At 42.7% G+C, this 72,089-nt stretch overlaps 3 protein-coding genes across 3 annotated transcripts; 2 read left to right on the forward strand and 1 right to left on the reverse strand.

Moving 5' to 3' along the window:
* Positions 1-662: 662 nt before the first annotated feature.
* LOC311105562 (ATP-binding cassette subfamily G member 4-like) lies at positions 663-19,092 on the reverse strand. Its single transcript, XM_084147745.1, has 15 exons — positions 19,059-19,092; positions 14,031-14,313; positions 7,092-7,209; positions 6,275-6,407; positions 5,849-5,899; positions 5,565-5,710; positions 4,948-5,071; positions 4,558-4,672; positions 4,193-4,338; positions 3,952-4,050; positions 3,526-3,694; positions 2,919-3,019; positions 2,539-2,697; positions 2,113-2,231; positions 663-1,797 (listed from the first exon to the last, which is right to left on the reverse strand). The coding sequence occupies exons 2-15, from the start codon at positions 14,254-14,256 to the stop codon at positions 1,572-1,574; spliced, it is 1,932 nt and encodes a 643-aa protein (XP_084003871.1). The 5' UTR covers positions 14,257-14,313; positions 19,059-19,092; the 3' UTR covers positions 663-1,571.
* Positions 19,093-29,064: 9,972 nt separating this feature from the next.
* LOC311105729 (uncharacterized protein) lies at positions 29,065-31,772 on the forward strand (the record flags this gene model as incomplete). The annotated part of the gene is made up of 8 exons (XM_084147943.1): positions 29,065-29,137; positions 29,243-29,375; positions 29,504-29,643; positions 29,859-29,978; positions 30,074-30,215; positions 30,459-30,598; positions 30,821-30,875; positions 31,754-31,772. The coding sequence occupies 8 exons, from the start codon at positions 29,065-29,067 to the stop codon at positions 31,770-31,772; spliced, it is 822 nt and encodes a 273-aa protein (XP_084004069.1).
* A 26,037-nt stretch (positions 31,773-57,809) lies between these two features.
* On the forward strand, positions 57,810-58,937 carry LOC311105529 (transcobalamin-1-like). Its single transcript, XM_084147707.1, has 4 exons — positions 57,810-57,907; positions 58,005-58,149; positions 58,435-58,574; positions 58,724-58,937. The coding sequence occupies exons 1-4, from the start codon at positions 57,832-57,834 to the stop codon at positions 58,783-58,785; spliced, it is 423 nt and encodes a 140-aa protein (XP_084003833.1). The 5' UTR covers positions 57,810-57,831; the 3' UTR covers positions 58,786-58,937.
* The last annotated feature ends 13,152 nt before the right edge of the window (positions 58,938-72,089 follow it).

The raw sequence follows: 72,089 nt of genomic DNA on the forward strand, positions 1-72,089 counted from the left end.
ACTGGAACAAGCTGCAAAAAAACACTCAAACTGGACAGTTTTATCTCCATCTCTTCATTCAAAGACTCATTCATGGACACTCTTACTGACAGTTGTGGCTGCTTCGCGTAATGTATTGTTGTCTCTACCTTCTTGCCCTTTGTGCTGTTGTCTGTGCCCAATAATGTTTGTACCATGTCTTGTGCTGCTGCCATGTTGTGTTGCTACCATGTTGTTTTCATGTTGGGTTGCTACCTTGCTGTGTTGTCGTGTGTTGCTGCCATTCTATGTTGTTGTCTTAGGTCTCTCTTTATGTAGTGTTGTGTTGTCTCTCTTGTTGTGATGTGTATTTGGTCCTATATTTATCTTTTTTCTTTTTTCTTTTTTAAATCCTAGCCTTTTGCCTTTTGGTAGGCCGTCATTGTAAATAAGAATTTGTTCTTAACTGACTTGCCTAGTTAAATAAAGGTTAAATAAAAAATAAGAAATAATAAAAAATTAAAATAAACTATATATTGACAGGCTTTGAAAATTGATTACAGAAACCAAAAATATATAATTAGGGGAATCATCCATTTTAAAGAAAGGTACATTTTTCAGACAGTATAAAACAAGTTAATAGCTGTCAGAGTGTTGAGTGTGGATGTAGTGCAGGAATCAGGCGCAGGGACAAGGAGGTTCTTCAACGGACTTTAGTATATAAATGTATCCCAACACGGGAAATGAGTCGCCAACCCAACCGGGCGGCACGAACAATTACGCACAACACACAGTGCGGAAAAACAAGAAAAGGCGCACGCAGTGCGAACTCTCGAAAATACTAAATAAACGAGAGAGAGAACTACTCGGAGGCAAACTGACAATAACAATCACGCATAACACCTGCCCCAAACAAACCAACTAAATAAGGAGAATAATCAAGACACAAATAAGGGACAGGTGTTATGCACAGACAAAACCAAAAGAACAAAAAACATCGAACGGTGGCAGCTAGTACTCCGGAGACGACGACCGCCGAAGTCCGCCCGAACAAGGAAGAGGAGCAGCCTCGGCCGAAACCGTGACAATAGCCTAATAATCTATAGATTTGTTTTTCATAAATGTTAAACATGTCAAATAAGTAATATTTATTTTCTAGTTCTCAAAACTGAAACGAAACCATAGATGAGTGAAAGATAGTAGGAAGAAAAGTGAATAGTTCTGTTCAGTTGAGGCAATTGAATCAACACATGATTACAATACTCATTAATTCTGTCTTTAAAAACAGACACACTCCAGTGCAACAGTAGAATGTCCTCTGGCTATGCCAAGGCTAAATGATATGTAAACATTCTCTGTTTCTGGTTTTTCCTGCAGGTCTGTCCTTTGAACAGTCTGTGTGCCCTCATCAGTCCCACCCTACTGTACATATATATGCTTGTAGATGCTTGGAGTCCTACTTGCTGAGGTAAATTTTTTATGTTTGATAGAAGATGTCTCTTCTCTGGTCTCATCATGACTTCAACAGAGAAAAGTGATATATTCCAGTTTTTCCGAGCAGCGATTTATGGTATTGATATATAAACTGGATGTGGGACCCACGTTTTCTTATTTTATCGCTCTGACTTGACCTTGTAACGCAGCACCAGGTAGGTGGCGAATCGGAGGATCACGAAGAAGATCCCCAGAACGATGAAGTCCATGTAGAGCTTGGCGTCCTCCACGTCCAACAGTTGGAGGACCTCCTCAGGCTTCTGGAACGTACACACTTTCCCCGGACAATACAGATAGGTACGATTCATCCCGTATATGGTCAGGATCACCCCCTCAAAGCCGTACCTGGGAGACAACACAGACTGATTGGTCTAAAATCTAGATGAAACCAGATGACTGGTACCTGTGTTGTTATTATTTAAAGGTCAATACAATGCAAAGATGGAAACAATCAGTGTTGCATTGGGACATTTTACCCCCTCTCTCTTTTCTTATTTTATTGAGATAGACAGGCATGAAGTGAGTAGTGGAGACAGTTATAGGTAGAAGACGTAAAGCGTTGGACTCTGGGGTCGAACCCCCACCGCTAGTGGTCATGTCATGTGTAGTTCAAGGTCAGCAGCTACCACTAGACCAGACTCCAGCACAAGTGGGACATACCTGACATAGGACACATAGGAGCTCCACTGCAGGTACTTGGGAATGGTGTCAAAGTTGACGAAGAAACCCGAGAAGAGAAGGACAGGAATGGCAGTGACGGGGCCGACGAAAGTGGCCACCTGTGGAAAGATAGAAAGGTAGAGGGGCTAATGGTCTGTACACTTTGCAAGCGACAAGTCATTTGATTGGTGCTCGTGGACAAAAAGTAGATCCGGCTGTTCATGCAAGCCGATTGGCAAAATAAGTCACTACGTTATTTAAGTTGCGCTCAGTTAGGAAAAAATAAATAAAATCCCTCTTGCTGTGTGTACTGACTAGGAGACGTGCACCCATGAAGGCTACATGTGCCATTTCAAAGTGGTAAGAAAATTAGCTAGATGGTGAAACATTAGCATTAGTTAGTATTTAGTTCGTTCCAGCAGGTACCTGGACGTTGGTGGAGGCAGCACCAACCAGGAGCCCTAGTGACTGGGCTACCAGGGCCGTGCAGATGGACAGGGCCAGAAAGAGCAGGAAGCGGATGGCCTCCGGAGGCTGATCTGTCATCCAGTACACTATACTGCAGTACATGATGGGGCAGAGGACCTGGGGAAGAGAGGGCCGTACTGTACATAAACACTGGGTGGCACTGCTGTATCTATTTGTATTATGCTGTTGGGTTCTCTGAGAAACAAACACACACACTTTCTCTTTCTCACTTGCACACATGCATACACACATACAACCACACAAACACACAAATAAACATGTATGCACACACACACACGTTCTGCTGTGTTCCTGCTTTGTTTGGATGACCAACTCACCTGGAATGGAATGTCAGCCATAGTCTTAGCCAGATAGTAAGCCTTCAGGCTGTACCAGTAGTTGAGATGTTCCCTCAGAAAAACTGACATCTCCAGAGGAACTGCAGGTCAGACATTAAGAAACAGCAAAGAAGAATCAAATCTTTAACATACTTACCAATGTCATGGATCCTAGGGGATCCCTGGGAAACAATGATGTTTGTTGCTGAATGGACTATCCAATGACTATCCTGACTAAATAAATAAAGATGAGTTGACACTGGTTTCAGTTAGCCTAGCAGAGTTAACAAATGCTTGTGTGACCCTTCAGGGTAAGCTAGCCTGTTTAAACCTAGGGTTAATGATAGCCCTAGGTCCTAGGCTAAGAACATGCATTGTGAAAAGGCTTACAGAGACATAAAACATATTGGTTGCATCCCAAATGGCTCTATTCTATTCCCTATATGAGTGCACTACTTTTGACCAGGGAATAGGGTGCCATTTAAGGATGAAACCATTGACTGCAAAGTTCCTCCTGGTAAAACACCAGTACACACTTTGAATGCCTATAAGCCATATTGCTGATTAACGCACCTCAAAAGTCCCCCTCACAATACTGTCAACTCACATGTGAGCACGGTGGGCATCAGAGCTCCAAACATGAGGAAGAGCATGGAGAAGAAGAGGAAGCCGGTGTTGTTGAAGACCTTGCTGGCATCGTTGCCGATGTTCAAGTAGAGCAAGCCGATCAGTACTCCTATAGAGATGTGTGACATCAGCCTTAGGTGTGTCAACACCTGAAACAGAAACGCTCACAATGACTCACGGCATGCATGCCTTCCTCTCTTATACAATTCACTCATCCTCATGACACTGATGTATGTATAGGGCAGGTTTAAAAGCATGCTCAATGGAGAATCTAATATAAAAGTGCCTTTTCCACTAATCCATGGCTAGTCTTAAAACTTGCCCAAAAAGTTTTTTACATGCATACTATTGCAACCATTTAGCACCCAGCTACCCGAGGAATGCCCTTGTAATTCTACTCACATACCTGGTCTCGACATATTGTTATCAACGTTCTATTGAAGAGAATGCAAAACTGTGTAAAAGTGCTTGTGGCAAATGAATGGCTCTCAATGGCTCCTGAGTCCTGTGAAAAGAGACAGACGGGGGAGTGTCAAGACAAAGCAGAGTGTCACTGTCTAAAGTGTTTGTTTGTTTGTGTGTGTGTGTGTCAGTCAATGGGGCTTATTCCTTAGTGATTCTTAGTTGTATGTAACATTAGTACTCACCTTGAGGCACTTTGTTGGACAAACAGAGGATGTGTCTTTTTTGTCAAATGAGTTCTTCTTCTCCTCTATGGCACACATTCCACCCTGGACTGCCTCAAACAGAATAGGATTCCAATTGCCATACTCCCCTGATGCCACTTCGATGACTGGGACAGAGAAAATCCTGTTAACACTTTCTATGAATAGCCTCTTACTAAAACCCATTATGCATAGCTAATAAGGCAATGTAACTGCATTTTTAAGGCATTATGAAGAGGGTATTAACAAAACATGGCAGAGGTCTGCAATGTGGGGCAAAAGACGAACAAAGATATTGAATTGATATTGAGTACGTGTGCTCTGTTCTGAGGTCCCATTGAACTCACTGAAATCTGCCGGGTTGTGGTAGGTGGGGCAGTGGAGCCCTAGGTTCTTCAGATAGGGGATGAGGTATGGGACGGTGCCTTTGTATATGCACTGGCCCTGACTCAGGATGTACAGCTGTGGAAGGACAAGACAACACATCAGGTGGAGAGAAAGACACAGCTGGTCCATGGGTGGGGACCTGAGTTTTTCCTGATCACGTGACCCTACCAGAAAAAAACTTGTATAGAATACAACTAGGGTCCTGGAATTATTCTGGTCGGGTTAAGTGGTTAGGAAAAACTCCTTTCCACACCCAGGGGACAACTGCCACTGCTCTGTATTGTCTCTGTGTTCATGTGTTGTCTAATCATTTGATGGATTGAAGTGGACAGAGAGAGACCTGTTTGTACCTTATCAAACATCTCAAAGAGCTTGGCGCTGGGCTGGTGGATGGTGCAGATGATGGTGCGTCCCCCCAGGGCTAGAGATTTCATGAGGGAAACCACTTGGTAACAGGAAGCACTGTCCAGACCACTGGAAACAGACATAGACAGGAGAGGGTTAGGGAAGCAGGACCAGCAGGATACTGCTAGTTGAGAAACAACCTCTATTTCAAATGAATATGGAATGTACAGTATAACACTACAGGTTATATATGTCCAATTTATTCCAGCCCCAAAACTCAGGGTATTGATGGGTAAATAATTTAATTCAATTCCATACAACTTTATTCATCCCTGAGGGGCAGTTAGAAAGGAACTTTCAGTGCATGGCTACATTCCACATAATCTGTAGTAGCAAGGGGGGTTTAATCCATGGCGGAGGTGGAGGTCATGTTACGTCATCAGTAGGACCAGGAGTTTTTCCTCCAGGCCCTGTTATCTCAAATGGACTGAAATCTTGATATCTGAAAGCCCTCCAGGACTTAGATCAAGTAACACTGCCACACTACACCACCAACAAGAATGTACAAGGGCTTGTCTTGTCCCATCGTTGACGGATCAGGTGGACATGGCGAGTCTCTTACCTGGTTGGCTCGTCAAAGAACATGACTGGGGGGTTGTTGACTAGCTCAAGGGCGATTGCCAGCCGTTTACACTGCCCCCCAGATAGGGAGCTGGTGCGGGTGTGAGCACACTCCTGGAGCCCTAGAGCAGTCAGAATCTCATTCACCTAAACACACACGCACACACACACACAAACAGGCACCCACACACACATAAAATGTTCTACCATTAGTAGGTAAACACAAATCACAGTTGTATGCATAATTTCACACATCTGCAAGCTGTTCATTTCTATCCAACTCACCAGTTCTTTTTTCACTTCCATATTTTCACTGAGCTTCAAGTTGGCCGAAACCTGAAACAACATCAAATCCATAGAATACAGTAATTTAGCTACGTTTTAGTCATGAAAATGTACGATATCCACTGAAAATGTATGATTTCCACTATTCACACTGCAGTTCATCCAGTGGATGGCAGCAGTCACCACTTTCTTCTACACCTCACATTAGTCCATCATTACTGCATAATAACAAACCATAAACAAACAACCTATTCTCCCAATAAGAACATGTCTGGGTCATGTTCATTAGGCACCAAACGGAAGAAAACGAACTGAAACAGGGAGGGACTACCTAGATTTGACCAATAATCATTTTTGTTTCAGTTGCAAAACGTTTTAAAATGTTTTCCATTGTGTTCCCTAATGAACACAACCCTGTTCTCTCACCATCATGGCCTCCCGGACAGTGAGGTGCGGCAGCAGCATGTCATCCTGCATGATATAACAGGACATCTTACGAAATGTGCGGAGATCTCTGGGTTTCCCATTTACCAGGATCTTCCCTTTCATGCCTGTTTCCCTAAGGAGGACACACAGGAGTGGAGAATGGATGAATACAAACATATTCATTTGACTACTCCTTGTGCAGTGACATGATGATTGATAATAAACACATGGGTTCATTTCCATCAAACCCACATTATCATACTTTTATTTCCACTGTGGCTCTTTTCCCATGGTCAAACACATCATACAATTGTTTAAAACATCCCAAAATTGGTTTGGGTACTGTGAAAACCTACTACTAGGTACTAGACCTTCCTCACAGTTACTGTAGATGCTTCCAGTTTTTACAATAATAATGCTATGTGTGTAAAAAAAATACAATGAGTTAACATTCCAATCACAGTGGAATGAAACAGAGCAGGAGCACTTTTTGGGAAATAGATGTCAGACGAGGTGTTCGTTGAAAATGGGGATAAATACTTGAATAAGCAAAAAGAAGTGCTTGCAGGTAGTGTAAACTATGCAAAAGCAGTGCAGAGCTGTTGCTGAGCAGTAACGTTTCCCGCTCATTTGCACATGTAGGACCCACAGAGACCGGGATTCAATCACTGCCTCAACCCTTTACCCTGTTACACCTATCTCCTTCTACCTTTCTGATATATCTGAATAAAACATCAAAATATACGTAAGGTAGAGTGGTGTTCCAGTCTCCTTTAAAACAAAAAACTATGCAAAAGAATGATAGCAGCACTCTCACCTGTAGCCAGCCAGGATGTTCATCAGAGTGGACTTGCCGGCCCCTGAGGGCCCCATGATTCCAATCAGCTCTCGGCTGCAGAACCTCCCCGAAAGGCATTTCAGTAAGGCTTTAAAACCTGGAAAAAGACCAGACACTTACAATCTCACTGATCTCTTGGAGGGATTTTCTATTGTGTAAGGAATAGGTCCATCAATGTCACAAATGGTATGAATTAATTCCATTAATTTCAGTAATAGATCAAGTAGATTTAAATACAGACTGGCCTAAATACAAGAGTAGAGTCAAAACTTTTTCTATTGATTACTGTATCAAGTCTATCAACTGCTCCATGGCTCCATTCACACTCAGGTTGTACAACTGATGTACAACATATTTGACACAATGGTTGTGATACAACTGATATTTTTTTGATACAAAGGAAACTTTGTCTGCACAAAATTGTTAAGACAACTATTGAGTGGTGTCTCCACACTGGTGTAATTATTTTTGTGCAGAAAACTCTCTGTTGTATCACAACCGTTGTGCCAAATGTGTTGTACATCAGTTGTACAACTTAAGTATGTACAGGGCCCATGTGTGGAACTTAATTATACTGTGGCCATGTTGATTTGAAATCATGTTGACTTGAAATCATGTCTAATGGGATAGAAGGTAGAAGTCAATCACATGTCATTTGTGATGAGTATCTTTATTGACATGCTTTGTGAATTCGAATGGACCTTATTCACACTGAACATTCCAACATGGTTATACATCTTGCACCGACAGGCAGAGCTAACCAAAGTTCACTTATTCTTAAAAAATTGCTGTCTAAACATTGGTTGGCATAGGAAAAATAGCTCTGCCTGTGTAAGATGTATAACCGCGTTGGAATGTTCAGTGTGGATAAGGTCCATTCGAATTCACAAAGCATGTCAATAAAGATACTCATCACAAAAGTATATCACCAGACCCCCCATTCATTGCTTCATAGCCTAGACTGCAACATAACTTTCTCCTTGAATAGAAATGCACCTCAATCACCACTACCGTCAAAGGTTCACTCATTGATATTCAGAAGAGCAGGGTTTGCAGCTCCTGACCTGTTCCAGGGTGCCTGCTCAGGTCTGCTAATTATAAGCGTGTTAGTCGCTGCAGCTCCAGGTTACTGATGTCCAATTACTGAGACCTTCTTTATGGCTGCTTCAACAATGGGACACATCAGTGATGTTCCAGGTAGTCTGCATTGCAGTCGTGCTGCACCTTAGCAGTAAAATTTGGACATTTGTTTTCCTGTGATGGCAAGCATTTAGAGATGCAAGTGTCTCTCCATCTTATAGATTTCTGTATCATATTAATGTGGTTTCTGAGACTCTAAACACTTCTCCAGGCATTGTGAGATCCCATCAGCTGTGCAGCGCGACTACAAAAAGACGAAGACCTGGAATGCTACCATTGTCTAATGGGAGTTTAGCCATTGAGAATGACCTTTAGTGACCGCTAAGACATACAGTACACACCTTCTCATGTGTTCAGACTTTCAAATCCAGGCGAAGGAGCACCACCTGGGCTATGGGTTCAGCTAAAAGCCCTACGGTACTAGGGGCTCAGTTACAGAGCAGCACTGCTGACGTAGGCAAACTCCATTGCTACCATTGCTACCACCAAACTCCAATGCTACCATTGCTACCACGTTTCTTTTTGTTTTGGTCACAGCAAGCGACTACAGTCCACATCATCATCAGTGTTACCTAGTTGTTGATTTTTTCAGCTAGGAAAGCTGATCCAGAACAGAGGGAAGGATTCCCTAGCCTAGAGAAGTATTTAATTTATTGATGACCAGGGAATGTGATATAAAGTGCTATAGGCACAGTGTTTGGGAGTTGATGCATGGTCAATAACGGTCTTTAAACATGGCTGACATAGCATCCCAATGCTATCCCAAAGAATAAGAGGATATCCAAAGGTTAAAGCTGTTGTTGATGAAATGTGAGGGTAAAATGTGAGTGTTGAGTTGAGCTCATCCAGCAGCGACCAAGGTATTTACTTTCTACATTCAGTTTTCAAGCTGGGCGTTTTTTGTTGTCGTTGTTGTTGCATCCAGTCAATAAATCCTCCTTCTTAATTAAAAAATAACACTTGTAAAACAAACTACAGCATCCAGGAGGCAACGTTGTCGCCCAGCTCAGGGGAAGCACAGCAGGGTCATTAACTCTACGCATGAATCACGGTTGTGATCTCAGCAGGCGACTCGGGCGGGAATATTTATTTCCTGTGCAGCCAGCCCCAAGAGTGACCTCATCACCTCATCAGATGAATACTCCTTGCAGTTGCCGTAAGGTGTTCTTAAGGTGTTTGTAAAGGCGTTCTTCTATCCTCAGTGTTAAGAGAAACTCCCTCCACATGCCTTAATAGATTGGAAGTGGGGGGGAAAGTATGTCAAAAGGGGCATTTCCTATTAGCTAGTTCCATCTTGTTCCTCATCTCTGTGATGTGAGGTGATGACAGCACCATCACAATACTAGAGCAGGGTAATGAATGAAACATGCACATGCACGCACACACGCACACACACACACACAGCCATGTTTACGTTGCTTGTCAATACTTTTTGGTGAATAAAAATGTATTCCCATTCAAAATCCTATTTTCCCAAAACCCTAAACATAACCCTAAACCTAACCTTAACCCCAAACCCCTAAATCTAACCCTTAAACCTAAAATAGCATTTTGACTTTTCAGGACATGCTAAATGTCCTGACTTTTCCAAAATGTTCTTGTTTTCCTATCGTGTCAGGACATTCTGGCCCTGACAAGATAGGACAACAAGTCCACACACACACACACACACACACACACACACACACACACACACACACACACACACACACACACACACACACACACACACACACACACACACACACACACACACACAAACAGTGTAAGACAGTGTAAGACATTGTTACCTGCCAAAATACAATGTTGCTATTATGCAGGAAAACTGGTACTTTTCCTGTCTCAGTTAGCTCCCCATGGCTTAAGACCTTTTTAAACTCCATCCCAGGAAGCACAGTTCTATTAACTCACACATCTCTCCACATTATCTCCTCACACAGCACAGCAGTTTAGCTGTCTCTTTTAAGGAAAACCTTTGAGGCAGGATTTCAGCTGTATGCTGTATGCATGTATGCTACTTATTCACATTTCTTTGTTTCGAAAAGGGTTATCAGCAGCCAGCTGCACCACATCACTCAATGGCTCATTGAGACTGCAGTGGATGGATGGATGGATGGATGGATGGATGGATGGATGGATGGATGGATGGATGGATGGATGGATGGATGAATGGTGTGCATGTGTGTATGTGTGTGTGTGTGTTTGAGTCTGTGTGCATGTGAATCGGACTGAGAAACACAGTATGTGCTCCGTGGCTGTGATTGAATTTGAATCTGCCACTTATTCTCGAGTGCTCTCTCCAAAGTCTGATTCAGACTGCACTGCAATGCTAAATACGGCAGTGACATTTCAAACAACCTTCAATGCAGCTGACATTCCATTATGAGATATCAGAGAGCCTGTGTAGAATGAGAGAACCAGCCTATATGACACAGACTGGACCGGGGGTAAAATGACAAACACTGACAATGGAAAGTGTTTTATTCAAGGTTTGCTCATGGCTCTTGGGAAGGTGCCTAGTTAGTAAGGGGAGTGTAAAAGTAATTTTTTTGTCAAAGATCAGGGCATTGTCAGCTCTGAGCTGCAGGTCTACTAGTCTCTTTGACAGCTAGCGTGAGATTTGATCATGGCTTTGAAAATGCAGATATTCAGGTCCGCCCTTAATTATTGTATAACTAGGGTCAGGTCATATGGTTAGGAAAAACTCCTGGAAAAACTCCTGGGCCTAATTATGACTGGGTGACAATGGTAAATCCACGGGTTTCATGACAGATTACTAGCATGTCTATGTGCCAGCTGGCATATCTCTGTGTCAGTCATCTGTGCTTACATTGAACCTATGCTCCACTAAACCTTCATAATGTACAGTGGTGCATACATAAACATACAGTACAAAATCTACATTCAGTCAATTAGTGTTATTCTCTGACCCAGGTATCTATTATCAACAGATTAGCTGTACTTAAATTCCTTGGCTGTGACACAGCCAAATTCATGTGACTTGCTGGGTAAGAATCAACTGATTTGTTCCTGTTTCTTTGACGATGGGGGACATAAAACTCTTCCTATATTGATCTAGCCCTGTCTGTCAGCAATGCGGATGCAGCCCCAGAGTGAGAGGTGGATTAGGGTGGACATGGCCATTCAAAGCAACTGCCGACTGTTTGCAAGCCTGTCAAATTCCTAGGGTAGGCCAGGGGACATTGACACACTCAATGTGTGGTACCATGACACTCAAAAGTCCCCTTAGTTTTATCTTTGTGAGAATGTGTCAATTCAATCTGGTTGTCATTTTGAAAGGGTCACATATTGTTTGTAAATGACAAGGCCATATTCGCTACATTATTTCTAATTTCACATAATGTACTATTTCCCCTGCTCCTGTCATTATTTTAGAGAGTCACGGAGGAGCACAAGCATCCTCTGTGCTACAGTGTTTTACACTGAACCCTCCGCTTCCACTCTGTCTGCTACATTATTGATGACCTCAGCCGTCTAGGCCACCGTTGCGCTTACACAAAGCCTACAGGGTACACACAGAGCAACTACAGAACAGCATTCAACCCAGCGCTAACCTCCACATCACCTGTCTCACTGACTCAAGGTAGGGCTGTGTCGGTCATGATTGCATTTTGGTCAACAAGAATTACTCTCTAGGACTTCCGAGTGGCGCAGCAGTCTAAGGCACTGCATCGCAGTGCTAGAGGCATCACTACAGACCCGGGTTCGATCCCGGGCTGTGTCACAACCGGCCGTGATCAGGAGTCCAATAGGGCGGCGCACAATTTGCCCAGATCGTCTGGGTTAGTCGAGGGTTTGGCCGGGGGGCTTTACTTGGCTCATTACACACTAGCGACTCCTTGTGGCGGGCCGGGCACCTGCAGGCTGACCTCGGTCATCAGTTGAACTGTGTTTTCTCCGACACATTGGTACGGCTGGCTTCCGGGTTAAGCGGGCGGGTGTTAAGAAGTGCGGTTTGGCGGGTCATGTTTCAGGGGGACGCATGACTCGACCTTCACCTTCCGAGCGCGTTGGGTTGTTGCAGCAATGAGACAAGATCAAAATTGTGGAGTAAAAGGGGGTAAAATACCAACAAACAAACTGGATTGTATTCAAACAGGCTTAAATGCATCTTTGTGATGTCTTCAGAAACCTTTTGAATTACTGTGATCTGAAGAGTAGTGAGGTTGACATGTACAGAAGCATAACATGCGTTGGCCCTGAGTTTTACCTAACCATGTGACCTGACCAAGAAAAATCCCAAGCCCTGACTACTGTAGGCTATAAGTATAGGGCATAGATACTTTATTGGCCAGGTCAAATGGTCAGGAAAACTCAGGGCCCATTAGAAGTCCTATTCATCATTCATAAAAATCCCAGGAACCCCACAGATGTCTTGTTTTTGTAATGAAGTCTAATTTAATATCCTCTATGTCCTCCCTCTATCTCAGGAACTCATCGGGCTAGTCATTATTATAAGGGGGGAGAGAGAGAGAGAGAGAGAGAGAGAGAGAGAGAGAGAGAGAGAGAGAGAGAGAGAGAGAGAGAGAGAGAGAGAGAGAGAGAGAGAGAGAGAGAGAGAGAGAGAGAGAGAGAGAGAGAGAGAGAGAGAGAGAGAGAGAGAGAGAGAGCAAAAACAGAAAAGAGAAAGAGAGAGTGTGCAGACAGTTAATCAGATTATCTTGCACACCTGAGAGAATTAAGATGTTACCCACTTTGGATGTGGATTTCTTGCCACGTGAGTGACTGATAGAGAAAATGTAATGTGACTTTTCTAAATCCTAAATCCTGAGTCAATAGTCAATAGTCAATGGTTCATTTTGGCATGACACTGGTGACAGAAAAGTGGTAAACATAATTTTCTAAAGTCTTGACCATAAACCATAAACACAGCCCATTTCCTGCAGAGCTTTCTGTGGGCACACAGCTTAGCTGGTGAATTATTTATTGTAATTGCTGTGACAGAAGAGCCACTTCTTAACCTCATATTCCTTATCTCCAGCACCATGCCAGTCTACATATGTGAAAAAAGATAAGAAGGAAGTTCTTAAAAAATGCTTCTCTGTGACATCACAGGCTAGGATTAAAAGAAGAGTTTTCAAAACCTGCAACCAGTTTCTAGCCAGAGGGAGTGTATTTTGTTTCTACCCATGTCACCAAGAATTTCATAGTGCTTGAAAGTCACTGTTTTTAAGTGTTTGAACGTTTCATGATGTCATGTCAACGTTTGAACTTTATATGTTTTTCTACAAAACATAGAAATGTGCAGTTTTCACATATATAGGCAATGGTATTGTGCTGGAGAAAATGAAAATGTGTTTGAAAAGTGGTGGAGTTGCCCTTTAAGGTCAAAGTCCTAATGCATGAGTTCTCCTCTCATTACTGTCCTAAGAAGGACCCCTCCCACTAGTACAGCACACTAATAAGTGGAGAGCTCATCTGCTCTCTGTCTTTGCTTTTGTCTACATACATTTATGTAATCATGCAATGCAAATCTAGACACTGAGGTATCTCTAATTCTCACCTATTCTGACAGCTATCACCAAGAAATAAATGCTAAATCCAGCCTACTATATATGGCAGAGGAGGTAATACAAATTGGTACTAAACGTTTTAGGAAGCATCAACTGGGGCCAGGAGCTTTTCCTGACAACAAGACCTGACTAGGAAAAAACCAGAGTTTTTTCTGGTCAGGGTACGTGGTCAGGAAAAAGTCCTGCCCCATACATCTGTTCGCTTGAGGATCGTAGACAGACAATGTGGTGTATGTTACTGTACCTCTCTTTCTCCAGCACGGCCCTTCCCGGATGGTGTAGGAGAGCTCTGTGAATTCCAGGTCCACCGCCGAACGCTTGGGGAGATGGGAGAAATGCTGGGCCTCTGTGATGTGGTTCTCCACTTTCTTCAGATTTGTCAACAGAGATGGCTCCTGTGTTCCCCCATTACAGATGGTTTCCTCCATCGGGATGCTGACCGGTTCAGGTTCAGGAGGCTTTTCGGCCATGCAACTATCGGCCGTACCACCGTTCTGCAACGGGGGTGTAGGGTTGTGTCTCAGGCCCTACAGGAGGGGGGAAGAAAAATATTTAGATTCTTTTCTCCCATATCATATCTTTATTTTTATTTACATTGTCTATGTTTTTTATTGAGTGGTGTGTATTCATCCTGCCTGCAAACCAAATTTCCATATGGAATAATAAAGATTACCTTTAACCACATGGCGGTGCAATTCCTTTAGGATATGGTGGTTCAAATGTGCCAAACACACACACAATCCGGTAATTGTGCAGCTGGTAAGAACAAATGTATTCTTCCTTCCTTCCTATACATGAAGTACAGGTCTGTAAGGTGGAGCTGGTCTAGATGTTAGTGCTCTGGTAAGAAGCACATATCTGGTTACAGTCTAAAGAGGCTGTGCTGATGCTTAGACATCACTGAGTAGCAGCAAGTCCCAGGAGGTTGTTTTGAGGAGAGGAAACACCACTCGCTAACTGCAGAGGCAGTGAACAAACATGTCTGTCTGTCTGTCTGTCTGTCTGTCTACCCAACCCTCAGAGCCAAACATCATGGATTCTGTTCTGCTCAAGCTGTCAGGGGGATATGTGCTTGTGATAAGAACTGGCTGTAGTTTCACTTTGATGAGGATTGTACGATTGTATAACGTTCCCTGGGAAGTTCGGAATTACACGTAGACGTAACTGTATTCCGAGGACTTCCATTGTTTCGGAGGATGCTAAGCGTCTGAGAAATGCAATATTTTCCGTGATCATAAAGTGACTAATCCGTTATTATAAAGATTATTGAAATAGAGATATGTAATCTGGACTTTGTTCTTAAAAGTGCCCACTGTAAAGATCCCAGACGAAGGTGGTATAGTAATTTGTCCTTTTTTTTTTCTAAAGACAGAAGTCACATTTAATCACTCATGGGTTCCTAATCCCTTGAGGATTAACAATTACTTTATTTTACCCTTGATCTGGGAGGGCTGGGAGCTGAGGTTGGGAGCTAAGGCCTGGAGCTGAGTCTTGGGAAAGTTGCAGCCATTACAGGTACACTACCAAGCACTCCACTAATGTATGGGAATGGTGTGATCCTCGACTTGCCCTTATTACAAATCTCGGTGCACACATTCTACTGACAGAGGGGAGAGAGGAAACTCTATTGGTGTCAAGGGATCCAGATTTGACAAAAGATACAGCCATGTTACGTAGGCCTAATATGTCACGAGTCATGACAGCCAAACTTGAAACTACTGTACTATAGGCTAATCCATGCCTGTCCTCTTCTGAACTGACCTCACTTATCAGGCCTTAGATCATTCAACTCAAATATCCCATAGCAGGCCTATATCTCTAGTTCGGACCTTATGACACCTTTGTAACTATTACATAACACCTATATCTATTAATGTTCATACATTTTGGTTCAGGAAGATATTAACATCTCACCTGTTGTATTTGAATGTCAGGTTAATTGTGTCTCATTTCACAAGTATTTCATTCAGGACAGGTTTTTTTCAGATGTGCATTTCCATCTACACTAAATGGTTCTTCAGCTTGTGTCTGTAGAATAACATGTAATGGTTCCAGGTAGAACCCATAGAACCCTTTTAAAACCCTTTCTTCCACAGAGAACCTTCTTGGATGACAAAGGTTCCATGTAAAACCCTTATCCCTGTGTAGAGGAACTTTTGGAACCTTTTTTTAAAAGAGTGTAGGACTGTGTGTAAATGTTGGTTACTTATGGAAACCAAGACGGGTTCAATTAAGTTACTACTTTTAAAACATACGCTACAGACAGAGCTGGCGAACACAATGGGATAGAGAAATTGATATATGGGTCTAACCTCAACGGTTGTCATATGAATCATATCATATCACATCAATCATAATATCATATCACATCAATCTAACTACATTTATTCATTCGTTTGATCACTATGTCACTCACAGGAAGGAGAGCAAACGATTATCATATTTCAACTAAGGGCTGAGGAAGGCAAGCTTTTTGATAAGTAATGTAGAATATCTGCCTGAAGAATATTGAGATCAATAGGGAAGTGGGCTTGGTCTCTTATGACTTACTGTAGGTCTTCTAGTAAGACCTACATTCATAGAAGAGTCTTTGGAGGAAGGCTCACGTTCCAACTGAATGCCCTGTACATCACAGTCCCCCACCACACATAGAACACTTTGATTTGCCAGTGGGGTTGAAAGGAGTCGGTTAACCCCATGTCATCATGTCCAAAGCCATGGAAGTAAAATAAATAATGGCATTAAACACTAGGCTAATCAATACATCCCACTGATGTTATTGTATCCTATAAACAGGTCCCTGTTTGGCTCCATTTCTCACAATTACGCCCTATCTATGGGAATTAACGAGACTAAATAGCTATACCTACACTGTAAAAGGCTTACCATGAATTTGACAGTATTTTACAGGCAGCTCAGTGGCAAATAACATTCTGTATTTAATATTACAGTACACCTACTTTAATATAAATACAGTATCAAAGCAAGTACTGTGTAATGACACAGTACAATACCGTAGAACTGACTGTATTACACTGTAAAAGTTAATGCTACCGTTATTGGAATGAATGGATGAACGAATGGATGAATTAACTAAATTCATTGAGGGGAGGGGTTTGTATTTCACAGTATTTTACTGTAATTACAAGGGATCGGTGCAAGCAGGTTGGCTGCTAGGTAAAGTGTTTACACATTACAGCATATTAATGACTTCAGAGGCCTTAACAAAGGCTTCCAACTGGCAGCGACTACGGGGCAAAACAGACCAAAAGGACCAAAATGCTCAACCATTTAAGGTTTAAGACTAGCTGCCACTCCAATCTGTCCTTATAGATAGATTTACCCACTATCATTCCCATGCACCTGCTTCAAGATGTCCACCATCATCCTGTGCCCAATAAAGGGAAAGTAGCTGAACTGAATGACTACCGACCCGTAGCACTCACTTCCGTCATCATGAAGTGTTTCGAGAGGCTAGTCAAAGACCACATAACCTCCTCCTTCCCCGATACACTCCAGCGTCTCCAATGCGCCTACTGTCCCGACAGATCCACGGACAACGCAATCACCATTGCACTGCCAATGCCCTCACCCACCTGGACAAAAGGAATGCATATGTGAGGATGCTGTTCATCGACTACAGCTCGGCCTTCAATAACATAGTGCCCTCTAAGCTCACCAAAAAGCTCACGGCGCTGGGTCTGAACTCCTCCCTATGCAACTGGGTCCTGGACTTCCTGACGGGCCGCCCCCAGGTGGTGAAGGTAAACAACTACCTCCTCCACACTGATACTCAACACGGGGGCCCCACAAGGGTGCGTCCTCAGTCTCCTCCTGTACTCCCTGTATACCCACGACTGCGTCCAACTCCATCATCAAGTTCACTGATGACACGACAGTAGTAGGCCTGATTACCAACAACTACGAGACGGCCTACAGGGAGGAAGTAGGCACTCTGACGATGTGGTGCCAGGTAAACAACCTCTCCCTCAACATCAGCAAAACAAAAGCGCTGATTGTGGATTTAGGAGGAACCAGGCTGGGCACGCCCCCATTCTCATCAACGGGGCCGCCGTGGAGACGGTCAAAAACGTTAAGTTCCTCGGTGTACACATCTCCGGGGAGCTGAAATGGTCAAACTACACAGACACAGTGGTGAAGAAGGCACGACAGCGACTCTTCAACCTCAGGAGACTGAAGAAATTGGGCCTGTCCCCTAGGGCCCTCAGTGTTCTACAGGAGCTGCATCACAGCCTGGTACGGCAACTCCATCGCCGCTGACCGCAAGGCGTTACAGAGGGTGGTACGCTCAGCCGAATGCACCATTGGGTGCACACTGCCTGCCCTCCAGGACACCTACAACACCAGGTGTTGCAGGAAGGCCAAGAAGATCATCAGGGACCCCAGCCATCCGGACTGTTCTCCCCACTTCCATCACTCAGGCGCAGGCATTATAGGAGCATCATGGCAAAAAACTGAAAGAATGGCCAGTAGCTTCTACCCCCAGACCATCAAGCTGCTGAATAGCCACCACTAGTCAGCTACCTGCTCCCCCTGTACCCCTACTGCTCCCCCTATGGACATCCCCCCCACCCCAACAGACATTTACCCTGCCCCCTGCCCCCAATGGTCATTTATCATGTTACAGTTGTAAATATGTATATATTATTATTGTTATTATTACATATATATATTTTTAAATGTTTTATTGTTCATTCCACTTCCCTTTGACCTGCACTGTTGGAGATAGGTGCTTAAGATTTTCACTGTACCCTGCATTTACATCTGCAACCCTGTGCATTTGACTAATAAACTCTCTAAATCTCTATATTTTAAATTGATGGGGCACTACAACCACATAGGGAGTTAAATTGGTACAGCATTCCCCCCTCATGGGTGCAACAAATATAGCCCCTTACAAGACATGCCTCAAAATATGTTAATGAGCCAGAAACAACAATACCATAACTCACTAGTGCTCAAAATGATGATTGGCGCTCCAAAGATATGGAAAGAATTACAGTACAGTTCAAAATACAGCAATTTTCTCACAATGCACCCTAATTTACCATGTTTCTCACAATGCACCACAATGTTTAATTTTGTATTTATTTTTTACTGTTGATAATACCTCCAATTACCATTTAAATTACAGGTTTCTGTTACAGTTTATATGTAATAAATGGATCTGATTAACTTTGAAATGATACAATGACAAATGTCATAATACTTCATCATAATAATAGGAAAACATCGTTACAAAAGAACTCACCTGAAGTTAACTCAGAACAAGAGGAATGTATTCTGTTCCTTGCTCTATCATGTGAATTAAGACGAGACAGGATTAATTTAACAGCACTTGTAAATAAAATCGATTGAATCATGTCAAGTAGCACATGCAGTTTACAATAACGTCTGGTCTATGTTGGTGCGTCCTTACTATTAGGATATGAAGATGACAACTCGCTGTCCTCTTCTAGTAAATCCTGAGGTGCGCTAGAACTGGCAGATCTGTCCTGAAATAAAAAGATCCGCTCTCATTTCCGAGATGTGACGACTATCAGTCATTCAGTCCCATTTCGGAAAGATAATTAATGGATAGCCCAACCTGTGGTTCTGTGAAAAAATGCAACTTTCAACTAAATTAAATAACAACTGATACAATGACAGACCTTACATTCGCGTCTTCCCAATAAGTTTGCTTTATCTGGCGGTATTCAGCCTGTTATCTTCACACTGCGTACCGCAACATAGGCTAGGCTACACAGTCACGGTATTGCCAGCTTCTAGCATTCAGCGGTCTTTGCCTGTGTCGCCAAGGCTTTACTTGCGGGCTTTCTGGGTGGGGACCAGGTGGGCGTTTTGAGGCGAGATGTTAAAGCGTCAATCAGCAGTTGAAACAATATCAAAGCACACCCCGCCACTGTTTAGCTAAAACGTTGAGGCATGGGACTGGAGAAATGTAAGCACTCTCAAATTCATAGACAGAGCTATGGATGCAAGGACTTTTTTCTCATGGGAAAAATTCGAGGCCAATGCCCCCTGCTACATTGTTCTTGGAAATACAGTTCCATTTATCTTAATTCAGGATGACAGGGGAAGTTATGTAAACTGTATCCTACCTCAATGGATAACCTACAGAATAGCCTTATAGTATTCATTTCTAATATCTTAGAAATGTAAATTGATTTAAAAAATAAATAAATACATTAACCAGGTAAGCCAGTTGAGAACAAGTTCACATTTACAACTGCGACCTGGCCAAGATAAAGCAAAGCAGTGTGAATATGGCTATGCAGGGATAGATTGGCCTATTTATAGCTATTTTTTTAGCCAATTTATAACATTTACATTTTAGTCATTTAGCAGACGCTCTTATCCAGAGCGACTTACAGGAGCAATTAGGGTTAAGTGCCTTGCTCAAGGGCACATCGACAGATTTTTCACCTAGTCGGCTCGGGGATTAGAACCAGCGACCTTTCGGTTACTGGCACTACGCTCTTAAGCTATGACATGTCCTGTTATGTAGGCCTATGTATAGCCTAAAGCAGTTGCATCAGATCAGTCTTATCCCCCAGCTTGCCCCCTTTCCCTGAAACTTAGGCCCATCATTAGCCTACTTATCAAAACTATTGGAAACTCTGGGGGCTGACAGAAATGAGGAGAACGTCTGTGACATCTTGAATGTTGCACAACTGTGTGTGTGTCTGTGTGTGTTTGTAGGTGTCTCCACACATGCGTGTGTGTATGTGTTTTATATCTTCAAGCAATGTTCATGATATTGTTGTTCCTTTAGGTTGTTGGAGACAACATTGAATTCCACAGAAAAATGCAGGGATGTGATGATAATGGCAACGTGCCACAACTGGGGGCTGCATTTCTAAGAGACTGTCTCAGCCCTCTGTACACAGTATGGCAAGTTGAGGCTTGAACACCTGAAAATGTACAAACCTCTACTGTTTCATTGTTTCATTGTCATTTCAACAGCTAGAGGGCAGAATTTGTCAGCACTGGCTCCTGGTGTGTGGGGTGTGGGAAAGACGTATGCCCTAATTCAATCAATTGCAGATAAAGGTAAACCACACTGTGGGTTTCCTCAGAATGTGCATGCTTTATTCTAAGGACTTGTGTGGTTTATGTCCCTATCCAATGGGAATATCAGAGACATGCCGCGTTCACATGCTAGTCGGAACTAGGAAACTTACATTTTCGACTCACTAACTTGTAGTTATACATGTGCCGCGTTCAACCAGTTAGCAAGTCGGACATTTCTGAGTTTTGACTAGCACCTGAACGCGGCAACAGTCACAGTAGCAACTTGCAGGCTGTGGTTAACTCTGACACAGTACATTCTGAGTGAATCTGTAGTGTGGTTTTCCCTTTATCTGCAACTGATTGAATAGGGGCCTGTGAGAGTGTGATTTGAAGGAGTCAGGCGCAGGAGGGTAAATCACAGAATACAGAGTTTATTCCGTAGTACACAGTTACGCTGGATAGCGTCAACAGTCCAGTGCGCAAAACAGGCGCACTGGAACAAATAGAGGCACACAGGGAAAATATACCCCGGCAATACAAAGTACAGGTAGCTACACTCATCTCACATGAAACAATAACCCACAAGGACAAGAGGGCAGAGGGAACACTTATACACGTACTAATGGGGGGAATATGAACCAGGTGTGTGTAATTGACAAGACAAGACAAATGGAATGATGAGATATGGAGCGGCAGTGGCTAGAAGGCCGGTGATGACGAACGCCGAAGCCTGCCCGAACAAGGAGGGGAGGCAGCTTCGGAGGAAATCGTGACAGGGCCTAAGAGCACAAGGTTTGAAGTGACTACTCGGAAACAAGCAAAACTAATTTAATTAATTAACCAATTGACTGGAAATAAATAACTGTTTTTGGAAGCCAAGATGCACTCCTACCACCAGGGCATGCAAGTATGCTCTTTGCATGAAAGGCTCTTCTGGATGTAATGAAGCAATAAAAAGTTCAAAGGCACTGTGTAATTCTAAAAAGCCTTCATTGACCTATTTCAACAGCATATCAGTTTAAATTAGCTTCTCTTTATCGAAAAAGTTAAGAAGAGTTGTAAAGCTGTGAGGGGACATACGCACACACAGACACACTCTAACACACACATTTTTTGTTGTTGTATTGTTTTTATTCTTTTTTTTCCTCTTTTTTTTTGTGAGTGTATCAGTGTTTGTTACTTGTCATGTTTTCTGTTTGTTTTTTTGCCAACCCCAGGAAGAGTATCTGCTGCTTCTGCAAAACCTAATGGGGACCCCCCCCCCCCCCAAAAAAAAAGCTATGTGTAAATTCAACTCAAAAGTTGTGATAATAAAAAAACAGATATATATATTTTACTGGTAACAAACATTATTTGCACTGTCCCTTTAAGACCAGCACCTGTTCCATTGATTCTGATGCTGCAGTCTAGGTTACCTTGGGTGAGGCTTAAGGTTACTAGAGTTCAGATGAATTCTCAAGTGTATACACCAACACACTATCTAACAATAAAGCATGATCAGATCTGCTATATCTTCATATGTGTATGCATAATGTCCTGTAAGTTCATATGGAGATAAGATACACTACATGACTAAAAGTATTTGGACACCTGCTCGTCGAACATCTCATTCCAAAATCATGGGCATTAATATGGAGTTGGTACCCGCTTTGCTGCTATAACAGCCTCCACTCTTCTAGGAAGGTTTTCCACTAGATGTTGGAACATAGCTGCGGGGCTTGCTTCCATTCAGCCACAAGAGCATTAGTGAGGTCGGGCACTGATGTTAGGCGATTAGGCCTGGCTCGCAGTCGGCGTTCCAATTCATTCCAAAGGTGTTAGATGAGGTTGAAGTCAGGGCTCTGTGCAGGCCAGTCAAGTTCTTCCACACCGATCTCGACAAACCATTTTTTTGTATGGACCTCCTGACTAACAGTTATTGTGCTGATGTTGCTTCCAGAGGCAGTTTGGAACTCGGTAGTAAGTGTTGGAACTCGGTAGTGAGGACAGACGATTTTTACGCACTACACGCTTCAGAACTCGGCGGTCCCGTTCTGTGAGCTTGTGTGGCCTACCACTTTGCGGCTGAGCCGTTGTTGTTCCTAGACGTTTCCACTTCACAATAACAGCACTTACAGTTGACCGGGGCAGCTCTAGCAGGGCACAAATTTGATGAACTGACTTGTTGGAAAGGTGGCATCCTATGACGGTGCCACGTTGAAAGTCTCTGAGCTCTTCAGTAAGGCCATTCTACTGCTAATGTTTGTCTATGGAGATTTCATGACTGTGTGCTCAATGTTATACACCTGTCAGCAACAGGTGTGGCTGAAATAGCTGAATCCACTAATTTGAAGGGGTGTCCACATACTTGTGTATATATAGTGTATATTGCTAAAGGCTGGTAGGCTGGAAATTATTCTTATATTTAACAAATCAACATGCTCAATTTCAGAATGAAGAAAATACATTATTGAGCTACTTTGAATGATTTGGAAGCATGCCCTTATTCTACATAAAGATTGTTGTGCCCCTCCATTTTAGTTACTCCTGAGTGGCGCAGTGGTCTAAGGCACTGCATCGCAGTGCTAGCTGTGCCACTAGAGATCCTGGTTCAAATCCAGGCTCTGTCTTGACCGGGAGACCCATGGGGCGGCACACAATTGGTCCAGGGGAGGGAATGGCCGGCAGGGATGTAGCTCAGTTGGGTTCGATTCCCACGGGGGGTCAGTATTAAAAAAATAATGTATGCACTCACTAACTGTAAGTCGCTCTGGATAATAGTGTCTGCTAAATGACTAAAATGTAAGTTGTTACATACTGGAATGGTGACCCCTGTTGGAGGAACAGAGTTAACTTAAAAGATCCCACTCTCTTTATATATTTATTTAGAATAATATTTGGTGTAGAGGCATATTTGAGAACAAAATGGTAGTCTAGATAGGGGATTAGGCACAGGATCAGAACCATTGAATTAGGAATTAGAACTCTGGGGCTATCATTCTGGAGCATCATAATGTCCTAATTCTTAAGCATCATAATGCCCAGTGTTGGGGAGGAGTGAACTACATGTTGGCTGGAGGAGGGTAATGGAAAGGGGGAGATAGAGAGAGTTAAGGAGAGTTTGGATGCAGAGATGAAGGAGGACACTGTGAAGGCTCTCTATGAACTGCTGGAGAAGATCGAGAAGGAGGGAGAGAAGATGGAAATAAAGCAGAAGGTGTTGGAGAAGGGAGTGGAGTTTGCAAAGGATAAAATGAAGAAGAGGAAGGAGGAGGTAAAGAGGAAGGAGAAGGAGGCAGCCAGGCAGAGAGATTTGGTGGAGAAAGACAAACAGAGGGTGAGGAGGAAGGTCAGTGAAGAGGAGGAGAAGAGGGAGGAGGTAGATATGAAAGACAACGGGCTGGATGGACAGAAAGAGAAACTGGAGAAGAGAAAGAAGCTGGACATTTTGGAGAAAGTTGGAAAGTTGGAGTTGGAAAAGGAGAAAGAGAAGTTAGAGAGGAGGAATAAGATTGTGGAAAGGTTGAAAGTGGATGTGGATGAGAGATTGAAAAAGATGACAAGAACATGAGAGATGATGAAAAAGAAAGAGAAGGAGATGGACAGAATTAAAATGGATGTGGAAGAGAATGCAAGGGAGCAGGTGAAGAAAGTGAGAGAGGAGTTGGTGGGATTGAAGGAGAAGATAAAAATAGAAAAGAGGGGTAGCAAAGAGGAGAGAAAGAAGTGGAGAGAAAGAGGGAGGATGAGAAGAGGAAGGTGGAGGTGGAGCGTGTGAAGAAGGATATGGAGGAGAGGAAGGTGGAGGTGGAGCGTGTGAAGAAGGATATGGAGGAGAGGAAGGTGGAGGTGGAGTGTGTGAAGAAGAATATGGAGGAGAGGAAGGTGGAGGTGGAGCGTGTGAAGAAGGATAATGGAGGAGAGGAAGGTGGAGGTGGAGTGTGTGAAGAAGGATATGGAGGAGAGGAAGGTGGAGGTGGAGCGTGTGAAGAAGGATATGGAGGAGAGGAAGGTGGAGGTGGAGTGTGTGAAGAAGGATGAGAAGAGGAAGGTGGGGCGTGTGAAGAACAATATGGAGGACAGGCTTAAGATGGAGATAGAGAGGGTGATGACAGAGATGGAGGACAAGAAAGAGAAAGAGGTGGGGCAGGTGAAGGTAGGGACAGAGGAAATGTGGAAGACCAAGATGAAGAAAGTGAGAGAGATAATTGAGGCTGTGGAAGAGAAGATAAACAAGAGAGATGAGCTGGGAAGGAGGGAAATAGAGGAGAAGAGAGAGAAACAGGTGAGGCAGATAAAGGTGGAGTTGGAAGAGAAGTGGAAAACAGAGATGAAGAGTCAGAGAGTGGATTAAGAGAATGGAGGAGAAGACGACACAGAGAGAGTAAATCGAGAGAAAAAGGGAAGAAGACATGAAAAGATTGATGGAGGAGTTGGAAGGATTGAAGGATATGATGAAGGAGAGTGAGAAAGAGGTAGAGAGAGTTAAGGAGGAAATGTAAAATAAAGAGAAGGAGAGGGAGAGAGAGAGAGGAGGTGGAAAAGAGGGTCAAGAAGGAAATGTAGTTGGTGAGAGAGGAGGGGGAGGGAGAAAATGAAAGACAAGGAAGCATACATGGACACATTGTTGGAGCTGAAAGAAAAACACTAAGAGACTGGAGAATGTCAACGAACCTACCAGGTACAACCCTAAATCCGTAAACATGGGTACCCTCATAGATATCATCCTGACTAACTTACACTCTAAATACACCTCCGCTGTCTTCAACCAGGATCTCAGCGATCACTGCCTTATTGCCTGTGTCCATAACGGGTCCGCGGTCAAACGACCACCCCTCATCACTGTCAAACGCTCCCTAAAACACTTTAGCGAGCAGGCCTTCCTAATTGACTTGGCCCAGGTATCCTGGATGGATATAGATCTCATTCCGTCAGTAGAGGATGCCTGGTTGTTCTTTAAAAGTAATTTCCTCTCAATCTTAAATAAACATGCCCCATTCAAAAAATACAGAACTAAGCACAGATATAGCCCCTGGTTCTCCTCAGACTTGACTGCCCTTGACCAGCACGAAAACATCCTGTGGCATACTGCATTAGCATCAAATAGCCCCCGCGATATGCAACTTTTCAGGGAAGTTAGGAACCAATATACACAAGCAGTTAGGAAAGCAAAGGCTAACTTTTTCAAACAGAAATTTGCATCCTGTAGCACTAACTCCAAAAAGTATTGGGACACTGTAAAGTCCATGGAGAATAAGAGCACTTCCTCCCAGCTGCCCACTGCACTGAGGCTAGGAAACACTATCACCACCGATAAATCTACAATAATCGAGAATTTCAACAAGCATTTTGCTACGGCTGGCCATGCTTTCCACCTGGCTACCACTACCCCGGCCACCAGCTCTGCACCCTCCGCTGCAACTTGCCCATGCCCCCCCCCCGCTTCTCCTTCACATAAATTCAGACAGCTGATGTTCTGAAAGAGCTGCAAAATCTGGACCCCTACAAATCATCTGGGCTAGACAATCTGGACCCTTTCTTTCTAAAACTAGCCGCCGAAATTGTCGCAACCCCTATTACTAGCCTGTTCAACCTCTCTTTCGTAACATCTGAGATCCCCAGATATTGGAAAGCTGCCACGGTCATCCCCCTCTTCAAAGGGGGTGACACTCTAGATCCAAACTGTTACAGACCTATATCCATCCTGCCCTGCCTTTCGAAAGTTTTTGAAAGCCAAGTTAACAAACAGATCACCGACCATTTCGAATCCCACCGTACCTTCTCCGCTATGCAATCCGGTTTCCGAGCTGGTCATGGGTGCACCTCAGCCACGCTCAAGCTCCTAAACGATATTATAACCGCGATCGATAATAGACAGTACTGTGCAGCCTTCTTCATCGACCTGGCCAAGGCTTTCGACTCTGTCAACCACTGCATTCTTATTGGCAGACTAAATAGCCTTGATTTCTCAAATGACTGCCTCGCCTGGTTCACCAACTACTTCTCATATAGAGTTCAATGTGTCAAATCGGAGGGCCTGTTATCTGGACCTATGGCAACGATTGCAGTCAGAGTGCAGTAGAACTGCAGTACATGTAGTATAACTGTAGTTAGAATGCAGTTTAACTGCAGTATGCTGCAAATACTGCGTCTAAAATAACACTTATATTTACTGCAGTAATTTTGCAGTGCAACTGCAGTCACAGTGCAATATAAACAGTTCAACTACAGTACACTGCAGTTATTCTGCAATCACTGAGTCCAAAATATCACAGTCGACTGCAGTTACTGCACTTTGGCTGCAGGTTCAAAACTTTCTGTAAGGGCATGATTGTAGCGGTTTACTAACACTTTCGTTCTAGTAGCTATGTTGACTTGACATTAGCTAATATAGTGACAACGGTTAGTGGTCATGATATGAAGGTTTGGCTTGGAAAGGTTTTTTCGCCTGGTCACAGACAGCTGATGTGTTTTGCACTGAAGTCCACAAACGAAGGGAAAATGTGAGAGGATAGAGCCTAAATGCGAAAAGGAATTATCCAATGATCAAAGGGGCTCATGCTGTTTGTAAATAGATGTTGGCAAAATACCTCCCTGCACTTTCTCACTGCAAAAAAGCTGCAGGAGCAGCTGTGTGGGTGTGTATGTGTGTCTGTGTGTGTGTCCTCAATGTGCAGCTGGCAGCTAAATTTGCTGTCACTCAGTCAGAATGCGCATTAGTTTAATGTGTTTTCCATATCCTTGCCCCACTTGTTAGATATTATGCAAATTGATAGCTTGATAGCAAACGTCCTCGCCATGTGATTTATCATAGTAGCAGGCAGCAGCAACCTAAATAATCAGACCGAAACATGCGAGGCAATGTGATCGGGTAAAATTATGAAGCGAGTGGACGGAGAAATACAGCTTTACTCTATCCAATCAGAGCAGCAGGATCAACGTACAGCCCGCCCTTCTCTTTACAGACATGCAAACTAGCCAGTTGAGTTATTTAGACCGCACAAAGACAGTACACTATGGTTTAGAAACTCTGTGACTGACTGACATGACAAAGATGCTTGCTGGCACCCGAAACGACGTTTTTTTTTCAGATTACGGATATTACAAAGAATACTCTGATCAAAATCGTATCCAGAAAGTTGCCCATATCCGTTACGATACTCGTTTTGTCCGACTATGTGAAAGTGAACTGTGTTTGCGTGTGATCAGGGGTGTCTTCATTCCACGAATTCTGTTGAAAAACGTTTCTTAAAAGGAAGCAAACGGAACGAAACGGGGTTTAACATACTTTAATTTGTCCAATAGAAACTCGCGTTTGCAACTGTTGGACTAATGATTACACCCTAGATCAGCTAGATGCAGGCAATATTGTGCAGTGTGGTATTCACTGTGTCAATGTCTGTCACCTTGATTACTGAAATGTCTCTCCACCTTTGCACCTGCGTTGTAAACTTCCATTCCTAGGCAAGGTTGTAGCAACCTCATGATGGGTATAGGGAAAATTCGAGTATCATGTAGTGGCCTAAACCTATCGATGTTACATTGAGCTGGGTGAATGGAATATGAATGACAGTGATCCAATATGCTGTAATAGAAATAAAGCCATGCTCATAAAAAACCTGTTCCACTGATGCTGCAGATTGTAGGTTACTTTGAGTGAGGCTTGAGGTTACTAGAGTTCAAATTCCTTCTCAAGTGTATACAATAGACCAACACACTATCTAACATTAAAGTATTATCCGATCTACTATATTGTCATATGTGTATGAATAACATAAGTTCATATGGAGATTTTGTAAAAGGCTGTTAGGTTTGACATTATTCATATATTTAATTTAATCAACATGCTCAATTTCCTAATTTAAAATATATTATTGAGCGTACCTTGATTGACTTGTAAGCATGTCCTTATATACTGTACTTTACCTTAATTTTTGTGGCCCTCAATCTAAGTAATTACTTAATGGTGACCCCTGGTGGGTAAACAGTGAAACTAAAGATCCTCTACAGGCATCTCACAGTTGAGTATTTGGCATCACAATACATGACAATGAGTTGGCATGATAGCACTTGTAAACAGATTGGCACTCACGCCACATGCCAGTTCAAAACATACGTTACACATGCATTACACAATAACTTGAGAAAAGGGAAGTGGTAATATATTTCTGTCCCTTTCCCAGATAAGGAGTGGCTACCGGTTCAACATAAAAAGCATTGTGTGAAATGAGTACTGTACACTTCCAACTGAACCTGAATACATGATGAGTATGATGACCATAGCATCTCTTCTCTCCGCAGCTCTGCTGTTGCTGGTTCCTGGGATCCTGACTGAAAGTAATGTAGAATATATTGACTTACTTTACCTCTTAGTAATGTCATCTCTATAACCTATACACTACACTACAGGATAGTTGACATTGTAAATTACAATTTCAACAGAGTCTTCCTTTGAGTTGGTGGTAGTCAACAGCATCTCAAACGCACCCAATAAGACCTACAGTATTGATGTCGTATTCAGAGGAATCCTTATCGGTGCCATGAGAAGACTGCAGGAGACCAATGCAGGATTCAAGTTAGTAGATTATTAGGTTACATTGTCTCATTGTTAGATGCTGTATTGTTAGATTCTCGGCAGTTGGTGTGTCAGGGATTTTATATTATGAAGTCAGGTGTCATTGGTGAGCACTGTTGTTTTTACAGTTTCACCTACACAGAGGACCCCAACTATGGTCCCTTCCTGGTGAGTGTAAATGGTGTAGCCGGGAACAATACTGAGAACACTTTCTGGGAGCTCCTTGTTCAGACTGGGGGGAATGGGACCACAATCACACCTAATGTGGGTGAGTAATGATGGAAAGTCTCTCTCAAATTTTTTGGGTGGTTTATTTGCTTAGGGACAAGTCATCTGATGCAAATAAGGGAAAAAGCATGCATGTTATTTACAATGGCATTCATAAAATATAAAAACACCTCTGTCACACAAATGTTGCAAATACTGTACGATATAACTACTTAACTACTCACATATTGACCTATTTGGACATTATTTCGACAGGTATTGGCTGTTACATCCCAGAACGAAATGACCGCATCATACTGAGATTTACAGTGTTCATTCCGGGCTCGCACTCCGTGAGTGGCAACAGTTCGAATCCTGGGAACCTGACAGCAGGAAGTAATGTAGAACATTTTTACTTCTAGAACATGTTTACCTCTTTGCAATGTCATCATCACAGTATTGACATTGTAGACAACATGGTTTTTCAACAGAATCTTCCAGACTAAATTCCATTGAGCTCGTGGTAGTCAACAACATCTCAAACGCAACCAACAAGACCTACAGTACTGACATTGCATTCCGAGGGATCCTTATCGGTGCCATGAGGAGACTGCAGACCAATGCCGGATTCAAGTTAGTAGATTATTAGCTTCCATTGTGTCATTGTCAGATGCTGTAGATTGTTAGATGTGCGTTCAAATCATTACAGTTTGAGCAATTGTGTAGAACCTTTCAGTGACCATGTACAGACAATGTTCTGTAGTGCACGGTGTCATTCATTGCATGGCATGGAGTGATACTGCATTTTGCACCTTCTTCAATGTCAAAAATAATTGTGGTATTCTGGCATTTCACAATATTCTGTTGTTCTTGCAGTTTCACCTACACAGAGGACCTCAACTATGGTCCCTTCCTGGTGAGTGTGAATGGTGTAGCCGGGAACAATACTGAGAATACTTTCTGGGAGCTTCTTGTTCAGACTGGAGGGAATGGGACCACAATCGCACCTGATGTGGGTGAGTAATGATGGAATGTCTTTCGGTCGGTCAATACGATTGGTCAGACCGTCTGTCTGTCTTCATCTTTCTCTCTCTCTGCAAAGCTAGAGAAATACAGTGAGGAAAGAAAGTTATTTTAAATAATTTACGTTTATAAAATATAACAACAGCTGTCACAAACATTTTGCACATACTGTATAACTACTCACATATTGTGCTATTTGGCCATTATTTCTACAGGTATTGGTTGTTACATCCCAGAACAAAATGACCGCATCATCCTGAAATTTACAATGTTCACCGCAAGCTTGCAATCCGCGAGTGGCAGTTGTACGAATCCTGGCGTGTTGTTGTTTTTGGTGTGTTTGTTTTTTGTTTTCTAATCTAAGCCTAACCTTTGCCTCAGTGACTACCATACATAACCCTAAAACACTAACTCACCCCATACCTGAACCTTAGTCACTACCATACTACACCCTAAGTCACTAACTAACTCCATGCCTAACTCTAAGTCACTTACTAACTCCCTCATTAGCAGGGAGGTTAAATTGCTTAATACATCTAAATCGGCAGATACAGTGCATTCGGTAAGTGTTCAGACCCCTTTACTTTTTCCACATTTTGTTACAGCCTTATTCTAAAATTGATTAAATAAATATTTTCCCTCCTCAATCTATACACAATACTCCATAATGACAAAGTGAAAACAGGTTTTTAGAAACTTTTGCAAATTTATAAAAAATTATCAACAGAAATACCTTATTTACATAAGTATTCAGACCCTTTGCTATGAGACTTGAAATTGAGCTCAGGTACATCCTGTTTCCATTGATCATCCTTGAGATGTTTCTACAACTTCATAACCAGACACCGAGCGCATAAGATTCACCAACTTCTTACACTTTGTTTCAACATGTATGACATGATCTTTCCATGTATATCGCTCATTGAACCAAATACCCAAATATTTGTACTTAGAAACCCTCCCCATAGGCTGTCCATACAGAAACAACTGTATATTATCAGCAACTTTCTTCTTCGAGAAGAACATACAACAAGACTTCGCCACTGACAATTTAAAACCCTAGTCAATTGACCATCTTTCAACATCCACTATAGCTTGTTGAATAGATTTGATCACATTAAAGACATTCCTTCCCCTCTTCCAAATAGCTCCATCATCAGCATATAGAGAAGCCCCAATACCCCTACCACCATTTGAAAACACATCATTAATCATAATGTTGAACAAAATAGGACTGATAGCACTGCCTTGAGGAATACCAAAGTAAAGGGGTCTGAATACTTTCTGAATGCAATGTAAATATGTGGGTTTTTGATGGTTTCTGTGATAGTGATTTTCAACTAGTGTAAAAGTTATTGTGTGATCATGTTGGAACAGACAGTAGCTCCTGAACAATACTTATTTGTGATTAGAAAATGTGCCACAGTTTGTTTTACAATTTATGTCATTCAATTAAAAAAACATGTTAATGAGATAATTCTCTCATTGTTTGAATTACATTTAATTTCATGAAGCTTTACCCTGACATCATAGCAAATACGCTGCAAAGATTCCTTGCAGTGGTGGAAAAAGTATACAATTGTCATATTTGAGTAAAAGTAAAGATAACTTAATAGAAAATGTCTCAAGTAAAAGTGAAAGTCACACAGTAAAATAATACTTGAGTAAAAGTCTAAAAGTATTTGGTTTGAAATATACTTAAGTATCAAAAGTAAATGTAATTGCTAAAATATACTTAAGTATCAAAGTAAAAGTAAAATTATAAATTATTTCAAATTCCTTATATTAAGCAAACCAGACGGCACCATTTTCTTGTTTCTTTTATTTATGGTAGCCAGGAGTACACTCCAACACTCAGATATCATTTACAAAAGAAGCATTTGTGTTTAGTGAGTCCGCCAGATCAGAGGCAGTAGAGATGACCAGGGATGTTCTCTTGATAAGTGTGTGAATTGGACCACTTTCCTGTGCTGCTAAGCATTCAAAATGTAAAGAGTACTTTTGGGTGTCAGGGATGTATGGCGTAAAAAGTACATTATTTTCTTTAGGAATGTAGTGAAGTAAAAGTTGTCAAAAAATATAAATAGTAAAGTAAAGTACAGATACCCCAAAAAACTACTTAAGTACTACTTTGGTTCCTTGTTCTTTCTTGGTAAAGATGGAAGATGAGGATGAAGAAACTGAAAACACCTATTTGAAGTTAAACAAATGTTACATGAAGAACTAGGAATCAAATAAAATATATTTCATTAGACACACAATTAATGAAGGAAGTAAACCCCCTGAATTTGCGGAAAAGGTATATTTGCAGTTCAGGATAATTAGGTTGTACGTATAGAACAATGAATATGTGTGGGCATTGGACACCAGAAAATATTGTGAGAATGGAGAACATTCATCTGGGATCTATGAGACGATGACTATCATCCTTCCTTGTTTTCCTTGTGTTCAAAAATATTCACAGACATTATACTGTAATAGAATCTCTATTGTTGTAGACCGGTTCAACTCTTACACAACAGAAAAGAGGGCACACACACAGACACACATGGATCAGGAACAATGAATACGTGTTGTCAATAAAGGTGAAATTTAGTTACTCGCGCTAGCAAAATTGAAACATTGTATAAAATATTCTGGGCCCTCAGAGTTTCCCCTGCCAGTGATCTCGGGACAGACACAGCTGTAGGCTATTTGTGCAAGGGATAAGAAGTAATCAGTTATTTTATTAAGTTTCCACTGGATCAGAGCATTACATTTTCCCTTTCATGTCAAGTAGTTATCGAAAGGGAAAGAGCTGGAAATATTGTTCAAATACTTTGAGTTAAGACAATCAGAAATACTATCAGACATTCCCAAATGGGCACATTTATAGGCCTACATTTGCGCGCAGGCCAGGTAGACTAGTCTATATGCCATAATCAGGTGTGCATCCTTACTCAACATTGAAAGGAGCGTTGAAACAAATGACAATTCATAAATTGACAAAACTCGTAAATGTAATGAAATAAACAAAAACTTGTTTCTCACAACTGTAGTATAGGTTGTAAGTTCTGCAAAACACATGTCAACTCCGACAATGAGAACGAACGGTAAATGACTGTAATAATAATACATTGAATGCATTAACAGAAATGACCATAACCAAACAAACATTGCAGATTAGAAATTTTGGGAATTAACTGTCACGATCGTCTTGAAAAGTAGCAGGCCAAGGCGCAGCGTGAGATGCGTACATATTTATTTTATTGTACACCACAGCGAACACAACACCAAACGAAACGTGAAGTTCTTCGACACAAACACAAATCAATAGGAACAAGAAACCACAAACACAAAGTGAAAGACAGACAGTTAAATATGGCTCCCAATCAGAGACAACCAGCTGACACTCGTTGCCTCTGATTGGGAGTCACTCAAGCCAACCTAGAAATACAAACATAGAATATAACACCCTGGCTCAACATACGAGAGTCCCCAGAGCCAGGGCGTGACAGTACCCCCCCCCCAAAGGCGCGGACTCCGGCCGCGCCAACCAAACACAACCGGGGAGGGACCGGGTGGGCACTCCGCCTCGGCGGTGGATCCGGCTCCGGGCATGACTCCCACTCCCTCTCTAACCCCCCAAAGCGCCCCTGATCCGGTCTGGCCCTGCTGGCCGGAGCTGGACTGAACACTGGTGGAGCAGGAACGGATCGGACCGGGCTGACGATGCGCACCCCTGGCTTGGTGCGTGGAGTAGCAACTGGCCGGAACGGGCTGACGATACGTACCCCTGACTTGGTGCGTGGAGCAGGAATGGACCGGACCGGGCTGACGAAGCGCACCCCTGGCTTGGTGCGTGGAGTAGCCACTGGCCGGACCGGGCTGACGATACGCACCCCTGGCTTGGTGCAGGGAACAGGCGCGGGCCGTGCTGGACTGACGACGCACACCACTGGCCTGATGTGGAGAGCAGGAGCGGGCCGGACAGGGCTGACGAAACGCACCACAGACTTGGTGCGGGGAGCAGGAATGGGCCGGACTGGGCTGGCGACGCGCACCACAGACTTGGTGCGGAGAGCAGGAACAGGCCGGACAGGGCTGACGAAACGCACCACAGACTTGGTGCGGGGAGCAGGAATGGGCCGGACTGGGCTGGCGACACGCACCACAGACTTGGTGCGGAGAGCAGGAATGGGCCGAACAGGGCTGACGAAACGCACCACAGACTTGGTGCGGGGAGCAGGAACAGGCCGGACAGGGCTGACGAAACGCACCACAGACTTGGTGCGGGGAGCAGGAACAGGCCGGGCCGGGCTGGCGACGTGCACCATAGGCTTGGTGCGGGGAGCAGGAACAGGCCGGGCCGGGCTGACGACACGCACCACAGGCTCGATGCGAGGAACAGGAACAGGCCGGACCGTACTGGGGACACACACCACTGGCCCTACGCAGGGATCAGGAACGGGCCGGACCGGACTGGTAACACACCCCAGTACCTCTCGCCGTGCCTCCACACTTTCCCTCTCCTCTGTGACCAGTGGCCCCCTTAACCTGGCGGCCTTCTCTGCCAACCCTCTGCACCACTCTATCCCGTACTCCTGCTGCCCCGTCGTCCACGGCGTGAGCCCCCCCCTAAAAATGTTCTGGGCTTGTCTCTCCCCCGTGGACCAGGCCTCCATGGTTCTCGTCCAATTCTCTCTCCACTTCTCGTAATTCCAGCCTTTCTCCTCATCACGCTGCTTGACCCAGTCGTGGTGGTTTCTTCTGTCACGATCGTCTTGAAAAGTAGCGGGCCAAGGCGCAGCGTGAGATGCGTACATATTTATTTTATTGTACACCACAGCGAACACAACACCAAACGAAACGTGAAGTCCTTCGACACAAACACAAATCAATAGGAACAAGAAACCACAAACACAAAGTGAAAGACAGACAGTTAAATATGGCTCCCAATCAGAGACAACCAGCTGACACTCGTTGCCTCTGATTGGGAGTCACTCAAGCCAACCTAGAAATACAAACATAGAATATAACACCCTGGCTCAACATACGAGAGTCCCCAGAGCCAGGGCGTGACATTAACGTTAAATGTAGGCTGCTACTGGTGGTGTATGTAATGGGGAATTGATAGACACAGCAATCAATGCACACAATGAAGTTATGAAATAATGAATACCAACGAAATGGCGGGAGAGAGCAGCGCATTCTGGAGAGAGACGTGCCTTGTGCATCTGAGCCACAATCCCCATATTCTTGGACCAAGGCATCCCTGCGGCCTCCTCAATGGATTAATCCACTGAGACAGGCACAAATCACACAGGTGTCTCGTGTGCCATGAAAATAAATAATCTGTGACTGCTCGACTAAAAGACTCTCATGTTTTTAATACAGACCCCTTTAGTCATACAGTACATTATTCCCTATAAGGCACCCAGACCTTATGAAAGTTGCACAGTATACCCTTAATATGGTAATAAATAAAATCTAGTGATACATAAGTTGACATTTCTGCCATCCATTGTGACATTGTGGGAGGATAACCAACCTTCCAATTAATGACAATGAATTTCTTAGCCGCTATAAATGCTAGGTTACACAGTTTCTTCTGATAACAGTCTCCAGTATCAACATTTCCAAGCAAACAAAAAGAGGGAGAAGGGATCATCTGTACACATGCTGTGATAAAAGAACATGCTCTTTGCCAGAATTCAGCCAGCCTTCACAAGATCATAACATATGCAAATATGTCCGCTTTTGTTTTACACTTCCAGCAGAGGAATTACATTTCTGAGTTCATGATATTCAGTTTCACTGGCATATAGGATGTTCTATGGATGGTCTTAAACTGCAGTAATTTATGTCTGAGATTATATGAACATGACTAGGCATTCAAACATATCTGTATCCATTCATCATCATCAACATTTTGTTGCGTACTGACTGTGCACCATGACAGTGTCACGATTTCCTCTGAAGCTGCCTCCTCTCCTTGTTCGGGCAGGCTTCAGCGTTCGTCGTCACCGGCCTTCTAGCCACTGCCGCTCCTCATCTCATCATTCCATTTGTTTTGTCTTGTTTATTACACACACCTGGTTCATATCCCCTCATCAGTACCTGTATAAGTGTTCCCTCTGCCCCCTTGTGTTTGTGTGTGATTGTTTATTGTGGAGGTTAGTTTAGCTCGGTGGAGCTCCTTGTATTTTGTATCTCCGGGATATTTCACCCGTGTGCCTTGTTTCCCGGTGCGCCTGATTACGCACTGGAGTGTTTGACACATTGCTGCGTACCGCTGTGCCTTCGGAATAAACCCTTTTATTCTGTGATTTACCCTCCTGCGCCTGACTCCTTTCAAATCACTCGCCACAGACATTGTAGTCTGTAGAGCTGTTTATACCGTGTCAGTGTGAAAACGAGGGAATTAGCTAGGGAAACTGACAGATCAATAATGTTACATTGCCATACTGACTAATCAAAACTCATATTGCACTGTCAAAAAATGTCAGAATATCCTTCTTCAATCGTTTGGCCGCTGGTTCATTGTTTGATTCAGGTCTAGTGTGATTGAGGCAAAAATAATACCTAAAGTTAGTGAGCTAGCTAGCTAACGTTAGCCAACTTTTGGCTAGCTCTAATGGTACATCAACTGCCGAAAACTAGCTAAGTTAATTTGAAACGGGACAAAAAGGCTACAAAACATTTCCATACACACAACAGCTGTTAGATACTGCTACAGTTTCTGACAGATACTGAGATAGAGGATAGAGCTGAACTGACTGTGGGAGCCAGCTAGCTAGTTAATTCTCTTCAGACAGAACTACATGTCTGTAACAGTATCTTTCTAAAGATGAGTCAGAGACCATCACATTTCGATGTGTGACACTGGTTTACCGGCTTACTGTCAATGTCAGGAGGAATGTTCATTTGAGTAGTTGGGTAGATCAAGTTCACACAGTGAGCTTGGAATTTAAACATACCAAACCTGTTTTCAAGTATGGAGATTGTTTGTTCGGTGTTATACTTGTAACTGTTTTGAATACTGTAGCAACCCTACCCCAACACCTAGCGATCTCATCAAGATTTTCAAATCTCTTGGCATAATGGCTAAGATGTTAGGTTGACAGTTGCTGGCCCCGAGTTCGAGTCCTAGTCAAGGCTACCCTCCCCCAATTTTTTTTGTTGCTACATTGGTGTCAGAAGTGTGATGGTGCCGGGGAGGCCATCAGAGAGGTGTGTACATGTGAGGGACTTAATTCGTATAGAGACTCATGCACTCTTAGAAAAAAAGGGTTCCAAAGGGGTTCTTCGGCTGTCCCCATAGGAGAACCATTTTTGGTTCCAGGTAGAACTCTTTTTGGTTCCAGGTAAAACCCTTTTGGGTTTCATATAGAACCCTCTGTGGAAAGAGTTCTACATTGAACCCAAAAGGGTTCTTCAAAGGGTTCTCCTATGGGGATAGCCGAAGAACCCTTCTGCATGAAACACACCCAGAATCTCACTGCCAATAGACTGCCGATAGGTACTTATCACAGTGGGAGGCCATTCCTTCTCGTGCTGGAACAAAAGCGGTACCTGCTGTGTGCCAACCCGGTAGCGAATATGCTAACATTAGTTAGCTAGCTAAACATTTGGCTATGGGCTGTCACTGGCAGTATGGGATTATGGAGAGTGAAATAAGTTGTTTATTTGTCATCTTGCTAGGTAGTTATCTAGTTGTGGCCATCTGGCTAGTAGCAACAAGGGCTTTCTACAAAATAGCAACATTAGGGCAGCTAGAGCTAGCTAGCTAACATAAACTGAGCAACACACATGGACATGCATTGCCAAACAACGCTTCTGGTTTGGAGTATTTTAACAAGGCTGAGTGGCTGATGACTTCAAGGTCTTTGCTGTGTGAACACAAAAGAGATTGACTGCTGACACTCTGTTCAGAGGTGCTAAGTACTGTTGGCAGGCAAACATTTGACAATCCTGACAGTGTGTCTAAGCTTTTAGATTCAAGATAGCACCTTTATTTCTAAGAGTGTGGGGACACGTCTGTACCCATGAAGTGCTTTGAAAGGCTGGTCATGGCTCACATCAACACCATTATCCCAGAAACCCTAGACACACTCCAATTTGCATACCGCCCCAACAGATCCAGTGATGATGCAATCTCTATTGCGCTTCACACTGCCCTTTCACACCTGGACAAAAGCAAATATGTGTGAATGCTATTAATTGACTATAGCTCAGCGTTCAACATCATAGTGCCCTCAAAGCTCATCACTAAGCTAAGGACCCTGGGACTAAACACCTCCCTCTGCAACTGGATCATGGACTTCCTGACGGGCCGCCCCCAGGTGGTAAGGGTAGGTAACAACACATTCGCCACGCTCATCCTCAACACGGGGGCCCCTCAGGGGAGCGTGCTCAGTCCCCTCCTGTACTCCCTGTTCACTCATGACTGCATGGCCAGGCACGACTCCATCACCACCATTAAGGTTGCCGATGACACAACAGTGGTAGGCCGGATCACCGACAACGACAAGACAGCCTATAGGGAGGAGGTCAGAGACCTGGCCGTGTGGTGCCAGGACAACAACCTCTCCCTCAACGTGATCAAGACAAAGGAGATGATTGTGGACTACAGGAAAAAGAAGAGGACCGAGCACGCCCCCATTCTCATCGACGGGGCTGTAGTGGAGCAGGTTGAGAGCTTCAAGTTCCTAAGTGTCCACATCACCAACAAACAAACATGGTCCAAGCACACCAAGACAGTTGTGAAGAGGGCACGACAAAACCTATTCCCCTTAAGGAGACTGAAAAGATGTGGCATGGGTCCTCAGATCCTCAAAAGGTTCTACAGCTGCACCATCGAGAGCATCCTGACTGGTTGCATCACTGCCTGGTATGGCAACTGCTCGGCCTCTGACTGTAAGGCACTACAGAGGGTAGTGCGTACTGCCCAGTACATCACTGGGGCCAAGCTTCCTGCCATCCAGGACCTCTATACCAGGTGGTGTCAGAGGAAGGCCCTACATTTATTTAATTTTTTTACTCCAGCCACCCTAGTCATAGACTGTTCTCTCTGCTACTGCACGGCAAGCGATACCGGAGTGCCAAATCTAGGTCCAAGAGGCTTCTAAATAGCTTCTACCCCCAAGCCATAAGACTCCTGAACATCTAATCAAATGGCTACCCAGGCTATTTGCATTGCCCCCCTAGTCATAAACTGTTCTCTCTGCTACCGCACGGCAAGCGGTACTGGGCTATTTCCATTGCCACCCTAGTCATAGACTGTTCTCTCTGCTACCGCACGGCAAGCGGTACCGGAGTGCCAAGTCTGGGTCCAAGAGGCTTCTAAACAGCTTCTACCCCCAAGCCATAAGACTCCTGAACAAATAATCAATTGGCTACCCAGGCTATTTGCGGACCACCATTATATCATAGAAGAAGAAGAAGACAGTGGCTTATTCACTGTCTTGAAGATGACAACCTGGTGTTCCTCAAAGCAGATGTCCAGCTCAGTCAGAGCAAAACACACCATCATTCTGCCTGGACTCTTGTATCATCTGTCGGCATGGTGGAGACTGTAAGGGTGTCCTTGTGTTGCAGGGCAGGGGAAGTCTTGCAGTCATGCAGCTGCAATACTATGGAAGGTAGCTAGCTAGCTGGCTTTTTGTTTATCATAACCTGCCCTTTCTATGACTGATACGTTTGATTTTAACTAGTTACTTAGCTAACTGTGATGATACCATATCACTGGCAGGGTTAACTATAGCTTGCTAGCTCGCTGCAACTTTTGGATATTGATAAATGTATCAAGGTAACCTGGTTAACGTTAGCTATGTTTACCGCAAGCTCCTTCTCTGTGATGTAGATGAACGTTATGCATTTTAGACGTGAAATGCAGCTAATGTGAATGTCTAGCATATATTTGTGAATCAACAGAATGTGTCTCCAGTCCAGTTAACTATCATGTCCAATCTTGAGTGGGAGGCTCTCTTGGTAAGTAGTAAGACGCAATCATACTTGCATTTTCATCTGTGACATATGATTTCATACATCGATCAACATGTGAATAATAAATTTTTTGAGTCACTCAAGAGATTATGTTATTCCACCAACATTACAACATGCACACACGGTTCTTGGTTTCAATGGCTCATTGTGTAAGTACACTGCTCAAAAAAATAAAGGGAACACTAAAATAACACATCCTAGATCTGAATTAATTAAATAATCTTATTAAATACTTTTTTCTTTACATAGTTGAATGTGCTGACAACAAAATCACACAAAAATTATCAATGGAAATCAAATTTATCAACCCATGGAGGTCTGGATTTGGAGTCACCCTCAAAATTAAAGTGGAAAACCACACTACAGGCTGATCCAACTTTGATGTAATGTCCTTAAAACAAGTCAAAATGAGGCTCAGTAGTGTGTGTGGCCTCCACGTGCCTGTATGACCTCCCTACAACGCCTGGGCATGCTCCTGATGAGGTGGCGGATGGTCTCCTGAGGGATCTCCTCCCAGACCTGGACTAAAGCATCCGCCAACTCCTGGACAGTCTGTGGTGCAACGTGGCGTTGGTGGATGGAGCGAGACATGATGTCCCAGGTGTGCTCAATTGGATTCAGGTCTGGGGAACGGGCGGGCCAGTCCATAGCATCAATGCCTTCCTCTTGCAGGAACTGCTGACACACTCCAGCCACATGAGGTCTAGCATTGTCTTGCATTAGGAGGAACCCAGGGCCAACCGCACCAGCATATGGTCTCACAAGGGGTCTGAGGATCTCATCTCGGTACCTAATGGCAGTCAGGCTACCTCTGGCGAGCACATGGAGGGCTGTGCGGCCCCCCAAAGAAATGCCACCCCACACCATGACTGACCCACCGCCAAACCGGTCATGCTGGAGGATGTTGCAGGCAGCAGAACGTTCTCCACGGCGTCTCCAGACTCTGTCACGTCTGTCACGTGCTCAGTGTGAACCTGCTTTCATCTGTGAAGAGCACAGGGCGCCAGTGGCGAATTTGCCAATCTTGGTGTTCTCTGGCAAATGCCAAACGTCCTGCACGGTGTTGGGCTGTAAGCACAACCCCCACCTGTGGACGTCGGGCCCTCATACCACCCTCATGGAGTCTGTTTCTGACCGTTTGAGCAGACACATGCACATTTGTGGCCTGCTGGAGGTCATTTTGCAGGGCTCTGGCAGTGCTCCTCCTGCTCCTCCTTGCACAAAGGCGGAGGTAGCAGTCCTGCTGCTGGGTTGTTGTCCCCCTACGGCCTCCTCCACGTCTCCTGATGTACTGGCCTGTCTCCTGGTAGCGCCTCCATGCTCTGGACACTACGCTGACAGACACAGCAAACCTTCTTGCCACAGCTCGCATTGATGTGCCATCCTGGATGAGCTGCACTACCTGAGCCACTTGTGTGGGTTGTAGACTCCGTCTCATGCTACCACTAGAGTGAAAGCACCGCCAGCATTCAAAAGTGACCAAAACATCAGCCAGGAAGCATAGGAACTGAGAAGTGGTCTGTGGTCACCACCTGCAAAACCAGTCCTTTATTGGGGGTGTCTTGCTAATTGCCTATAATTTCCACCTGTTGTCTATTCCATTTGCACAACAGCATGTGACATTTATTGTCAATCAGTGTAGCTTCCTAAGTGGACAGTTTGATTTCACAGAAGTGTGATTGACTTGGAGTTACATTGTGTTGTTTAAGTGTTCCCTTTATTTTTTTGAGCAGTGTATATCAGTCTAATCTCGAATGGCAATGAGGAAGGTACAGACTCAAGATGAGTTTTACAATCAAATAGGAAATTACCAACATAACCTACTAGTTAAAAGGAAACTGTGTAAGAAGAGATGTTTCCGAGCAGTCGATGATGCAAGTGTTGTTGGGGAACTTCTCTTTGAAGTACTGAGGCATTGTGTTCTGGATTGTCTCCCTCGGCAGCCATGGAATGTAGATCCTCATGTGCTCCTCCATTGTGTCAAACCAGTTGGATAGGATTCTGCGCACTAGTCCCTGGGACACAGCAAAGCGTTCAGCAAGATCACCCTGGAGTAGATTCAGCTTCATCAAGGTTATCAGTATTTTATCCGTGATATGAATTTTTAAGTTAGCAGTGTAGAATTTCTGCAGAAATGCTATATGGTCAAAGAAGACACTAAGAGGAAGGCCAGTATACAACACTGAGCTAGTTTCATTCTTCAGGATGGTGTGGGTCAATGGCTGCACCAACACATTTGTTTGTGGCAGGTGGGCTTGTTGACTGGTTCTCTTGACACGTATCTGTGATCAGTCAGTGCTGGAATCTTCCATTGAGTGTCAGCATCTTTGATGTGGTGGCATTGGCACACTCAGATCAGACTCTGCATCATCACAGTTTTCTTCATCTGTCAAACAAACATAAGAGAGTCCACAATAACCTTAACAAAATAAAATGCACAGACAGCCTACTGGTCATGGTTAGGTAAAAAAAAAACACTATTGAGAACATTTAATAATTTAGCTAGTTAGACATTTCATGAGCATCACCAGTGGCATGCCAGCAATGATGGGGATAATCATGGAATGGGGGGGACCAATGACGTATATAAACCCTGAATTACTGATGCTATGTAGTGGTCATTGAGAGGCTTTAAAGCCGGCAGGCAGGCCATATTGGCACTCCCCTGTAGGAGCCGTCCACCATAGGAATGATATGGAATTCTACCGAATTTCAATTAAATGCTTCACTGAGGAGTGGCTTCCGTCTGGCCACTCTACCATAAAGGCCTGATTGGTGGAGTGCTGCAGAGATTGTTGTCCTTCTGGAAGGTTCTCCCATCTCTACAGAGGAACTCTGGAGCTCTGTCATAGTGACCATCGGGTTCTTGGTCGCCTCCCTGACCAAGGCCCTTCTCCCCCAATTGCTCAGTTTGGCTGGGCGGCCAGCTCTAGTAAGAGTCTTGGTGGTTCCAAACTTCTTCCATTTAAGGATGATGGAGGCTACTGTGTTCTTAGGGACCTTCAATGCTGCAGATATTTATTGGTACCCTTTCCCAGATCTGTGCCTCGACAACATCTTGTCTCGGAGCTCTACGGACAATTCCTTCGACCTCATGGCTTGGTTGTTGCTCTGACATGCACTGTCAACTGTGGTACCTTATATAGACAGGGGTGTGCCTTTCCAAATCATGTCCAATCATTTGAATTTACCACAGGTGGACTCCAATCAAGTTGTAGAAACACTTCAAGGAGGATCAATGGAAACAGGATGCACCTGAGCTCAATTTCGAGTCTCATAGCAAAGGGTCTGAATACTTATATAAATAAGGTATTTCTGTTTTTCTAAAAAACTGTTTTTGCTTTGTCATTATGGAGTATTGTGTGTAGATTGATTAGGAAAAAAATGAATGTAATCCATTTTGGAATAAGTCTGTAACGTAACAAAATGTGGAAAAAGGGAAGGGGTCTGAATACTTTCCGAATGCACTGTATACTGAACAACAATATAAACGCAACATGTTAATGTTGGTCCCATGTTTCATGAGCTGAAATTAAACATCCCAGACATTTTTCATAAGCACAAGAAGCTTATTTCTCTCAATTTTTGTGCACACATTTGTTTACATCCCTGTTAGTGAGCAGATGATCCATCCACCTGACAGGTGCGGCATATCAAGAAGCTGATTAAAAAGCATGATTATTACGCAGGTGCACCTTGTGCTGGGGAAAAAAGGACACTAAAATGTACAGTTTTGTCACACAACACAATGCCACAGATGTCTCAAGTTTTGAGGGAGTGTGCAATTGGCATGATGACTGCAGGAATGTCCACCAGAGCTGTTGCCAGAGAATTGAATGTTCATTTCTCTACCATAAGCTGCCTCCAACGTCCAGTCATGTGAAATCCATAGATTAGGGCCTAATGAATTTATTTCAATTGAATGATTTCCTTATATGAACTGTAACTCAGTAAAATCGTTGAAATTGTTGCATGTGGCATTTATATTTTTGTTCAGTATATATTTTTTAAATTTGTACGTTTAGCTCACATAATATAATTTCAAAGTATGCATTAAGGTGTCTGTAGTAAAATAAATGTGCCAAAAATGAATGTAGATATTAATAAATGTATTTCTATAGCTTCCAAAATATTTTTTACAATGGTGGGGGAGTGCAAAGATGGAGGCACGGTGGCTTCAACACAGCGCCCCCTGTCAGTCATCTAATGTGTATATCAATAATTGGGCTTAACAGGCAGGCAGTTGCAGCTGCACTAACAGAGTGTATTGGGTGCATCCCAATACTCTAACAACGATACCCAATATGTACTCATATTTAGTGCAACACTGTCCTGTCATTGAACCACAACAAACCCCTCAATCATACACCATTGTCTTTGACTATTTGAACTTTTTTGTGAGGGCGTACGAGGAAGCCAACAACAAACACAACAAGCTTCTAAACAGGACCCATCACATTGCAGTGCAGAAAATAATCAATCCTCACCACCCATCAAATCAGTCAGGCTGACATTTTATTCATTTAGCAGACACTCTTATCCAGAGCAACAAGGGTTAAGTGCCTTGCTCAAGGACACATCAACAGAATTTTCACCTAGTTGGCCCAACGCTCTTAACCGCTAGGGTAACTACCTGCTAGCTAGATTAGGAGCTTCTGAGTCTGCAAACAGAAGGGAGTTCATAGTTCTTGGCAGCAGGCTACTTACAAAGCACGTGGACAGAAGCATTTGAATCCTTCAAGGCTGTGATGGTGAGGCACATCCCACATATCTACTCAGAGGAGATGACAAATACGTCCACAAAGGTAAGATTAATCTAAAGCATGGTAGAATGTAATTGATTCATGATTAAATATACTGAGTGCACAAAACATTAAGAACACCTTCCTAATATTGAGTTGCACCCACCCAGACTCAATTCATTGGGGTATGGACTTTACAAGGTGTCGAAAGTGTTCCACAGGGATGCTGGCCCATGTTGATTCAAATGCTTCCCACTGTTGTGTCAAGATGGCTGGATGTCCTTTGGGTGGTGGACAATTCCTGATACACACGGGAAACTGTTGAGCGTGAAGAACCCAGCAGAGTTGCAGTTCTTGACACAAACTGGTGCACCTGGCACCTACTAACATACCCTGTTTAAAGGCACTCAAATATTTTGTCTTTCCCATTCACCCTCTGAATGGCACACATACACAATCCATGTCTCAATTGCCTCAATGCTTAAACATCCTTCTTTAAACTGTCTCTTTCCCTTCATCTACACGGATTGAAGTGGATTTAAAAAGTGACATCAAAAAGGGATTATAGCTTTCACCTGGATTCACCTAGTCAGTCTGTCATGGAAAGAGCAGGTGTTCATAATATTTTGTACACTCAGTGTATGTATGTTGTCCAACAAACCTCGTTCTAGTTCTTAAACTAAACAATGTCCTGCTTTGCTTACGGCGGCAGGTAGCCTAGCAATAAAGAGTGTAGGGCCAGTAACCGAAAGGTTGCTGGTATGGTTCCCCGAGCCGGCAAGGTGTAAAAATCTGCCATTGAGCAAGGCAGTTAACAACCACTGCTCCATGGATGTCGATTATTTATTAGGATCCCCATTAGCCAACACCAATGGCGACAGCTAGTCTTACTGGGGTCAGACATAATTTATAACGAGTGGAATGTTAGCTAAAGAGGCTGGTACTCAGGCTACTATAGACCGGTACAACAAGTAAACTATGAAAGGTGAATAGAAGGTCATTGTGCGATAATTCAAGTTTACTTTTTAAAGTGCCCTGAAACAGTTGACTGATGGTGATACATACAAGATATGACACAAACTAAATGTTGAGTTTTGCAGTACAAAATGTACAATACACAGCATGACGGCAAGATAAATGAATGGAGATTACAAGGAAATAAATCAGACTATTTTCAGTCCTTGCCAGCATCTTGCCTAGATAACGAATATGCACTCACTAAAGGAGTGGCCACAAGTCTAATATAAAAAGCAGTGAGTGCAGTACTGTACACTTCCAACTGATCTTCCAACTGAATACATGATGAGTATGATGACCATAGCATCTTTTCTCTCCGCAGGTCTGCTGTTGCTGGTTCCAGGGATCCTGACTGAATGTAATGTAGAATATATTTACTTACTTTACCTCTTTATAATGTTATCTTTAAAACCTATACAGTATAGCTTACATTTTTGATAGATTAATTATTAATGACTAATTATTACACCCTGAAACTGTGTGAAATGTGTTAGAATGTGTGAGTGTAGGACCAGTAAAGACTATGACATTGAGCTACTATTCAGCAATGTGAGTAAGAGTTAGGCCAGACAACAAAGGACAAGGAGAACTGTCTACAGACAACTGAGAAACCAAGATAAAGGGGCCTCCCAATTTAGGGAGGAGAGAAACTGTTATGAAACATGGTGCAGAATATTGTGAGGACGGCAATAACTGAGGAATGCAGGCAGTAGGCTATGATAAGAAAGTGTGTATGTATGTGTGTGTGTATGCATGTGTGTGTGTGTGTATGTATGTATGTGTGTATGCATGTGTGTATATGTGTGTGTGTGTGTGAACTGATGGTCAGGAGAGCAGTTTTAAAGTGGAAAACTACAGCCCGCCTACAGAGGGGAGGGATGTTTGTATGACGTATGAGTATAAAAGATGGACTCTGAGATTGTGATTGCAGAATTCTCAATGAATAAATCTCTGACTATGCAGACCGGGACTCTGTCCGTTACTTAAATCCCAAAAGACTTACAACCTTTTGGGAGACGCACAGAGACACTGAAATAGTTTGTTAAGTAATTCACCTAACAATTTTAAATTACAATTTTATTACAGAGGCTTATGGACCAAACCTCATCGAGTTGACGATAGTCAACAGCATCTCCAATGCACCCAATGAGACCTACAGTGCTGACATGGTGTTCAGAGGGATCCTACTCGGTGCCATGAGGAGACTGCAGGAGACCAATTCAGACTTCAAGTCAGTAGACATTTAGATTCCATTGTCTGATTGATTTATAGAATAGCTCATATATGCAATACAGACTATATAGTTTGAGCAATAGTTTCTATGCCAATTTACAGACAATGTTCTGTAGTTCAAGGTGTCATTTATGGCATGGAATGGTACAGCATTTTTATGTAATGGTGGTATTCTTGCTTTTGCAACGGATAAGGGGTATTATAATTGGCAGGTGTGTCAAAGATGTTATGTTATGTCAGTAGTCAGTGAGCATTGTTCTTCCAAGTTTACCTACACAGAGGACCCCAACTATGGTCCCTTCCTGGTGAGTGTGAATGGTGTAGCCGGGGACAGTGCTGAGCACACTTACTGGGAGCTCCTTGTTCAGACTGGGGAGAATGGACCCGTGATCAGACCTGATGTGGGTGAGTAATGATTTAGAATATCTCTCTCTCTCTCTCTCTCTCTCTCTCTCTCTCTCTCTCTCTCTCTCTCTCTCTCTCTCTCTCTCTCTCTCTCTCTCTCTCTCTCTCTCTCTCTCTCTCTCTCTCTCTCTCTCTCTCTCTCTCTCTCTCTCTCTCTCTCTCTCTCTCTCTCTCTCTCTCTCTCTCTCTCTCTCTCTCTCTCTCTCTCTCGCTCTCTCACTCTCTGCAAAGCCACAGAAGTAAGGGGAAAAGCAAATGTTATTTACAACAATCTATTTGTCACATGAATTGTGCACATACTGTAAACACAAAATGACCTAGTTGGACCTTGTTTTCACAGGTATTGGCTGTTACATCCCAGAACCAAATGACCGCATCATCCTGAATTTTACAAAATGGTGAACATTCAGAAGAGCCTTACTGATTTGAAAAGTACTGTTGTGCAATTTATTACATGTGCCATTACAGGAAAAAAAGTAAGGAACTCAGCCATTTGCAGTAATGTCCAATGTTAAGACAGTGTTTAGAATAAGAATAGAAAGAGTTTCACCATGACATGATACTGCTATATACCAGAACTACTGTAAAATAACATTCCATTTGTAATTACTGTGTAAAAGGTTAATAAAGTACATGTAGCTATGGAGTACAACTTGTGCGGGGAAACAAAATTACCTCAACAGTGGTATCATAATACATGTACAGTGTAAATGTATACCTGTACACACGCACACATGCACACACGCAGACACACACTCACACACACACACACACACACACACACACACACAAACAAAATAATTTCAGAAATGACCTTATACCATATATATACAGTACCAGTCAAACGTTTGGACACACCTACTCATTCAAGGATTTTTCTTTATTTTTACTATTTTCTATTTGTAAGATAATAGTGAAGCCATCAAAACTATGAACTAACAAATATGGAATCATGTAGTAACAAAGAAAGTGTTAATCAAATAGCCACCCTTTGCCTTATATGACAGCTTTGCACACTCTTGGCATACAGAAGATAGCCCTATTTGGTAAAAGACCAAGTCCATATTATGACAATAACAGCTCAAATAAGCAAAGAGAAACGACAGTCCATCATTACTTTAAGACATGAAGGTCAGTCAATCTGGAAAATGTCAAGAAATTTAAAAGTTTCTTCAAGTGCAGTGATAATGAAACTGGCTCTCATGAGGACCACCACAGGAAAGGAAGACCCAGAGTTACCTCTGTTGCAGAGGATAAGTTCATTAGAGTTACCAGCCTCAGAAATTGCTCTTATCAAGAGCAACTTACAGTTAGTGAGTGCATACACTTTTCATACTGGCCCCCCGTGGGAATCGAACCCACAACCCTGGCGTTGCAAGTGCCATGCTCTACCAACTGAGCTACTGTTGCGTGACTTTTCACTACAAGTTCTGCTGCAAGGTCACATCACCAGTCCGGATAGACCAGACAGCCAGCCCAGTCACTAGCCCCAACGGGACAGCCCTTTGACATAGGAAGTAGTGGTGCTGAGGGTGCTGCAGCACCCACTGAAAAATAATTATAATACAAATACAAATACAACCTTCTTTTTTTTTCTCACAAAAGTAGTGCACTGGGCCTTTAATAGTCCTGTATTAGCGGACCGATATAGACGTCTGTAGCGCAGGCGTTTTTTAAAAATGCATCTCTGCTTTGGAAAAAAAGGTAGTTGTATAATTAAGAACAGTATCTTGCAGGATTCAATAAGTTGATTCAACGTAATAACCACCGGATAACATAATAATAAGCTTGATTAATAATAATCAAGTAAAGTGTTACCCAAGTATGTGTGTGTGTGTGTGTGTGTGTGTGTGTGTGTGTGTGTGTGTGTGTGTGTGTGTGTGTGTGTGTGTGTGTGTGTGTGTGTGTGTGTGTGTGTGTGTGTGTGTGTGTGTGTGTGTGTGTGTGTGTGTGTGTGTGAGAGAGAGAGTGTGTGTGTGTGTGTGTGTGTGTGTGTGTGTGTGTGTGTGTGTGTGTGTGTGTGTGTGTGTGTGTGTGTGTGTGTGTGTATATATAACTGCATGTGTGTACATTTCAATGTATGCTTGTGAGTTTCTCTATGTATGAGTATGTATGATGTGCATGAGTTTGTTTGTGTTATAATTGGCTGTGGGTGGTGGCATGTGCATTAAATTGAGAAAAGTAGTACATATAAACATTGATTTTGGTATGTTATTACATGATTGGTCGAAGTTATTACATTATTCATAAAAAAGTTGTTACTCAGCAGTTAATGTAATAACCACTGGTTAATGTAAATACTTATTACATTTAGCGGAAAAAGTTATTACGTTTACCTTTCAAAATGTTTATTAAGTTTACGGCAAGTTATTACATAAAAAAATCTAACAGTTATTACAAATAGAAAAGTTATTACATTTACAGGTGTTATTACATTTACCGTTGTTACCTGCCCAGTGTTACTTTTTTGCCACATTTTACTTTGTGCCCCCTGTCACGTGGCATTTTGTTTGACTAGACTAGACTAGACGTCACATAGTAAATATGAATCCGTGACACTCAAATTAGTATGATGTTACGTTTGGTATGGTTACATAAGACAGATGGTTTCTTAAGGCAGACAACTTTAGCATTTTAGTTAATTGGCAACTGTTCAACTACTTACTACTTATTAGCTACTTTGTAACAACTTAGCATGTTAGCTTCCCCTAACCCTAACCTTAACCCTTTTAGCTAATCCTTCCCCTAACCCTAACATTAACCATTTAACCTAACTCCTAAACTTCACCCTAACCTTAACCCTAACCCTAACCCCTAGCTTAGCTAACGTTAGCCAGCTAGCTAACGTTAGCCACCTTGCCGCCTAGCTAGAATTCGTAACATATCATACGTTTAGCAAATTTGTAACATATTGCCCATTTTGCAAATTCGTTACATATTGTACGTTTGTAAATTCGTGGGGGCTTGGGGTGCTACAGACCTCTATATACAGGACTAGAACCGGCCCAATGCATTACTTTTGTGAAAATTGTTTAACTAAATGTATTTCTATTTTAGTGTTTACCAGCATTTGCAACTTGAGTCTGATAATTATCTGTACAAAACAGTTAATCTGATAATACTTGTGGAATATAAAAATACTTGCTTGATATGTTTTCCAGTTTCTTGAAATACTTTGGAAATGCAACTTTTTTCTATGTGAAAACTGAAATGGTCTATTCATTCCTTTAACTAGAAGCTCTTATCAAGAGCAACTTACAGTAGTGAGTGCATACATTTTCATACTGGGCCTCCATGGGAATTGAACCCACAACCCTAGCGTTGCAAGCGCCATGCTTTACCAACTGAGCCACATCATCACATCACATCAGCACAAACCACTTGATGTCTCAATGTACTCAGTTACTGTATTGTGCATTGTTTTTCTTCATGGTGATGGAAAGTCTACAGGTACAAACCTAGATGACCAGCCTATGTACAGTAATGTACATTTACATTAAGTGGTTTGTAAGGATGGTAAATTAATACTGCACAAAAGTGGTTGTTTTTTATGTTATTTGATCAACAAAAATATTTAATTTGATGTGGATGTTTTGAGTCTTTGCCCATAACTTTGCAACTTTTGATGTAAATGTTTGAGGAGAAGGTGTTGTTCTTTATGGATTCCATTAGAATGAAGATTGCAGAGAAAGGGACATGATTTTCATTCCTGGGGGTGGATTATCCCTTTAAGCTATAAACGATTTGCATTTCTAAACCATTGATTGTATGAGAAACACAGTTTTTGTGTTTTGATGCTGTCTTTTACATGCACTGAAACCCCAAAAGTGTTTTCAAAACACTCTTAAAAACATCAACATTCTGGTTGAAGAACCACTTTGGTTCACATTTATACATCCGGTGAAATATCTGTCTCATTGTTCTATCTACGGTGATAGTGCGTTATCCCTTATCTCCAGTGACGAGAATTAAGTAACTATAATGCGTTCGTACACAATGCGCCCTGTGTGTTTGTGGGAAACAGAGATATTACAGAAAGGAGGAGATAGGAATCCCATTGGGCAATGAATGGAGAAACACCCCACCCAACTGACTGTCGACCCATCACATTCACGTTTTCATGCTGTGTCACGCGGTTGCTAAGATAATCGTCACGCAATCCCTTCTCAAAGTCAGGGTATAATGCCACGTTCACGTGCTAGTTGGAACTAGGAAACTGACATTTTCAACTTGCTAACTGGTTTTAGTCTAGAAACCTGCCTATTTTTCTGGAAAGTACGTAATTTCACAATTCCAATGCTTTACGATATTACACAGAACAAGTTCATTATCTCACATCTTGGAAAAGATTTGCAATGTTGTAGTTCTTGTTCATGAAATTCATGATAATGTTCGGTTTTTGAGCTAGCGCCCAATTGATTCCCAATTAGTCCTTGAAGGAAGCTCTCCTTGTCCCAGAATCGCCAAAATTCACTGTGCAGCCCATTGACGACACAAGGGCAACGTACAACAATGGGCATTAATACGATTCTAATAGAGTTTCCCATCTCCTCAAAAGTATCTCTGTGGGAAGGAAAAGTACTTTGCTCTCGCTCTGGGCAGAGACGAACTGCAAGTTGAATTCTGTGAGATAGACTCCTAAATTGATAGTGCAGATTGTTTAGCTGATTTTACAGCTAGCTAGCTGTTGATATTGACTTTGGTATTATTGTGTGTTAAATGCCATGAGCCAGACACACTTCATATGCAATGTAGACTAATAATTGTCACTTTTTTGCTATGTAAAAATTCTAATAAAAGTCATCAAGAGTTGTCTCTTTGTTAATTGTCCTGCCGTAGCCTATAATATGTGTCTCCACACACTTATGCTATTGATGGATTCAATGCTGTTTTCATTGATCTCAGTTTGTCAGTGTCAAAGTAGCCTGTCATTTCAATAATTTGTGCGGTATTAAAAAATTATTCTGCCAAAGTCTCCAGTCATGTAAAATGATATAGAATTGCATGAAATGTGTTTATAAAAGTCCACATTTTTCCCAGACCCTAGGCTATTAAAATGTTGCCCATGTGTACAACTTCTGTAACTGCCTCTACTCTACTGCTCTATGCCACTACGCAAATGCGATGATATGCATGCAATGCTTTATTATAAAGGTTTTTGTTTTTTATGATGCGTTCCGGTACCTCGGAGCTACCCAGGTCACACCCCCTCTTGTGATCACTTTTTGTTCCGGCACCTCCCGATTTACAAATTAAGTACTGAGCTAGTATTGACATTATAATTCAATCAAAATTGATTACTTTCCATGAAACAGTTGCCTGTGTTAGCTGCCGAGTTAGTGCAGTGTCCTTAGCTAGCTAGATAGCTAGCTACACTACATGACCAGAAGTATTTGGACACCTGCTCGTCGAACATCTCTTTCCAAAATCATGGCCATTAATATGGATTTTGTCCCCCCTTTATTGCTATAGCAGCCTCCACTCTTCTGCGAAGGCTTTCCACTAAATGTTGTAACATTGCTGCGGGGACTTGCTTCCATTCAGCCTCAAGAGCATTAGTGAGGTCGGGTACTGATGTTGGGCGATTAGGCCTGGCTCGCAGTCAGTGTTCCAATTCATCCCAAAGGTGTTCGATGGGGTTGAGGTCAGGGCTCTGTGCAGGCCAGTCAAGTTCTTCCACACCGATCTCGACAAACCATTTCTGTATGGACCTCGCTTTGTGCACGGGGGCATTGTCATGCTGAAACAGGAAAGGGCCTTCCCCAAACTGTTGCCACAAAGATGGAAGCACAGAATCGTGTAGAATGTCATTGTATGCTGTAGCGCTAAGATTTCTCTTCACTGGAACTAAGGGGCCTAGCCCGAACCATGAAAAATAACCCCAGACCATTATTCCTCCTCCACCAAACTTTACAGTTGGAACTATGCATTCAGCAGGTAGCGTTCTCCTGGCATCCGCCAAACCCAGATTCGTCCATCGGACTGCCAGATGGTAAAGCGTGATGAATCACTCCAGAGAACGCTTTCCACTGCTCCAGAGTATAATGGCGGAGAGCTTTAGACCACTCAAGCCAACACTTGGCATTGCGCACGGTGATCTTAGGCTTGTGAGTGGCTGCTCGGCCATGGAGCTTGTGTGGCCTACCACTTCGCGGCTGAGCCGTTGTTGCTCCTAGACGTTTCCACTTCACAATAACAGCCCTTACAGTTGACCAGGGCAGCTCTAACAGGGCCGAAATTATTTTTTTATTTGGGGGTAGATCAGCTTAATATTTCAGATAGATTGTAACTTCCATTAATGTAATTGTCTGCATCACTTCCAATCCCCCATGTTATGTATATATATATATATGTATATATATATATATATATATATATATATATATATATATATATATATATACACATATACATACACATACACATACACATACACATACACATACACATACACATACACATACATATACACATACATATACACATACATAAATATATATATACATATATATATACACATATACACACATACACAGACACATACATACACACATACATACATACATACATACAACAACTGACTTGTTGGAAAGGTGGCATACTATGACGGTGCCACATTGAAAGTCACTGAACTCTTCAGTAAGGCCATTCTACTGCCAATGTTTGTCTATGGAGATTGCATGGCGGTGTGATCGATTTTATACACATGTCATCAATGGGTGTGGCTGAAATAGCAGAATCTACTAATTTGAAGGTGTGTCCACATACTTTTGTATATATTGTGTATATTGGGCTAGCTAGCGAATATGCTGACATTAGCTAGCTAGCTAAACATTTGGCTATGGGCTGGCACTGGCAGTATGGGATTATGGAGAGTGAATTACATTGTTTTTTCATCATCTTGCTAGGTAGTTATCTAGCTGTGGCCATCTGGCTAGTATCAACAAGGGCTTTCTACAAAATAGCAACATTAGCGCAGCTAGAGCTAGCTAGCTAACATTGGAATCTATATATACCATAAACTGAGCAACACACATGCCAAACAACGCTAGGCCTATTGCCACATTCTGGTTTGAAGTGTTTTAACAAGGCTGGCGGACGACTTCAAGGTCTTTGCTGTGTAAACATAAAAGAGATTTGTCATCAGGCAAACGTTTGACAATTCTACCAGTGTGCCTGAGCTTTTATGTTCTAGATAGCACCTTTTTTTCAAAGAGCTCTACCAAAGTAAAAATCTAGTGCAGTGACTAACCCAACAGCTAAGGTCCCGAAGTGGGGCGGGCCCCCAGCCAAAACTCACTTATGGCCCCGAAAAGTCTAAGGCCTGTGAACAATAGATACATTAAACCTTCAGTTTCAGACAAAATAAAATAATGTGAGAATGAAGAACATGAATCTGAAATCTTTGAAAAGTTGAGTCGATGACTATCAACCTTCCTTGTTTTCCTTGTGTTCAAAATATTCACGAAAACATAATACTGTAATAGAAGTGCAATTGCATTTCTCTGAGTCGGTATTCATGTCATAAGAAGGAATTCCCCTCAACCACGCCCACAAATTGGGGAAAACAAACATTGACCCCCCATTGTAAAATAGCCAACTTCTTCATAGATTTTTTGTTATACAGAAATAACAAATAATTACGAAAGTGTGCTGTGTTGTTCAATATAGTGTCCATGTAACCAGGTCAAAAATCCCGACCTACGGTTCGCAATGCTCCCATGTAGGGAAATAGAGCCTGCGAGAAGAGCCCTGTTGCTTCAGGCTATTCGTGTGGAAGAGTGGGAAATTGTGGAGACCCGGTGTCCAAGTAGGCTACACGTAGCTATGTGTGTGGAAAAAATTTAATCACAGATAAGACATTTAACTCGTTTGGTATAGTCAGTTTGTAACTCCACTCACTATTTGTTGTTTCATAGTCCGTTTGTTTGTGTTGTTGGTCTTGGCTAGCTTAATGTTCTGGGCTCGGTTTCCCAAAAGCATCTTAAGGCTAAATTCATCGTTAGATGGGCATAATTAAATATCCAAGCTGTTTACAAAAACCCTCGTTATTAACGCTGCACTTGAAATCACTCGTAATCTAGAACAGCTAAATGCATATTTGGATGCTTTCTTGCCCACTTAATACACAGAAGATCTCTGCTAAACATAGACTCACATGGTTGATTAGTCTATCTGTGACGTCACTAGTTTAGTCATTTAGCAGACGCTCTTATCCAGAGCGACTTACAGTTAGTGCATACATTATTTTTTCATACCCCCCGTGGGAATCAAACCCACAACCCTGGCGTTGCAAACGCCATGCTCCACCAACTGAGCTACCCTGGGCCAATTGTGCACCGCCCCATGAGTCTCCCGGTCACGGCCAGCTACCACAGAGCCTGGATTCAAACCAGGATCTCTAGTGGCACAGCTAGCACTGTGATGCAGTGCCTTAGACCACAGTGCCACTCAGCAGAGTCATTAGTTGCATGAAGTCATTAACCACACCTATTTCTACAATTTATCTTCTTAAAACGTTATTTAAAACTTTACCCTAACCTTAACCCTAATCTTAACCACACTACTAACCTTATGCATAATCCTAACCTTAAATTAAGAGCAAATAGCACATTTTGAATTTGTGGCTGTGCTATCTAGTGGAAACCCTGTGACCACCATTAACTTCAGAACAAAGTTGACTACAAATAAGAAAGTGACAATGTCTTTGCAATTGATTCAAACAAGCTACGTATAAAAATGCTTCAAATGAAAACCGAGATGACTGCATTGACTTCTATTTTGCTACCTGTAGGTTACTGTCTGTAATTTGTCTCAATATATTTCATGATGTATAGTTTAACATGTTTGCAATGATGTGCCAAATCGGTGACTTACTGCATGTTTATTGGGTAAGCATTAGAATAAGATGCCTCAAAATTTGCAGCCGTAGGTATTAATATCTCTCTAGGAGCTGAACCGTCATCAGTATTGTGAAATAATTATAAAGTTAAGGAAAGATTTGAATGGAGAAAGCTGATCTGAGAGCAGCGCTCCTTTCTATTTGATCCTATCAGTTTTGACACATCTTCCAATGACACACTTAGCCACCATTCTCTCTGCGTGGTGTTCTGGGAAACGCATGTTCCATCATCAGCCGTTGTAGGAAAGATGAATTGTTAAAAAACTCGTAAGACTAAGTTCCATCGCTATCGGGAAACCGGGCCCTGGTTGGTAGCTAGCACTCACTCATGTGGCTAACGTTAGCGCCATCATGAAAAGGAGCATGAGTGAATTCCTACAATATTTCGTTTTTTCTAAGTAAGGCAATGTTGAAAAGTAATCTTTAGACAAATTGTACTTTTCTTAAATGGAGTTTTGCAATAGACTAAAACAAGCAGACAACAAAAGAACGGTGTTTGAAAAAGGTCAAGTTTTGTCTGTGAGCCAATAGGGTAACCATGGTAACCACAAATTATTTTCCTCACAGGCGGGTGGGGCTGCGACGTTCTATTTACTAACGACTGGGACTATAGACCAGTACAACAAGTAAACTATGAAAGGTGAATAGAAGGTCATTGTGCGATAATCCAAGTTTACTTTTTAAAGTACACTGAAACATTTGACTGATAGTGATCCATACAAGATATGACACAAACTAAATGTTGAGTTTTGCAGTACAAAATGTACAATACACAGCATGACAGGCAAGACAAATGAATGAAAATCAGACTATTTTCAGTCTTTGCCAACATGTTGCCTAGATAACGAATATGCACTCACTAAAGGAGTGGCCACAAGTCTAATATAAAAAGCAGTGAGTGCAGTACTGTACACTTCCAACTGATCTTCCAACTGAATACATGATGAGTATGATGACCATTGTATCTTTTCTCTCCGCAGCTCTGCTGTTGCTGGTTCCTGGGATCCTGACTGAAAGTAATGTAGAATATATTTACTTACTTTACCTCTTTATAATGTTATCTTTAAAACCTATACAGGATAGTTTACAATTTAAATTACAATTTTATTACAGAGGCTTATGGACCAAACCTCATCGAGTTGACAATAGTCAACAGCCTCTCCAATGCACCCAATGAGACCTACAGTGCTGACATGGTGTTCAGAGGGATCCTACTCGGTGCCATGAAGAGACTGCAGGAGACCAATTCAGACTTCAAGTCAGTAGACATTTCGATTCCATTGTCTGATTGATTTCTAGAATAGCTCATATATGCAATACAGATTATACAGTTTGAGAAATAGTTTTCTATGCCAATTTACAGACAATGTTTTTTAGTTCAAGGTGTAATTTATTGCATGGCATGGAGTGGTACAGCACTTTCCTGTTTTCAATGTAATGGTGGTATTCTTGCTGTTTCAGTTAATAAGGGGTATTATAATTGGCAGGTGGTGTGTCAAAGATTTTATCTTATGTCAGTAGTCAGTGAGCATTGTTCTTTCAGGTTCACCTACACAGAGGACCCAAACTATGGTCCTTTCCTGGAGAGTGTGAATGGTGTAGCTGGGGTCAATGCTGAGCACACTTACTGGGAGCTCCTTGTTCAGACTGGGGAGAATGGACCCGTGATCAGACCTGATGTGGGTGAGTAATGATTTAGAATATCTCTCTCTCTCTCTCTGCAAAGCTACAGAATTAAGCAGAAAAGCAAGTGTTGTTTTGTGTTGTTTTGTCACATGAATTGTGCACATACTATAAACACAAAATGACCTATGTGGACGTTGCTTTCACAGGTATTGGCTGTTACATCCCAGAACCAAATGACCGCATCATCCTGAAATTTACAAAATGGTGAACATTCAGAAGCGCCTGACTGATACTGTTGCATGATTTGAAAAAGTGCTGTTGTGCAATTTATTACATGGAAAAAGGGAAGGAATTCAGTCATTTGGAATGTCCAATGTTAAGACCTTGTTTAGAATTTAAATAAAAAGATTTTCACCCTGACATGATACTGTTGTTGATTTAAAAGAACATTTAGAACAAAATTCCTCAGGCTATATCAGAACTACTGTAAAATAACATTCTGTTTGTAATTACTGAGTAAAATGTTAGTAAAGTACATGTAGCTATGGAGTACAACTTGTGCCGGGAAATAAAATTACTACAACAGTTGTATCATAATACCTGTACACGTATACCTGTACACACACACACAAAATAATTTCAGAAATGACCTTATACCACATATATACTGTATATATTTCTCTATACACTGAATCTTTATACATATATACAGTACCAGTCAAAAGTTTGGACACACCTACTCATTCAAGGGTTTTTCTTTATTTTTACATTGTAGAATAATAGTGAAGACATCAAAACTATGAAATTACACATATGGATTCACGTAGTAACCAAAAAAGTGTTAAACAAATCAAAATGTATTATATATTTGAGATTCTTCAAATAGCCACCCTTTGCCTTGATGACAGCGTTGCACACTCTTGGCATTCTCTCAACCAACATCACCCTGAATGCTTTTCCAACAGTCTTGAAGGAGTACCCATATATGCTGAGCAATTGTTGGCTGCTTTTCCTTCACCCTGCTGTCCGACTCATCCCAAACCATCTCAATTGGGTTGAGGTCGGGGAATTGTGGAGGCCAGGCCCTTACACAGCCTGGAGGTGTGTTGGGTCATTGTCCAGTTAAAACAAATGATAGTCCCACTAAGCCCAAACCAGATGGGATGGCGTATCACTGCAGAATGCTGTGGTAGCCATGGTGGTTAAGTGTGCCCTGAATTCTAAATAAATCACAGACAGTGTCACCAGCAAAGCAACCCCACACCATAACACCTCCTCCTCCATGCTTTACGGTGGGAACTACACATGCGTAGATAATCAATTCACCCACACGCGTCTCACAAAGACACGGCGGTTTGAACCAAAGATCTCAAATTTGGACTCCAGACCAAAGGACAAATTTCCACCGGTCTAATGTCCATTGCTCGTGTTTCTTGGCCCAAGCAGTTCTCTTCTTCTTATTGGTGTCCTTTGGTAATGTTGTTTTTTTGCAGCAGTTCGACCATGAAGGCCTGATTCACACAGTCCCCTCTGAACAGTTGATGTTGAGATGTGTACAGTGAGGGAAAAAAGTATTTGATCCCCTGCTGATTTTGTACGTTTGCCCACTGACAAAGAAATGATCAGTCTATAATTTTAATGGTAGGTTTATTTGAACAGTGACAGACAGAATAACAACAACAAAATCCAGAAAAACGCATGTCAAATATGTTATACATTGATTTGCATTTTAATGAGGGAAATAAGTATTTGACCCCCTCTCAATCAGAAAGATTTCTGGCTCCCAGGTGTCTTTTATACAGGTAACGAGCTGAGATTAGGAGCACACTCTTAAAGGGAGTGCTCCTAATCTCAGCTTGTTACCTGTATAAAAGACACCTGTCCACAGAAGCAATCAATCTATCAGATTCCAAACTCTCTACCATGGCCAAGACCAAAGGACTCTCCAAGGATGTCAGCGACAAGATTGTAGACCGACACAAGGCTGGAATGGGCTACAAGACCATCGCCAAGCAGCTTGGTGAAAAGGTGACAACAGTTGGTGCGATTATTCGCAAATGGAAGATACACAAAAGAACTGTCAATCTCCCTCGGCCTGGAGTTGCAATGATCATGAGAACGGTGAGGAATCATCAGCCCAGAACTACACGGGAGGATCTTGTCAATGATCTCAAGGCAGCTGGGACCATAGTCAACAAGAAAACAATTGATAACACACTACACCGTGAAGGACTGAAATCCTGCAGCAACCGCAAGGTCCCCCTGCTCAAGAAAGCACATATACATGCCCGTTTGAAGTTTGCCAATGAACATCTGAATGATTCAGAGGAGAACTGGGTGAAAGTGTTGTGGTCAGATGAGACCAAAATGGAGCTCTTTGGCATCAACTCAACTCGCCGTGTTTGGAGGAGGAGGAATGCTGCCTATGACCCCAAGAACACCATCCCCACCGTCAAACATGGAGGTGGAAACATTATGCTTTGGGGGTGTTTTTCTGCTAAGGGGACAGGACAACTTCACCGCATCAAAGGGACGATGGACGGGGCCATGTACCGTCAAATCTTGGGTGAGAACCTCCTTCCCTCAACCAGGGCATTGAAAATGGGTTGTGGATGGGTATTCCAGCATGACAATGACCCAAAACACATGGCCAAGGCAACAAAGGAGTGGTTCAAGAAGAAGCACATTAAGGTCCTGGAGTGGCCTAGCCAGTCTCCAGACCTTAATCCCATATCAAATCTGTGGAGGGAGCTGAAGGTTCGAGTTGCCAAACGTCAGCCTCAAAACCTTAATGACTTGGAGAAGATATGCAAAGAGGAGTGGGACAAAATCCCTCCTGAGATGTGTGCAAACCTGGTGGCCAACTACAAGAAACGTCTGACCTCTGTGATTGCCAACAATGGTTTTGCCACCAAGTCATGTTTTGCAGAGGGGTCAAATACTTTTTTCCCTCACTGTATGTTATTTAAACTCTGTGAAGCATTTATTTGGGCTGCAATTTCTGAGGCTGGTAATGATTTAGAAAATTGTCTTTGTCCTCGAACACAAACTACTTTCAGAGTTTTTGTAGAATTAAGATGTAAAATGTAAAAATAACAAAGCCATTTCCTGGCTCCGTTCTGACCCCCTAATTGATTCCCAAACCTATCAATCGATACTTAAACATGTCTTAAACATGGCAGGTCCATAATCAATTTCTCAAACATATACAGTTCCAACACATAGCAGGCAGTTCTCAAGTCCATTTCCTGGCTCTTTTCCAAGCCTCTTTCTTCTCTACCACTCAGTCCCAACGCCCATCATGCTGTAATTAACCATGTTTAACTTATAGTCTGAACTATGTTTAACCCCTGGCTCCGTTCCAGGAATATGCCTAAGGAGGGAGGCAAAGGGCAACAGTCTGGTTTCAGTCACTGATAAGGTAGGACAGCCGTGGATTAGGGTGGAGCGAGGAATTCGACCCGAAGTCAGGTCAGATGAAGAGAGAAGAAACAGTCCTATTTCACACACATATACTTCTACACCCACAAAGGTCCTAGCATCAGGCAGGGCCATGACTACACCAGTGAGAGGAACCAATTAAGTTCCTCTCTGGGTCTTCCATTCCTGTGGCGGTCCTCATGAGAGCCAGTTTCATCATAGCGTTTGATGGTTTTTGCGACTGCACTTCAAGAAACTCTCAAAGTTCTTGAAATGTTCCGTATTGACTGACCTTCATGTCTTAAAGTAATGATGGACTGTCGTTTCTCTTTGCTTATTTGAGCTGTTCTTGCCATAATATGGACTTGGTATTTTACCAAATAAGGCTATCTTCTGTACACCCCCCCTACCTTGTCACAACACAACTGATTGGCTCAAACGCATTAAGAAGGAAATAAATTCCACAAATTAATTTTTAACAAGGCACACCTGTTAATTGAAATGCATTCCAGGTGACTACCTCATGAAGCTGGTTGAGAGAATGCCAAGAGTGTGCAAAGCTGTCATCAACGCAAAGGGTGGCTCCTTTGAAGAATCTCAAATATAAAATAAATGTTCATTTGTTTAACACTTTCTTGGTTACTACATGATTCCATATTTGTTATTTCATAGTTTTGATGTCTTCACTATTATTCTACAATGTAAAACATTTGAAAAATAAAGAAAAACCCTTGCATGAGTAGGTGTGTCCAAACCTTTGACTGGTAGTTTATATAAGGTATAAGGTTAGTATGGTATTTCGTTAGTTATGTTCCAACATTCCCTCCATCTTGTGCCAACATCAGTTCTTTTTAAGTCTTGGTTCCAATAGTTAATCTTTTTTTCTAAAAGGTTGTCAGGTGGATAGGCTCACTGCAAGGTTTCGTATATCTTACCTATCGTATGAATATCCTTTTCTGACTCAAATAGGATTCCCTCAATATTGCTCTAATGGCCAAAAGATTCCAAATCCAAATGTTGTGATTTCAAACTTTTAAGTTGCATTTATTTTAAAATATCTACATTGGTCAGTCCAAAATTGCTTTTTAATTCTGTCATGGATATAAATGTATTTCCTACTACCAAGTCATTTATGGTTTCTATGCCTTTGGTTTTTAATGTGGACCAATTTATCGGTGCATTCTGAAAGGCTATCCAAGGATTGTTCCATAGGGTTGTGTTTTTTGGGAGTGATATTGGTTGTTGTAGAATACGTTTAATTTTCTTCCATATTGTTATAGTGTTCGTAACTATGAAGTTGTTAATGTTCTTAATTTTATTCTTTGAAAATAGACTTGTGAAAAGATTCTGGGGTTGAGCATGCGCCTCTTCAATAATTCATTACCCATTGTTCCTCTTTAGTGCATTTAACAATATGTCTCAAGTAAAAGTCTTGGGTGGCGAGTTGATACAATTCGAAGTCTGGGAGGTTAAAATCACCCTCAGACTTAGAGAGATGTAAAACTGACCTTTTTATTCTATGAGTTTTATTTGCCCATATAAAGTCTGTTATGGCCGAGTATACTTTTTAAAAGAATGTCTTCGGTGGGGTAATTGGTATTACCGAGAATAAATATAAAAACCTTGGGAGCCATTCTGAAGAGGCTTATTCTACCTGTAAGATGAATGGGAAGATTGTTCCATTTAAATAGATCTGCTTTCATATTGTTGAGTAATGGCATTATCTTTATCTTTATTATTTGTTTGTTGTCACTTATTAAGCATCCTAAGTATTTGATATTTTTTTGTGGTCCACTTAAAGGATTGTTGTAGATCATGAGTTATTCTTTTTCATGTTCCTATTGCCATTACTTCAGTTTTTCCAAGTACATTTTATATCCTGAGATTTTAGAGTTTTCAGAAAATATTTTTAGCAAGGGGGCATTGAGTTTTCAATCAGGTATATCAGGAGATCGAAAATAAGTTTAGTTTATATTTATGTTTATCTTATGTTTACCAAATACTGATACCTGTTACGTTTCGGTCCTGTCTAATTCTTTCTGCAAGCAGTTCAATTGCCAGTGCAAACAGGATGGGGAGAGAGGACATCCCTTTCTAAAGCAATTTCATAAGATAATGTATTATTTGTGTATATTTTTGCTTTAGGATATTTATATAATAGTTGTATTAAATGTATTATTTCAGATGGAAAGTTCAAGGCTTTCACATTTTTAAATAGTAAAGGCCATGCAAGACGGTCGAAAGCCTTTTTGGCATTAACAGCCATTATTGATAAATCTACATCTTGTTTTTTGGCGTATTGTATTATACTGAAACATGTTATTGTATTTGTTTGTGTCTATTTTTAATAAACCCTTTTTGATTGATATGTATCAAGTCTGGTAAGACTTGCCCTTCTATTGCTTATAAGCTATTTTATTATTTTGTTGTTGCAATTTATTAAAGCCATGGGTCTTTAATCAGCAGGGGACTCTACACATTTTTATATAACTTAAATAACTGTTTCATGTATACATGGAACTAGGAAGTACTGAATTGAGTGATACATTACATTACCAAATGTATGTGGACACCTGCTCGTTGAACATTTCATTCCAAAATCATGGGCATTAATATGGAGTTGGTCCGCCCTTTGCTGCTATAACAGCCTCCACTCTTCTGGGAAGGCTTTCCACTAGATGTTGGAACATTGCTGCGAGGACTTGCGTCCATTCAGCCACAAGTAAGGTTGGGCACTGATGTTGGGCGATTAGGCCTGGCTCGCAGTCAGCGTTCCAATTCATCCCAAAGGTGTTCGATGGGGTTGAGGTCAGGGCTCTGTGCAGGCCAGTCAAGTTCTTCCACACTGATCTCGACAAACCATTTCTGTATGGACCTAGCTTTGTGCACAGGGGCATTGTCATGCTGAAACAGGAAAGGGCCGTTGCCAAAGTTAGAAGCACAGAATTGTCTAGAACAGGGGTCGGCCACCAATTTACCCTACCATTTCTAACGATCTGCGTGGCAGTTATGATTTTCATATGTGCATTACTCTATTGAATATCTAATTGCCCACAAAAGGAAGAAATCCATAGCTCGCTAAAAAGAGGCGCTGTCCATTAGCACCACGGGCTTGATCTTGGAACACAGATTCTCTTGGCGAATAATACAGTGACATTTAACCACAGGGTGGCCAATCTTATCTTCAATCAGCTTTGCGAATCCTTTATGTTTCCCCACCATAGCGGAGGCACGGTCAGTTGTAATAGTGAATATGTTTTTAATATCAACACCTCAAAATGATCTGTGAAGTCTTTTGCTACATCTTCCCCTTTAGTACCATGCATGGGTTTTTGACAAAGCAGCTCCTCATGTACCTGCTCTAAGTCACAGTATCTTGCAAAAACTGCCAGACGTGGAATGTCATTCACATCCACACTCTCATCAAGAGCCACACTAAACACAGGTGCATCTTTTAACGCTACAGTTTGCTGCTCCTTTACATTTTCAACCATCTCGCTAACACGCCTTTCAACAGATCTGGCAGACACAGGCATGTCTTTTATCTTTGAGATGATTGTGTCTTTGTTAGGCTATCCATCAAATAAAGCCTGCGAACTACTGAGGAAAGCCTCCTTGATATATTCCCCATTAGTAAATGGTTTTCCTTGTTTAGCAATGCACTGCGCAATTTTGCAGCTCCCCTCTACGGCCCTGTTGATTCCTTCAGCCTTGTCCGCCTCATCCTTGAAGTTTCTCATGTCTCGTTTCAAAATGACGCCGTACACTTGAAGGCCGACAAACAGTTTTACAACAGAGAGCGCAAACAGACCGGTCCTTCAGTAAAACAAAGCCATATTCCTTTGTCCAAGAGGCAATAAATGAGCTGACATCTGCCTTATTCTTCTTTGCTCATTACCTTTTTCTCCCTGAACTTTAAAAAAATAATAAAAGGCGGCTTGCTAGCTGCTAGCCATGTGAAAACAAATCTCATCTTCAGCGCTGCCTTGGTTTTGAATTTGGCGGGAGAGGCAAGGCGGGTCATCTTGCGTTGAACTAATATGAAACTCCCATTGGCTAATCAGGATTGACATACCTTGGGATCTACGACATTGCAGTGAATACCAATGCAATTTCGAAACCAATGCATGCAATTTCAATAATTTTCTCCATTTAAAAATAGTGAAAGTAAGTGAGATAATAAACATCAAAACAAGGCTTAGCAAGCCACAAAAAACAAAAACAATTATTGTTTTTTTGGGGTGGCTTAACATGCCTTTGCGTGCCAAGGCAAATACCCTTGCGTAGCTGGCACGCGTTCCTTAGGTTGCCAACCTCTGGTCTAGAATGTAATTGTATGCTGTAGCGTTATGATTTCCTTTCACTGGAACTAAGGGGCCTAGCCCAAACCATAAAAAACAACCCCAGACCATTATTCCTCCTCCACCAAAAATGACAGATTTGTTCGTCGGACTGCCAGATGGTGAAGCGTGATTCTTACTCCAGAGAACATGTTTCCACTGCTCCAGAGTCCAATAGCGGCGAGCTTTACACCACTCCAGCCGACGCTTGGCATTACGCATGGTGATCTTAGGCTTGTGTGCAGCTGCTTGGCCAAGGAAACACATTTCATGAAGCTCCCGACAAACAGTTCTTGTTGCTTGAGGCAGTTTGGAACTCTGTAGTGGTACAAATCGGCTCGTAGCCCGTCACAAAGGAGACAACGCAGAGAAAGAAATAACAAACATTTATTAAATAAAGTAAACAATATCCAAATAACAATGGTGTGTGTGTAGTCAGTAGTGTGAGTGGATGTGTGCATAGATGGTGATAACGAGGAGTGTTGAGAGGTGCCAAAACAAATGAACACAAAGCCCCAAAATGCCCCAACCAAAAACAACAGTGTATCAGCGTGGAGAGAGTCTCTTCGATGTATGGGGGAAAGGTGTATTTATCCCTGGGACACACCCAATCCCAGGTGTGTTCCATTTCGCTGACGACTCTCAGCTCCGCCCACCGACATCCTATTAAGGAAAACAGAGTGAAAGAATTCGGCAGACAGAGTGGGAGGGTCGTCACACCCCCACATAAACCAGGGACCACCAAGGACCCCGGAACACCACACTAACCAAACCTACATAAACACAAACAAAATACTGCCCTTGTTAAAGCTGCCCCAGCCAACATCGTCCTCCCCAGACCTCAGCAACCATTGCGCACAGGAAGCAACCTTTAAGAGGAAAGAAGAAAATGAGGACAGCAGGGAACAGATGACAGGACAATACAAAACAAACAGTGGCTGGTCACGTGGACGACACGCATACGTCACAACACTCAGGGACAATGCGCATGAGAAAACGCGTGTCCACCTGATCAATAGGACCAGACTCAGTTTCAAGAAAATCTATAAAACCGCAGATGGATGGGGTCAGCATCCCCAACTTCAATATCGTGTTCTATTAAGTTTGTACGTGAAGGCGTATCAGAAAAGAAAACTGGAAAACTCAGAATCAGACTGACAAACTCGTCTCGCCTATCAGCAGGTAGATGAGCGAGAAGGCTAACCGAAACATCCAGTGACTCTGAATTTTTCAATCTACCCTGCAGTATGCAATCATCGGGCCCAGGGACATCCTCCTCATCATGCACAGACATAGCATGACAAAAAGAACCCAGCGATGTAACAGTACCAGCCAAAAGAACAGGTTTACCATCCTCTGCGGACTCCCGTTGTTCGGCCCAAGAGGAACGCGCGTAATAGGGATTTGCAGATTTACATGGCACAGTTGATGCGCTTTCCTCTGTTCTGGAGTGGCATCTAGATAGTTTTGCTCAGTGCACTGGCGCACAACCATATATGGACCTTAAAACTTAGCTTGAAAAGGAGAACCAACAATTGGCAGCAGAGCAAGAACCTGGTCACCTGAACTAAAGTGACAAGGCTCAGCGCACCAATCAAATATTCCTTTCATCCTCCCCTGTGAAGATGAAAGCTTCTCTTTAGCCATCTCACCAGCGGCGTACAGGCGTCGCCGGAAATCACACACATAAGATAATAGGGACTGAGGTGGCTTGGGAGACTTCCAGTCATCCTGGAGCACTGCTAGAAGCCCATGCACACTATGTCCCAACACTAGGTCATTTGGACTGAAACCTGTGCTCTCCTGTGAAATCTCCCTGGCAGCTAACAGTAACCACAGCACCCCTGATCCCAATCCTTATCCATCTCTGTACAATAAGCTCTCAACAAAGACTTAAATGTTTGATGGAAAGGTTACAGCGCTCCTTGACTCTGCGTGTGATAAGCACTAGCCAAATTGTGTTTAATATGGAGCTGTTGGAGAACCTGACCAAACAGATTAGAGGTGAAATTAGAAACTTGGTCACTCTGAATAACCTTAGGGATTCCAAACAGTGAGAAACTGAGTCAAAGCTTTTAGCACAGACTTAGTCGTGATTGACCGGAGAGGATAGGCAGCAGGAAACCTAGTGGTCTGACATCAGTTAACAGGTAACTTCTACCATTGTTAGAGCAAGGCAGAGGGCCAACACAGTCAACAATCATCTACTCAAATGGCTGGCTGACTACGGGATTTGGAAACAGCATAACAGCTTGATTAGGTTTACCCATTAATTGACAGCTGTGACAGGTTTTGATGAATGCAGAAACATCCCTCTTTAACCTAGACCAAAAGAAAATGTCTCAGTATGCGATTGTAGGTTTTCCTTACACCCAGATGTCCAGCAACATAGTTATGGAAAGTATAACACCAGCTCACAAAAATGTACTGGTACAACATGACTAACAGCCTCCCCCACAAAACAACTACTATAAGGCACACATTTTCTCATCAGGACATCATCCTGGAGAAAATAGGCATGGGCGACATCTCCAAACTGTTCCAGAGGCACAATTTGGTCACGCAACTCTTTTAATGTGGGGTCAGCCCACTGCTCCTTGAATAGATCGGAGCAGGGCACAGATAACAGGGAAAGTAGTGACAGATTTCTTTGTAACATTATCGTTAGCCGGCATAGTGACCAGGTCGCCACGGCTCATGGAAAGCATCACCGCGCACGCAGAGAACACCTCTGGGAAACTCCACGTGCTCTCATCGGGAATCCCTACAAACGACAGCTTAGCGGAAGCCACTAGATGGAGACACGACAGGCCTTACACACTCACCAGCCAAGTTATTCCCAAGGATAACGTTGATACCCTCAACAGGCATTGAAGGACGCACCCCTACAACAACCTCGCCTTTCACCAGTTCAGAGTCCAACATCAGTTTATGCAATGGAACTGACAGTGTTCAACCCGTTTCTCCTAATTAAAACACTATTCCCCGAATCAGTCTCAGCAGAGAAGGGTAACACAGACTAACACAAACGACTCAGAGGCACCGGTGTCCCGCAGGATCTTCACTGGCACTGGGTTGTTGCTTCCTAACAGAGACACAAAACCCTCTGTAATGAAAGGTAAATAATCTGGGTCAATTTGGACTTTCACATGCACCTGGGCATGAGATGGAGTGACAGGAGTGAACAGATGTGGGACAGGCAGGCGCGAGTGCTAAATTTACCCTTAGCCTTGAGAACAGGACATCCATTTTTCCAATGATCTGAACCCTGACAGTAGTGACACTTGACTGAAGTCAGCTTTACCACAGGAGCCAGGCTCAACCCTAGATGAATGAAGCTCTGCCCGTTAACCAGAGTGTCTCGGTGTGCGATGCCCAAATCTCTCCGAACGCCACTTCTGTGAGTCAAAACATACTCGTCAGCCAAAACCACAGCTTCAGAGACAATGTTCACTTTTCGTTCGTTAATGTACGTGGCTATTCGATCAGGGATTGTGTACTTAAATTGCTCTAGCAAAATCAGATCACACAACCCCTGAAAGTCGTAACCGCAGAGGCGGAACACCAGCGATTAAACTGTGAAGATAACTCTCGCGCACACTCAACACGAGTCTGTTTATCAGCCCTTTTTCAAGTTCTAAATCGTTGGCAGTAAGCCTCAGGAACCAATTCATAAATCTGTAACACAGCCATTTTTACCTTAGCATAGCTGACACTGTCGGCTACACCAAGAGCTGAATATGCTTCCTGCGCTTTACCAGTCAACACACACTGCAACGTTAAAATGCGATCAGTGTCAGGTCAACTCCTAGCGTCAGCAACACGCTCAAACCACAAAAAGAACGTCTCAGGGTCCTTCTCATTAAAATTTAGGCAACAGCCGTAAGTTTCCAACATCAAATGTGTCCGGAGCACGACCGAGAGAGGAGCGACCCCTGGGTGAATCAGGGTCACCTTCCCAAAGCAAACTCTCCTCCGAGAGCCTTCCATCCCTAACCAATTCTAGCGCACTCCAAATCCTGTTTAAATTTAAATTCCTTTTAAGGCTTAACACGATCATGCTCTAGCTGTAACAGAAGCAGTTATTTCTGCTGTTCAAAAGGAAGACTACTAGGGCTAACAGACGGAGCGGCCATTGTAGCGAAACGGGGAGACGGCTGGGGGGGTGGCGAGTCCTCGGCATAGGCTGGCCCAGTGGTATTTACGAGTATACCACTCTCCATCAGATTGGCCTTCAATATCAACCTAACATAATTTTAGACGTTTATCACTAATTTCAACCTGGTAGTGTTCCGCGATCGTCAACAGCTGTTCATTAGTATATAATTCTCACATTTTATCTGATGGAACGCGAATGAAGTCCGACCCGTAGCACTCACGTCTGCAGCCTTTCAAAGCACTTCATGGCTAGTCATGGCTCCCATCAACACCATTATCCCAGAAACCCTAGACCCACTCCAATTTGCATATCATCCCAACAGATCCACAGATGATGCAATCTATTGCACTACACATTTCCCTTTCCCACCTGGACAAGAAGAACACCTACGTGAGAATGCTAGTCATTGACTACAGCTCAGCGTTCAACACCATAGTGCCCTCAAAGCTCATCCCTAAGCTAAGGACCTTGGGACTAAACACCTCCCTCTGCAACTGGATCCTAGACTTCCTGACAGGCCGCCCCCAGGTGGTAAGGGTAGGTAACAACACATCTTCCACGTTGAACCTCAACACGGGGGCCCCTCAGGGGTGCGTGCTCAGTCCCTTCCTGTACTCCCATGACTACATGGCCAGGCACGACTCCAACACCATCATTAAGTCTGCCGACAACACAACAGTGGTAGGCCTGATCACAGACAACGACGAGACAGCCTACATGGAGGAGGTCAGAAACCTGGCCGTGTGGTGCCAGGATAACAACCTCGCACTCAACGTGATCAAGACAAAGGAGATGATTGTGGACTACAGGAGAAAAAATAAGAGGACTGAGCACACCCCCATTCTCATCGACGGGGCTGTAGTGGAACAGGTTGAGAGCTTCAAGTTCCTTGGTGTCCACATCACCAACAAACTATCATGGTCCAAACACACCAAGACAGTCGTGAAGAGGCCACGACAAAGCCTATTCCCCCTAAGGAGACTGAAAAGATTTGGCATGGGTCCTCAGATCCTCAAAAAGTTCTACAGCTGCACCATTGAGAGCATCCTGACTGGTTGCATCACCGCCTGGTATGGCAACTGCTCGGCCTCCGACTGCAAGGCACTACAGAGGGTAGTGCGTACGGCCCAGTACATCACAGGGGCCAAGCTTCCTGCCATCCAGGACCTCTATACCAGGCGGTGTCAGAGGAAGGCCCTAAAAATGATCAAAGACTCCAACCAACGTAGTCATAGACTGTTCTCTCTGCTACCACATGGCAAGCGGTACCGGAGCGCCAAGTCTAGGCCCAAACGGCTTCTTAACAGCTTCTACCCCCAAGCCATAAGACTCCTGAACAGCTAATCATGGCTACCCGGACTATTTGCATTACTCCACCCCCCTCTTTTACGCTGCTGCTACTCCGTTTATTATTTATGCATAGTCACTAACTCTACCCACATATACATATTACCTCAATTACCTCGACTAACTGGTGCCCCCGCACTACTGTTATTTTAATTTTACTGCTGCTATTTAATTATTTGCTATTTTTTACTTAACACTTTTATTTTCTTAAAACTGCATTGTTGGTTAAGGGCTTGTAAGTAAGCATTTCATTGTAACGTTTACACCCGTTGTATTCGGCGCATGTGGCAAATAACATTTGATTTG

This window comes from Coregonus lavaretus (genome assembly GCF_964263955.1).
Source record: "Coregonus lavaretus genome assembly, chromosome: 30".
NCBI classification, from domain to species: domain Eukaryota; kingdom Metazoa; phylum Chordata; class Actinopteri; order Salmoniformes; family Salmonidae; genus Coregonus; species Coregonus lavaretus.

What these genes read in the sequence shown, in the direction of transcription:
- LOC311105562 (XM_084147745.1), bottom strand. Translation starts at nt 14,256, where the DNA reads ATGGCCGAAAAGCCTCCTGAACCTGAACCGGTCAGCATCCCGATGGAG. An exon ending in TGGAAGTGAAAAAAGAACTG is followed by an intron (nt 5,711 to 5,848) that starts GTGAGTTGGATA and finishes GTGTGTGTTTAG; the next exon opens with GTGAATGAGATTCTGACTGC. An exon ending in TCCTATGTGTCCTATGTCAG is followed by an intron (nt 1,798 to 2,112) that starts GTATGTCCCACT and finishes GTTGTCTCCCAG; the next exon opens with GTACGGCTTTGAGGGGGTGA.
- LOC311105529 (XM_084147707.1), top strand. Translation starts at nt 57,832, where the DNA reads ATGATGAGTATGATGACCATTGTATCTTTTCTCTCCGCAGCTCTGCTG. An exon ending in TCCTGGGATCCTGACTGAAA is followed by an intron (nt 57,908 to 58,004) that starts GTAATGTAGAAT and finishes ATTTTATTACAG; the next exon opens with AGGCTTATGGACCAAACCTC. An exon ending in CGTGATCAGACCTGATGTGG is followed by an intron (nt 58,575 to 58,723) that starts GTGAGTAATGAT and finishes TTGCTTTCACAG; the next exon opens with GTATTGGCTGTTACATCCCA.